This window comes from Ochotona curzoniae, unplaced genomic scaffold, assembly GCF_017591425.1.
Source record: "Ochotona curzoniae isolate NIBS_2020 unplaced genomic scaffold, NIBS_Ocur_1.0 contig_3622, whole genome shotgun sequence".
NCBI lineage: Eukaryota > Metazoa > Chordata > Mammalia > Lagomorpha > Ochotonidae > Ochotona > Ochotona curzoniae.
The window spans coordinates 20,469,939-20,539,293 of record NW_024465926.1 but is presented as its reverse complement, the minus strand read 5'-3'; the positions used below and the strand labels follow the sequence as shown (position 1 = coordinate 20,539,293).

Here is a 69,355-nt window from a genome sequence, read left to right as displayed (position 1 = left end):
TGTCTTTCCTCCTTTCTGTATATCTGACTTTACAGTAAAAAAAAACAAGTAAATCTTTAAAAAAATGTTTAAAAATTAAAAAAAAAATTTTCATCTTATTTGAAAGTCGGACAGAGAGAGAGACAGAGACAGAGAAAGAAAATCTTTCATCTGTTGGTTCACTGTCCAAATGCCCAGACCAGCAGGGCTGGACCAGGCTGAAGCTGCGAACTCAGAACTCAATCCAGTTTCCCATGTAGGTGGCAGGAACCCAGGTAGCTGATTCATCCCCCGCTGCCTTCCTCGGTCTCCATTAGCAGGGAGCTGGAAGCAGAATGCAAACAGGCACTCAGCTATGGGATGAGGTGGTTTTCCTGCAAGTACCAAACACTGCAGGTTTTCTCCCTGGGAAAGCCAGCTCCTCTCTGAGGCTGCCCCCTATTTCCTCAATGTCCCCTGGCCCCGGGTTCGCACCTCTAAACAGCTGTGCAATCTGCAGCAGTGCTCAGCACAAGCTGCCCTGGCGCTGGTGGTCCCTGTGCGGGCTAAGCCCCTCCCATGGGCAGGTGTGATCACGCAGCACCTTTCTCTACAGCAGCTCCTGCTTGTCTTCCCCACAGGAGCAAACTGGGTAAAAGCTGCCACCTGTGACACCAGCATCCCATATAAGCACCGGTTCATGTACTGGCTGTTCCACTTCCCATCCACCTCCCTGTTTGTGGCCTGGGAAAACAATCGAGGACGGCCTGAGGCTTTGGGACCCTGCACCTGCATGGGAGACTAGGAAGAAGCTCCTGGCTCCTGGCTTCAGAATGGCTCAGCTCACGCTGTTGCAGCCATCTGGGGAGTGAAGTGGTAGATGGAAGATCTTTCTCTCTGTCTCTCCTTCTTTCTGTAAATCTGTCTTTCCAATAGAAATAAATACATCTTGGGGAAAAAAAATAAACACCTCTAAAGCAGCTATTGAAGAGCAGTACAACAATAGTGGGAGAGGCACGCACCCACACGAGCACCTTTGAAGGCTTTCTCCTCAAGAACAAGCAGAAAATGGAAAGAAAACAGAAACGGAAATTGCTTTCTCAACATGTGACCTATCATTGGTCGGGGCCACTGTGGATGTTCCCAACAGTATACCGTCTGCTACAGTGGCGTGAGTATGTACCTGAGGCAACACTGGCTGGCTCAGGGCAACTCCCAGCTGCAAGCCAGAACAGGTTTTGCAGTTCCCATTCCACAGAAACAGAAACAGGGGCCCTGTATGTGGAAGAATCTAAGATGATTGCTCCAGGGTTTGAACTGGTGATCGTGAAGCTCTGCTTCTTGGAACCATGACTTAACTGAGACAAGTGTGGATGCCTGACTGCGTTGTCCCTCCATTGCCTCCTCCCCGCCCCCCAGCAAGGCTCTTGTGTGCAATGTCCTCACTCCCCCATCTTCCCAGGTGTATCCTTGGGAAAACAGTCGGCCGGATAGGATTAGACCCAGAGGAGACGGAACTTGGAGCCCTGGGAGTCCCTGCCCTGCCCCGCCTCTCCGAGCAGGCTCTTTTTGATGTTGGCGAAAGGCTGCCAGGAGCGCAGGGGCTTGGGTCGTCCTATCTCCCTCTCCCAGCTTGACAGTGACACAAACCAGCCTTCTTGGGAACCTTGACATCAAAGGCCACTGATTGGGAGCGGAGTGGAGAGGAAGGAGATGGGGCCCCTTGCTCCTTCTGCTTCCTCCCACAGAGGCTGGCCGAGGATTGGTTTCCTACCAACTGGCAGCCAGTATCAGGAAGGAGGCTGAGGAGGATGTTCCAGCCCCACCCCCCAGCTCCGGACACTTCTCCTTGAGCCGCCTTCCTGAGCGCATGTGTGCTATGCCCATAGCTGGTTGACCAGCTGTCCCATGGACAGTTAAGGTAGAGTGCTGGGGCCAGCCCATCCTTCCCTGTGAATTTATTGAGTAATCAACAAACATCTAAGTGCTACTCTGTGCCAATGCAATGGTGCATGCCCTTGAGGCATCTCCTGCAAGTGACATGTGTTGACCCAAGCACTCCACAGTTGCAGGTACACCTGCAGGCGGGACAGAGTCAAAGGGAAAGGGGCTCCATGGTATTAGAAGGGTTCTGGGGAGGTCAGATGTGTCTGGGTTGAGGGCACTGGCATGTGCAAAGGCACAGTGGCAGAAGACAGCCCAGCCTGTGTACACGCATGGGAGTAGCTCATATAGCTGAGCCCTGGTTGGGGGGGAGGGAAGAAGGCTACATGGTGCCATCAAGACTGGCCATGCAGGGTCTTGAAAGTCAGTTCAAGGGTTCGGTCTCACGCTTAATGGTAACAAGGAGCTCATCAAAGGCTTCCCATGGAGAAGGGAACTGGATCCAATTTGGCTGCCCTTGTAGAACAGATGGCAGCTCCTGGCGGAAGTGGGCGGAATGCAATGGCAGCAAGGGCAAAGCCTGCGGCAGGCACTGGTAGGGTGGGCAGTAACCGTGGACAGCTCCACGAGACCCTCAAGGGTCACACGTCCTCAGCTTGGTGGCAATCGGCCATCAGCACCCATGAACATTGAGAGTAAGAGGGGAAAAAAGTAATGACCCTGAGACAGACATGGAGCCCTCACCATGTGCCGACAAACAGGGTCCTGCTTGCACACTCAGCAAAGCTGACTTCTCACGAACGCTCCCTTCTTTCACAAGCTGGACGGGTACTGCATATCGGGCATGCCCTGGGGAGACGCACCATCCCTCCCGGAACCAGCCCTCCTGATGGCCACTCAGCTGTCTCTACTTAAGCTTTCATAAACACCACCACAAGGAGCACTTGTGTGGTTAAATATTTGCACCCACACAAATAGATTACCTGTGCCTCCAGACTTCCTCGGGATAGATTTCTCTAAGTGAGAAGCCTCAGTGTGTGCCAGGTTGCTGTGCCGCCCTCTGAAGACAAGCGGTGATGGAAGCCAATGCCTGCAAGGTCAAAGCCCTTGCCCATCAGGCTCCAGTCCCTGGGACCCGGTGTTTTGCCATAGCAAGTTAAGCCACTTCTTATGGCCACTGTCATCCCATATCAGAATCCCAGCTGCTCTGCTACTGCTCCAGTTCCCTGCCAATGCAGCTGGGGAAGGCAGCAGGGATGACCCAAGTACTGCAGCCCCTGGTATGTGCATCAGAACTGGAGTTTCTGGCTCCTGGCTTCAGTCTAGCCCAACCTTGGCTGCTGTAGACACTTGGGGAGTGAACTGACCCAGGCTGTCATGGATGCCACAGGTGATTGCAGTTACTTTGTATTTGCCCTGCAGTTGTAGACTGGAAGCTTCCACTTGGCAAGAGCGCTGATAAGGCTTGAGTGAGACACTGGTACTGTGTACAGAAGAGGATTGGAGGTCATGAACTGGTGACCCCCTTGTGCACCTGTAAGCCTCCTCCCCAGGGTATGAGACTTAAGGAGAAGTCATTGTCCCCTTCTTGTTCTTCCTCTTTAGACTGAGGACATGGGAGTCAGAGGACGTGGGAAGGGGAGGGGTAGGTGCAAGAAGGCTGCGAGCTCTCTGCAGGGGCGGAAGACAGCCTAAAGATGGAAGCACTGCCCTGGGGTACCCACCTGTGGCTATTTCCTGGGGCAGCTCTGTCAGGTTCTGATGCAAAATGAAAATGTGGATCACCAGACTTTGCAAATTCTTAATCAGTTTAAAGTGAGAACAAGCCTATCTGCAGGCCTGCGGGGATCATGCCCTTCTCTATGCGTCTCTCCCTTCCAGGCAGGAGGTATGATGGGATAGAGCAGCCAAGAGGAAGGAGGAAAACAGGGTGCAACTGAGGGATGGGGTGGTGAAGGGTGTTGTGGGCGTTTACCCAGTCCAGCCTTAGCCCCCTGGCTTGGGGGACCCTCAGGAGCCTCCTAGAGCTGCCTGTCTGATGGGAGCATATAGGAGAGAGAGCCGGTAGACAGGTGCCCGCATCAAATCCACAAGAGCCTACTGAGGGAAGGGGCATGCCCTTGATTTGCCATCTCCCCCAAAAACCAGGGTGGTGGGTCTGAGCTGAGCATCACCAGCAACTCTTCCTGTACACTTCTGGCTTTCTCAACCCCGCTCTGAGCTTGTCCTTCAGGGTCTTCCCCTCTGGATAGATGGGAAAACGGAGGTCCAAGAAGGGGAGGTGGCAGAGCACTGGAGCACACTGCTCAACTTCTCTTCCTCAACCTCTCGCCCTCCCCTGCAAGGGGCTCATGCAAGTTGGGGTTTGGGAGAAAGGTGGCAAGTGGCTGCCGTCAGTGGCAAAGGGGGTACCTGGAGTCCTAACTCCCTGACACCCCACTCCAGGAGCCCTTATCTTTATTCTCCTCTTCTCTTCAGTGAAGCCTGGGCTGGGGGCAGGTGTGTGTGTGTGTCCTGGACCCGCAAGGGGTCCCTGCCTTGTCCAAGGGGGTCAGCCCTGGCCTGCCAGGCCTCATAGCCAAGGCCAGCTCCTCACGCACAGGCTAGGCACTGAGAAGCGGGGGCCAAGGTGCACTACTCGCGGCAACCATGAGTGCAGCAGCCCTCCCACTGTCTCTGGATTTGATTGTCCATAAAACACTTAATGGCCCCTGCAAAGAAAGAAGCAAAACAGCGGAGGAAGGCTTTTAGACAATCAATTAAAAGCCTAGGAGAGGGATTATCTCATTGAAATATCAATTTTTAATTATGCTGCATCTCTGAGTTTCCTCTCAAAAAACTTTTTGCCCATTTGCCTGCCCTGGTTTCCAACTCTGTTATCTTGCTGTCATTGACTGACCTGTGCTTTTGGACCTGACCTTTACGTGCCTGAGGCAGGGGCCTGAAAAGGTGCGTGAAAGGTCATTTATTTGTTCACTCATTCAGTGCTCAGTGGCTTCTGCAGGCTGGCAGGTGTAGGTGCATATTGGAGGGGTTGGGGGCGGGATACTGATGCGAGCACAGCAGAGGAACTCCAGGCTGAGCAGGAAGTTGGTGTGGTCCAGAGGAATAAACAGACCTAGGCTGAAGCCATCTGGAAAAACACACATCAAGGGGCAGGAATGGAGGTTTATGGGGGCATCTGTATGGCTCAAGTCATCAGCGAAGCTCCGGCCACTTCCTGCCCCCTTTGTAAGGAGACTATGCGGAAGTGAAGGAGGAAGAAGGGAGAAGAAACAGCGTGTCCTGAGCCCCTGAGGCAGGAAGGGGTTTGGGGTATTGGGGGAGCATGAAAGAGGCTGGTGGCTGGGGAACAGTGAGTGAGGGGGTGATGAGGGAGGAAGTGACCCCTTCAGCCTCCATCAGGTCTTAGAGGCCACTACAGGAGGTGGGGACCTCACCAGCACCCACCCAAAGAGTGGCTGTCATTCAGGTCCTGTTTTTTGTTTGCCCAGAGCTGCTGGGGTCTCAGCCTCCATTTTCTCACCTGTCAGCTGAGACACCAGGTGGAATCTGCCCACTGGACCATCATAGGCAGCCAAAGAACCAACAGAGGCAGCCCGTCTGGCCAGGCACTTCTTCCTAGGGACTTGGCGATTTCCTCAGTATCCCCTGTGGCACACGAGGAATCCCAGACACTGGAATGGATGGAAGAATCTCACCAGCCACATTCCCAGTCTGTTCCTCTCCTGAGTCCAAGTTACCACCTGGGAGAGAGAGGCTGAAGGGTCAGACAGGGCCTCCAAATGCTGCCTTTCCCAACCCTGTGCCAGTGTGGAGTGGAGATTCCCAGGCACCTGGGTGAGAGATGGGGCGGAGGCCTCCGAGACTGGATTGAGGGTAGGGCCAGCAGAGTGTGGCGGGGCAGATCCAGACCCCTGTGCAGCCTCACAGCACCATGCCTTCACCCATGTGCTTCCAGATGCCCACAGCACAGCCCTGGCAAACTATGGCTCAAAGAACAACGTAGGTGGACCTTCATGTGTTTGCTGAAACCCCTCCCCCCCTTTCTCACAGTGGAGGAGCCAAAGGGGCCAAGGATCGGGTTGGACTGTAAGGACTTGAGGATTTGCGGGTCCAGCTGCTTGGGGTCCTGGATGGGCTGCTTGGCTCTAGGTACCTGTTTGTTCATCTGTGCTGAGCTTCTCACGCTCCATCTGGGAGGCCAGGGGCGGGGGCCTGGCTCTATGGAACATCTCGGATCTCAGGCCTCCCTCCTGCCTGCACACCAGGTCTACCACCCGCTCCAGACTAGTCCCAGAATGAGGCTGAGAACCAGAGCTGAAAACTGACATAGCCTGGCTATGGCAGCCACCAGGGCTCCAATCCTGGGTCCTTTCCTTTCTTGGGCTTCAGTTCTTCCTCTTGTCACTGGCCACCTCCAGCACTGTTGTGAAGGTCAAAGACAAGTGCACAGCAGGAGAGCAGCCTGGGTCCTCATCAACAACCTCCAGGCTTCCCAGGGGAGACTCAGGCTCCTGTGGAGGGAGGTGGGGGTGGGGAGGGCAGGAGGGGAGGAGTCTCTGTCCTCTAAGCTCCAGGTGCAGCTCTGGGAAGGCAAGACAGTCCCCAGTTCCCCAGACACTTGACTCCCAGTGCTCAGGAGACAGGGCAGGTACAGAGATGAAACTGGGAAAGCTGAGGGTGGGGGTAGGGTGAGGGAACAGAGGGGCCACAGCCAGCCTGTTTGGCCTTGAGCCCAGAGCAACAAGGAGCGGACAGGGCTGGGGGCTGTGCGGGATGTGCAGGGGGAGCTACTTGGCTGGGAGCCAGGATGTGTCTCTGATGCAGGGGAAGCCTGGAAAATGGGAGAAGCCAAGGCGACTTGGCGTTTCCACCTTTTCAGAGAGGCACCTGTGTGTACTGCAGAGGCAGCTGGAGCAGGACAGCAAGGTGGGGACACAGGCCCTGTTCCACGAGGAGGCACCTGTCCGCCTGGGGCCTGGGAGGCAGCTGGCACCTTACAACCCTACAATTAGTGCCTATAGGAGGCAGAGGAACCGGGCGGAACTGGTGGAGAGGAGGGCAGGCTGTGAGCTGCAGCTGCTTCCCGGGTGCTGCCTCTGCCAACCCCCCTAACCCCCCACCCCGCCCCCAAGCTCTCTTCGGTTGGGAGGGTGGAGGGGTTTGGGAAATGCAGAACAGTAGGGAGAGCGAGGGAGACAGTAGTACTAGTGAAGTCACAGGGGCTGCAGACTTAGACAACCCCTTTGTTCCTGTTTCTTTACATATATATATATATATATATAAGGAAAGCCCAGAGAGACAGGAGCTCAAGGGAAGATACACAGCAGGTTTCTTCTGGAGGGTTGGAGTGGGGAGGACTCCTTCCTGGGCATGGATTTCTGAGGAAGGGTTGGGGGCAGGGGCTGTCTGCTGGTGTGGCTGGGCATAACAACCTTGGCTGGGTGCTCATACTGCAGGGGGGAGGGGCTGGGTGGAGTGGTGGCTGGCCCAGCCGGTTCTCCAGCCTGTCTGGGCACTCCAGGCCCTGGGCTGTTGTAGCTGGCAGGCCCAGGCTGACTTCTCCCTGCCGTGGGCAAGACCTGCTGGCCAGCAGAAAGTTCTTTCAGGAGCTGTTCTAGCCACCTGTGCAGTGCAGCAGGGGCTAGTGTGCTGGCTACCTCGTACTACCATTCCACCCATCCACCTGCCATGCCAGCCAGCCTTCCTGCCATCCACTTGTCTGTTTCTCTCTGCTTTTTCTTTCCCTGCCAACATGTAGATGCCCACAGTCCAGGGCACAGTGATGTTTGCACCAAGGATTCCCCGCTCTCCAGAATGACAGACAAGTGATTGACTCCAACACTCTCAGAATGCACCTGGCAGGCTGAGCTTTGAGGGGCTGGAGGGGCATGGATGGAAGGGCAACTCTGGGGCTGGAGTTGGGGTTAGTGGGGCTTTGCCTGCCTGGAGTTGAGGGATGCAGGGGGTAGGGCAGGGGACGGGAAGGGGTAGAGTTGAAGTTGCAGAGGTTGGGGACCTTATGGGGTCTGGCCATGAAGGTCACAATCAGGAGAGCAGGCTGTGGCCTCAGACCACTTGACTGGGGATCCTAGACCCAAAATTAATCAGCTGTGTGGCCTTGGAAAAGTTACTTGCTTTCTCTCTGAGCCCCTGCAGGCTCAGCACCAAATGGGGTGAGGAGGTGGCAGCCACCTCATAGGACGAGACGACTCATGTGACGGGCATCACTGATCTTAGCAGGAAGGCTTGTAGTAATCAAACCTGTAGGGATTGTGAGTGACAGGTGTACTTGGCCTTGAACTTTATCTCCCACCGACTTGGGCTCAGCACCTCCCCTCCTAGTCCCTAGAGTTTCATTACCTGTTCTGAGAGAAACTGGACAAGACTAGAGGGACAAAATAACCTCCAGGGGTTGGGGAAGCAAAGCTGCAGGGAGTGGGGGGCCTGTGTCCCATGGTGGGAGTTGCCACCTCCCAGTATAATGCCTGTGGCTGAACCCAGTGTGATCTTGGCTGCTGACTTCTCAAGAAAGGGAACTCACATTTCGTGGGGAAAGCTCACCATGACTAACATCAGCAATGCATCACAGATCCTTTAGGAAACACACAACGGACCACAGTTAATGCTTCTGCTGGCAGGTGCTACTGGCAGCTACGGTGAATGGCTGGAGGTGATAGGGGAGTCCGGAAGGGCTGGGAGCAGCACTCCAGGCCTGGGGTGTCAGGAAGCTCTGTGTGGGTGGCAGGCAGACCCCGCCCTCACGGACCTCCTTAGGCGCTCCCCACCCGCAGACAGAGTGCTATCTTGCTGGAGGTGCCAGGGAGTCTGGGGCAGTCCAGCTGCCGGACAGGGTCTGCTCAGCATCTGGGAATGGCAGGGCCTGGCTCCCAGCTTCCCGGGGTTAAAGGGTAGCATGCTCCGCCTTTTCTGGGACTGACTTCCTATCTGGGAGACTAAATGCAAGGAGCCCTGGCAGGAATGCCTTTTTTCCCCCCTGCTGACTGGCGCTAGTCTCCGGGAAAGGGAGTGTTCTCACTGAGGTCCCCCTCCCTTGCAGGCTAGGAGGAGGCCTGGCACATCCTTACCACCGCCCCTTTCATCTACTCCTAGTGGCATCCCATTAGTGAAGCCTGGCCACTGTGAAAATTCTCCATGCTTGTATGTTCTGGCTCTCAGCGGGCCTCAGGTGTCCCTGGGCCCTGCCACATTCTGAAAGTCCTTGGCTGCAGCTCCCAATGCCTTGCGGGGAGCCCCTGCATCCATCTGTGGGATTGGGTACCTCCTGGGGGGCTGGCTGAAGCCCCAGCCCCTCCTCAGGGCAGCCCTCCTCACCCTCTGAAGGTGATACCTATTCCGTACCACCCTGCTCCTATAGGGAGCACACCTGGGTGCTGGGAATGCACCCACAACACCTCCTGAGCAGGGCAGGCGCCCTGAAGGATGCCTTCCATAAAAAAGCTCTAGGGTGCATGTAACTGTTTGCATCTGATTTAACCACAACCACTGGGCTGTGGAAGGCCTGGATGCTCAGCATCGAAAAGATCATCTATAACCCCAGAGATGATGCAGGGCTAGGGGTCAGTGAGCGGACATTAAAGGCTTAGGAATTAGCTGTGTCCACACTTGCCCCAGGAAAACACCCATCCATCCATCACCTGAGCCTTCATCCCTTCTTCTCAGCTGGCAAATTCCTTCTATGCAAGGCACACCTTCAGGTATGTTAGCAATAGACACGGAGCCCTGGATGAACATATTTCATTTTCTTGACAGCTCAAGGAGATGGTTTGATGAAACAATGGTGAAATGGATGACCAGAGAGGTCAAGTAACTCATTGAGGGTGCCCAGCCAGGGAGTGGCAAAGAGAACCTGGCAGGTGCTGGGAAGTCTCCTCTTCCCCTGATTAGATCTCTTTCCTCATTCTGCAACCCCACGGTCATCCCTTCAGTCTCACACTCATTCATTCATTAAGTTTTTTCATAATCCCAACTCCTGTCTGGTTCAGGGCCCAGTGCAAGTCGACGCCACTCTCCTTCCCTCCAACCTCCTTTCCATATCTGCAATTTTGGGGACTCTGGCCTAAGAACTTGGAATTGAATTTATTACAAAAGACGGTAGCATGAACAGCTTCTAGCTTCCAAGGCCTAAAGTGGCCGCCTGGGTCGGGACCAAAACAGCCCTCCTTCAACATGGCCCACCCCTGCATGGGGGCCTGAGTGGGCACGGGCAGAGTACTGTACATGGCACACAGGTCAAAACCAGGGTGGCAGTGGGTGGGGTCAGCTGCCGCCAGCTGCAGGGGTGGAGAGCAGGGGTGGGTTCTGGCCCAGCACCTGCAGCTCTGTTAGTCTGAGTGGTTGGTGAGCCAGGGCCGTTGGGGGCCTGCAGTTTGGGACCAGTCCTGCTCTAGGCCACCTGGATTTGCAGGTCCTCATCCTCATCTAGGTCGCTGGCTCCATCTCCGGCCTCCTCCGTGCCAAAGCGAGCCCCACGGATCTTCCCAAAGAGGGGTGCCGTCTGCTGCTGCCTGCGGAGCCTGTGGGAGCGGCAGAGAGCGTGGGTCAGGGCAGGACTGCCATCCCGCAGTGTACACAGGGTTGCCTTCCCATGTGCTGTGGGCTGCCCAGTGCCCACAGGCTTCTTTGTGTCCCCTCATCACACAAGATGCTCATGTGCTAGGACAGGGGTGCATTTATTCCCCCTATAATCTACACACAAGGGAACTGAGGCCCCAGCAACTTGCTGCAAGCCACAAAGATGCCACAGAGTGAAGCAGCTCGGAAGCAGCTGGGGGTTGAGGGAGGTGAAGGGGCTGCCTCTAAGCCACATGCAGGGACTTGGCCCCAAACCTCGTCGGGGGAGCAGATGTAGGGGGTAGCAGGTGGTCTGAGTACCCTCCATTCTGTGACTCAGGAAGAAGAGGCTTGGTCCTGACTCTCCCCTGTGCAACCACTTCTGAAGCTGCAATCTAGAGTCTAGGATTTGCAAACTCTGAGTATGAGAGGAGCTGATGGCTGCAGCGCCCTGTCTCCTCCCCGGCCTTGGCCCACAAGGTGGCCAGTGGTGGTGGGTTACTGGAAGGCATGCATTATTAACACGGTGGGGAGGATCGGGGCAAAGCTTCTATCACTGCTCTGTGATTCAGTGAGCTGTCCCCAGAACACCCCAGCATCAACAGCTGCAAGAGAAATGAGGCAGTGGGCCTGGGGGGCTCTGCCCTCCCTGAGCCCTGGTCTGGTTATGCATCTGGGAGATCTGATGGTTCCTGTTTTCCCCTCTGCAGACCCGACATCTCTCCCAGGTTCTAATCCCTAGCTGAACTCCTGCCTTAGGAGCGGCAGCTGATGACTGCTCAGCCCTCCTGAAGCCTATATCAGCTCAATAGCCTGCAGGTAACAACTGAGGTCATTCCCATTTTAGAGACAGGGGAACCGGGACAGAGGGGTTAGGCCATTGTTTCAAGTCCACAGGATCACTAAGACCAGAGCCAGGAGGTGGCTATAGAGTCGAACTCCCCACGTCCATAGACGAGGAGGCAGGGGTGTGCTCGGCTGACAGCTGCAGGGAGAGGCTGGGCCTCAGGGGGCTGGGACAGGGAGGGAGGCAGAGGAGGAAAGGCATTCTCCTGGAATCTCTAGGTTCTCCATAACTATGAGTTATGCTGCGCTGAGGGAGCCAGCCCGATCAGCTGTCCTCCAACCCTTTGGGCCCCTGCTGTCCCGGGTTTGGGTAGCCCTATGACCTCAGGACTGCCTCCTCTTCTCCTCAGTGATTCCCAGACCCACTGTCCTGGCCCTCGACCCTCGGGCCTGCCTTCCTTGGTCACCAACTGCTACTGGACAAGACATTCCAGGTTCCCTCCACCCCCAGCTGACTTCCTGCACTGCCACTCCGCCATTTCCTGATCCCACCCCTTCCTGCCTTCGGAGCAGACCCTAGCCCCAGGTGCCCGGATCCCTTCTAGTTTATTTACCCTGTGACCTAGCAGGGGCTCCAACCCAGGCTGGAGGTCTTCCCGAGCGGAAGTTTCTGTGCCTGCTGTTGGCTCCCAGCCACCCATCTCTTCCCTTGAAGCCCTGGGCCTGGGCTCACCTGGACTGCAGGTGTTCCAGCTGCACTTGCAGATTCTCGCTCTGCTCTGTCTGCTCATCCAGCGACCGTTGCAGCTTCCGTGCCTGGTTGTGGGCCTCATCCAACTGGCAGGAGTGGGTGGGTGGGGGCAGGGTCAAGAGCAGCAGGGTCACGTTAGTCTGAGGCACCAGGGGACCTCCCATTCTCTCTGAGAACCTGCTCCTCAGACAGTGCTTGCTCCCAGGACCTAGGCCTCAGGCCCACCACCCATTCCTCTCCAGCTCTGCTATCCCTTCTCCCACCCATCATTAACCCATCCTCCAATGCCCTAAACCACAGATCCAGCCACCTGCCCACCAAACCCCTTCCCCATCCATTTGTGCACCTGCCAGTTACCACTATGTCCACCTGTGTCTTTCGGCTTTTCCAGGCACACCTGTTGGGCCAGGCATCCTTTTTCTCTTTCATCCAGCTAGCTTTGAGTCTGTCTGTCTGCCATCTACCCATCCAGCCAGCCATGTAAGTATTCACCCACCCCATTGTCTATCCATCTTCCCTCCTCATCTTATCCCTGTCCTCTCAGCCAGAATCCTCTGTCCTTCCATTCACCCATCTGCATATCCAGCCATCTCATCTACCAGCTGGTCCGTCCATCTTCCCATTCCCCTACCTACACCGATCCTGCTACCCAGGATCGCCCACCTACCCAGGTAGGCACTTCCTGAAGGTCAAGCTCCCACCAGGTCCTGGAGAGCCAGAATGGAGAAACCCAGGGGGACCCCACAGCCCCTGCTCCCCCCAGGCCGTACCTCATCCTCCGCCTGGGCCAGCTCCTTCTTGAGCTCCTCCACCCGCAGCCGCAGCTTCTTCACCTCGGCCTCGTGCTGCTCCACACGCCGGTTGGCATGCGCCAACTCAGCCACCTTCTCCTGCAGCTGCTTCTTCAGTTTGCCGTGCACGTGCTTGAGGTCAGCCAACTCCTGCAGGAGGTGGCCCAGGTGGGCAGGAGGCTCAGGGTCACACACAGCACTGGGGCAGGAAGCCCTAGCGGGCTGGCGTCTCTTCTTCCCACCCTCTCCCTGCACAGGGTTTGGCTGAGTTCCTAAGGTCTAGAGGGGCATGCAACGAGAAAGGAGGCTGCCCAGGGGGAAGGAATGCCCCCTGGCTAGGCCATGGGGATGGCCAGCAGGCTGCTGGAGCTGAGTCAGGACTTGTATGGGTCTGGAGACATTTAGAGCCCTGGGTCTGGGGATGAGTTAAGCTGGGCAGTGAGTGCTGGAGGAAAAGCATTCAGGCTGGCTGGAAAGAGAATGAGCAGCCAGCAGAGAAGATGCCTATGGGGTATGTGTGTCTTTGGACCTCAGTTTTCCCATCTGTGAAATCGGCAGTAGCATGGCCTCAATGTCTCTTGATTCCAGCTTCTTTGGTTCCCCTCCACTAGCCTCAGCCTGTTCTGGGTGTCTGGAATCTTGCTTTCCCCGGGGGGAGGGGATAGCAGCAGTTCCCCCAACCCAATAGCCCGCCTTCTGGTCTTCCTTCCCACAGCAGCTGGTGAGCCTGGCCATGCTACCTGCTCATACTCATGCTCCTGGCTCTGACCTCAGCCACCCCGGCCCCCTCGTTCACTCACCTCCAGTTGCACTGGATGCCTTGTTTCTCCAGAGCTTCCCACAATGCTGACCACAGGACACTTGCTCATCACACTAAGCCTCAGTCCTTTCCATCCCCTCTCCCACATCTGCTCATCCCTAGCCAATGTTAGGTTCTCCTGGAGACCTCAGCTCAAATGGGAAGTCTGCCCAAAACTCTGGGTTTCGGCCAGGTCCCCTGGTATCCCCTGTGCCTGCCGCAAGTGTGGAGCTGTGACTGGCAGGGCCCCATTGAGGAAAGGAGCCAGATCAAGAGCCCCTGGGCATCAGCTCTACACAGGTATTGTGGGGGAGGCAATCTGTTAACTGCTCTTTCTCCAGCGCCTACAGCAGGGTTGGGCACACAGTAGGTGCTCAATAAATGCAGCTGCTGTAGTTACCACCTGTGTTAGCACACAATGGGTGCACAATGAATGCAGCTCCCAGGCTGGGCACATGGCAGGTACTCTGGGAGAACTCCCACTGCCCCTAGTGCCTCCACCTGCTGCCCCACCTTGTTCTTTTCGAAGAGCGCAGCCTGGCTGGCCCGCAGGTCACAGTCCAGTGCACTGGCTGTCTGTCGCCGCCGCCTTGCCAATGCCTCCTCCAGGTCCCCGACCTGGGCCCGCAGCTTCTTGTTCTCCCGCTCGAGGCCCAGCCGGTCAGTCTCCAGCCTCTCCCTGCGGCCCCACTCAGCTGCGTTCTCTGCCTGCAGCCTCTCCATCTGCAACAGGGCAGCAGGGCAGGGTGTAGGGAGGGCTCCTGGGAGGGCCCAGAGCTAGATGCCCCCAAGCCACGGCCACTGCCGTTGCCTGGAGCTATTTCTAGCTCCCGGAAGCAGGTCCAGCTGCGCAGCTATAATTACCCTGGGCTCAGTTCGAGTGTGCAGGATATGAGGGCACTTAGGTCTAGCCCCTGGACAAGGGCATCCGTGGGGTGTGGCCAGTCCTCTCAGAGTCCAGCCTGTGGTCCAGCTGTTGAGGGGGGGAGCGGGACAAGCAGCCTGGAGACCCCTTCCGTCCCTATGGGTCTCCCCTGCACCTCACCTCACCCCGCAACTCTGCCATCTTCCTGTCCATGTTCGACCGCGCTCCCAGCTCGTCCTCCAGGTCTTCGGACATGCGGCCCAGTTCATCTTGGTGAGTTTCCTTCAGGATGTTGAGCTGCAACGTGCCCCCCAACCCAGTTACAAGGCAGCCACTGGGTGTACTGGAAGCAACCCTGGGGGTAGTGCCCAGATGGGTAGCAGGGACAGACCTGAGTACCTGCTACCCACAACAGAGCACAGAAAGGGCTATAAAACAGCTTGATTTCACTCTTCCCCGGTGCACCAACTAAAGCCTCCTGGATAGTCCCAGCCAGGTGTGTCAAGAGGAAGCTCAGCCCCCACTCAAGGGGTCCCAATCATATCCCTGTCTGCTCCTCCCCTGCTCCCCCAGCTCACTCTGCTCCAGCCACAGGAGACTCCTTAAAAAATGATTCATTTTATTTATCTTCCACTTTATTTGAAAGCAGAAAAGCAGAGAGGGATATATCTTATATTCACTGGTTCACTCCCCAATGCTCATTACAGCCAGAGGGAAGCCAAGGCAGGTCTCCCACTTGGCTGGCACAGATCTAAGTACTGCAGCCAACACCTGCTACCTCCTGGGTGCACATCAGCAGGCAGCTGGATCAAAAGTGGAGCAGCCAGGGGTTGAACTGGTGCTCAAAGGGGATGCTGGTGCCACAGCTCCGGCCCTGCCTGGGGTGCCTGTGGAAGACTGACTCACTGCTGGGTGGGAGCAGAAGCCAGCAGACCAGTGCAGCGGGCAGAGCCACGACTGGGTCTTTGGCACATCATGGCAAGCAAGAGGAGTCACACCCAGAAGATTCATTTCCTGCTGGTCTGCCCAGGGGTGTATTGGCCCCTTTTCATCATGTCCACCCTTGACAAGGGACAAAAAGGAGAAAAAAATATGTTCTAGTTTCTTATCCCCAATGATGGGCAACCTGGAAGTGGAGAGGGGTCTGGGAATCTGCATTTTCAGAGATTTTGACTCTGGGATAGGAGCTATCTCTGTTTTCTTCCTACACAGTCTTTGGGTTTTGAGGTCTGGAAACTCAGCAGCATCCAGCCAGGTTTTCCCGGGGTGGCTGTGCCCCCTGGTGGCCACAAGGTGTTGGCATGGGTATCAGATTCTTAAAGAGGTGGAACATAAGCTCTATGAGTGCTGCCAGGCTTCAGTGACATCTAGCATCCTTGAGGCACCCAGCATACATGGCATCCGGACCCTCCCTTTCACTCTAACCTATGAGGCACTCTCGCAGCCACTCTGTAGCCACATGGGCTGCACTCATTTCCCACATCTGGTTGCTTGCTCCTGCCTCAGGACCCTCATGCAGGCTGTGCTTCCGGCCAGGAACACTGAGCCCCATATCTCCTCCCAGGAGACCTCCCAACCCCTTCAATCCTGTCCCAGTGTTGCCATCCCAGAGTCTCTCTCTGACCCATCACCCTGTGGTTTTTGGCTCAGGAACTGACGTTGCCCCAGTAACTGCTGGCATCCCCACCTGCCAGGCCAAGGTGAATCCCTGAAGGCAGGACACTGCCTGCCCCAGCACAAAGAACAACTGTGGAATGAACAGAGGAATCTCATTGTCTCTCTCTTCTGCTCTGAAATCCAAGCACTGATACTGCCACCTCCGGGAAGCCCCCAGAGTCATCACCAGGACTCACCTGCTTGAGCATCTCCTGCTTGGTCTTGCTCAGCTCTTCGTACTTGATCTTCCACTGGCTGAGCTCCCCCTCCAGCTTTTCGATGTTCCTGCTCAGGGCCAGTTTATCCCTGGGGAAGGGACAAGGAGGCACAGACATGGGGTGAGCCCTCACAAAGGGTGGCCCTGCTGTGACCTGTGCACACCATGCACAGTCCTTGTCTGTACCCAGATGCTGGCTGTCCCATGGTGGCAAGCCCTTCCTTTCTGTATTTCTCCTGGAGCCTCACCCAAGGCACACTCGAGAACAGGTGCAGTGTGGGGAGGCAACTGGGTCTCCAGGGCACTGGCTGCTCTCCCTCTCAGCCCCGAGCATAAGTACCAGAGACCAGTGCATTCATGTCTGCTCATGCAGCTGTGGCTCCTGTACTGTGCACACACAAGACTACAATTAAGGAAATCGCAGGACCCAGCCAGGGGCCCTCAGAGCCAGTGGCCCCTTCTTGCCATCCTAACTGTGTGGGGAGGATGTGTACTCTGCCTTGAACAGAAACGAGGCACCGCAGATAATCACCTTGGTGTGTGGCCCCAGCAGCTGTCCCTCTGCCTTGCTATATTGGTCTTACCCCAACAGGAGACCCTCCAGGGTGGCAGGGTCACTCTCTAGGAGGCATGCTGGAAGCCAAGGGGGCATTCCTGGCGCTCACAATGACCAAGATTCTTTCAGTGTTGGGCCAGGAAGTATCCTGTATATCCAGAAGAAACATCTCCCAGGATGCTGCTGTAGGCCCAAAGGATCTGGGCTGAGCCCGTCAGGTAAGCTTCATGCTCAGAGTCCTTGCAGTACACAGGCTGCAGGTATGGAGCCTGTCTAGATTGTCAGCAAGAGTGGGCCCCCCCATCCTGAGAGGAAACCTCATCAGCACAGCCACAGCACCTGTGGATTCACGCCATCAACCCTGCACACTCATATCCTGGGAGGGGACTTAACTTGGAGCATGTGCCATGGACGTGTCTGCCCTTCAGATGACCACCATGGCCACTCCATGTAAAGACACCAGCTTCCGACCACTCAGTTATTCTCCTCCAGGAGCCAAGCTCACAGCTTCCATGTCCCCATACACACCTCTTCCATCCACCACTCTCATTTCTAATATTCAGGTATGCCTCAGTTGCTTCCCACTTGCTTCTGTGGCTTGAGGTGCTGCCCATCCTCAGCTCTGGAGGGCACAAGGCCACAATCAAGGGCAGGCAAGGCTGCGACTTGAGCAGGGTATTGGTGCCATGCACTCTGCCAGTTGCGGTTGGTTTGCAAGCATCTTGGCTGCTGCTGGCAGAGGCACCACAAAGGTGTTGTGCTGGCTTGTTTTTCAAAGCATTTGTAAGTCAGCTATACGTAGTAGGCTTCTAATATCTAGCCAATAAAACTACCGATTACTCATTATTAACAGGTTTTCTAAATGACCTTTGCCCAAGGTTACTGCTGACCTGCAGGCGCCATGTCCAGTGCTGGAACTGCTTGTAAAGCAGCTTAGCTCAGGTAAAGTTTATCTCGGTACCCTCCCGTATACTGGCTGCCACCCTATCCCCTTACTTCAAACAGACCCTGAACTTGGCTGGCTCCCTGGCTCTGCCCTCCCATTACCCTGGCCCCTGCTCACTGAACACGCTGACACTTCCTCCTCCATCCCACACCTGTCTCATGAACTTTGCTAGTCAATAGATGTTCCCTTTGTGCCATCAACTGCAGCATTTGTCAAACTGAAGCCCCAGCAGTCACTTCCTGCCGACCTTCCCCTGTCTCTGCTTTTTCCTTTGTGCTTGGCCCAGAGCATGTGCTCCATATGGATGGTTTACAGGGACAAATACAAACTGGTGTGTGGGCCCTGGGTCCTTCTGTCCCAGAGTCCCATGGCTCTGAGCTTCCTGCTCTGGGACACTGATTTCCATCCTGTCATCAGGGGACTCCTCCTCTCCATCCCTACCCCCACTCCCACCCCCAGCCTCGGCCCATCCCCCAGGACTCACTCACGCTCCTTGAGCAGCACTTTCTGGGACTCATCGAGCCTCAGCCTGAGGGCGGTCAGCTTGGAGGCCTCCTCCTCGGTGCTGACTGTGTCCTCCCAGGGCAGCCGGCTGCGCTCCTGGCGGCTGGAGTTGCTCCGGGTGCCCCCAGTGTTCACGCTGCGGGCTTCCCAGCAGCCCTCGGGCTCCTCCGCCCTGCTCTTCAGCAGGCTCTCCATCAGCTCCAGCTCCTACAGGGACCATGGTGCAGGTTGCACTGGAGGGTGCTGAGCCCTCAAATGGCTGACCCTCCCCCATAGCCTCCAGTGCATGCTAGGCCACCAAGACCAAGTCACTAGAGGCCTCAGAGTCCTCTTTGGCTGCCCGCTCTCCACCTCTGAAGACAGAGGGAACTGCCCTTCCCTACTCCCCACCCCCTTCAACCTCCTGGCAGTGCACAGAGCCAGCCACCCTAGAGGGGTCTCAGGCAAGGCGGTGAGCTAGCTGGCACTGGAGGTATGCAAGTATCAGTGGGAATGAATATTGAAGCTGGGAGTCCTTTAGGAACCCAGAACAAGATTCTAACAGAAGGAACCGCAGCTCCAAGATCCTGTTTGCCAGCACAGACACTAAGGCAGTGTGTAGGGAGGGCAGGCACAGCCCAGTGCCCTGCCCCTGCCTTTCTAGCCTGTCTGTGTGCAGCTTCAGGTCCTGTGTCTCTGGTCGCACATCCATGAGGGCCACGGCTCCAGCTGCAGCCTGGCTTTTCCCACAGCCTTCCTGGATGAGTCTGGGCCAGCCCCGTTCTGTGGGACCCTCAGTGTCCCTCTCTAGACTGCGACATCATCCCCACGGGCTCCCTGAGGAGGAAGACTGTACTCCCATGTTGCAGACTGACTGGGGAGAGGCACCTGGGACACCTGCTACCTGCTGCAGAGGGAGGGCGGGCAGTCATGTAGGTCACTGAGCATGGAGTGCTGGGCACGCCAGGGCTCCCGTGGTAGTCCCCAGGCTGTGATGACCGTGATGGGAACCATGTCACCAGGGTTCAACACCACGAGCAGTAAACGCCACCCCCACACAGGGAGGCAGCAGGCCTGGGCAGAGAAGGGAGAGGGCCAGCTAAGAATCTTTCAGAGGAGCTGGCCTGTCTAGGGATATAACAGGGAGCTGAGTCCAGACAGTGTCCACCTGCTAGGAGGGGGTAGGCTGCAGGGAATGGCTTGCTGGCAGGGGAGACGTTGTCCCTCTATATAGCCACTAACACCCATCACTGACTTCAAGCCTGGAGCCAAGCTGCTTGGGCTCAGCCCCCAGCCACTTCTTCCCAGCTGGGTGCTGGTACCTGGTGGAGGATGGGCCCTGTGCTAAAGTCACTCCCCAGGCCCCCTTGGTCTCTGGCTTTTTGCACAAGACAGTTTTATTCCAAACACGTTCTGGTACTTTCCACAGTGTGTTCTTACTCATCCTCTCAAATCAGCTTAAACTGACCACTCCCAGAAAAGCTGCCATGAAAGCCTCTTCCTAAACGCTGGGTTGAGGATCTCCTCTAGGACCTTAGGGGACCCTACCCATGACTGCTCCTTCTTGATTCTGCCAACTTCTTAGACCAGAAATTGCAGGGACTTGGGTTGGTCTGCCCTTGGGCCTCCGGGAGAGGGAGGGTGGGAGGAGACAGAGCTCCACCAGACACTTCTCTGGAGCCAGGTCATTCCAATCTCCTTTCCCAGCCCTGCAGCCCCGCCCCCTTGCAGACTGTCCTGCGCACCTGGCTGCTGGCCACGGAAGGTCTCTCGCACCCGACATCGCGCACCGGCTCTTGTTCCGGCTCTGGCTCATCCCCGCGCGTCTTGTCGCCTCCCCTGCCGCCACGCAGACGGGCCAGCTCGCGGCCGCGCGCCTCGCACTCGCCCTGCGCCTCGTGGCGCTCGCGCCGCGCGCCCGCCAGCTCCTTAGTGAGCGCGTCGAGGCGCTGACGCAGCTGGCGCACCTCCTCTCGCGCGCGATTGCGCTCGGCGCGCACCTTGCTCCACTTCTCGCGCCAGTTGGCCGTGCAGTCCGACCACCAGCGCATGGTCTTCTCCATCTGCGCCGCTCGAGCCCGCGCCTCCTCCAGCTCCCGCAGCCGCAGCTCTTCGCGGCTCTCCCAGTCGCCATCGGCCAGCAGTGTGCTCGGCGGCGGCAGGGCCAGTGCGGGCGGTGGGCCTGGTGAGGGCGTGCCACTGGACGGCGTGGGAGGCAACGAGTCCGCAGGCCCCATGCGTTCCGGCGACGGGCTGCCCAGGATGGTCAGGAGGCTGCCCTTGGACAGCTGCGGGGACTCAGCCAGCCGGGGGCTTGGCCCATGGCTCATTGCGGTGGGGAGGGCCCTGGGCTCCAACGCGTGGCCCGGGCTCAGGGTTGGCGTAGGGGACACGTGTCATATGCGACAGCACTACGCATGATGGCCTCAGCCACCCACTGCTGTCCAGGCCTCGGGGTGGAGGGCACTTCTTTGGACCTACGGGAGAACACAACCACTGTGAGGCCATGATCAACGACACACTGTCCCGCAGACCAGCAGGCTAAGTGCCAGGCGGAGGTGCAGTCGGTGAGATTCCAGCGTGCAGCTGAACAGCCTGTAACAGCTTCCTTAGGAGCCTCCAGACCCCTTTACTGTCATCCCTTTAGCGTGCAGCAAGGGCCGTGGTTAGGAAACCATGATGTACTGTCCTTGACACCTAGCGTTCCCTGTTGGTGTTTGCCTGCTCTTAAAACTCATGTACGTGAACACCTCCACACCTCTTCCTAGCAGCTGTTCAAGATGCCCATCGGCCAACACGTCATTGTGGCCAGACCACTTATCCAGGTCCACTTCCCTGTTCACATCTCAGGCTGCAGGCAGGGGCTGGGCCCTGGCCACTGATCCTGTGCCGCCACCCAGGAGGACAATGACAGCTGTGGAGGGCCAGCCCTGGGGCACACACCTGGCCGGGTCCTGGGTGAGTTCATCCTTCTGTGTCCTTAGACTTGAGGTGAGGGGAGTCATGGTGAACATGGTAGTATGTGTGACCCCCAACTCCAAACACCAATCTGGGGATTTGCTGAATGCACCCAAGCACCTGTGAGGGGCACTGGAGTTAAATCACCTCCCAGATGCAGGTGTGTGGGCATGGTGGATGTCCCCATCCCCTTCTCACGCCCCAGGGGACACACATCTGTCCCATTCTGTTCTCTCACCTGTCTCTATGCACAGCATTTCCCCTGCCATTCCTCTGTTAAATACAGGACAAATGACCCTCTGCCTGTCCCCTGCCCTCTCTCCCTTCAAATCATCATGCAATCCCTTCCCCATTCTGCTGAGCCTGGGGCCACAGATCTTCACATCTGCCTAAGGCTGGCACTTGTTTGCTTGCTGGTTTTCTCTCTTTTTTTCAAAATTTGAGAGGCCCAATGAGCTAGAGACATCATTTTCACCCACTGTTTCAGTCCCAGGATGCCCAGGCCCAAACCAGGAGCTGGAACTCTATCTGGGTCTCCCCCAAGGTGGCAGAGACCCAAGCACTTGGGCCATCATCTGCTGTCTTTCCGGGCACATAAGCAGGGAGCTGGACTGGGAGGGGAGCAGCTGGACCTCTGTATGGGAGGCTGAGATTGCAAGAGTTTAGCCCACTGCACCATAACAATGGACCTGCCTTTTCTGAAGACCAGCATACTGCAGATGGCTACCTGGCAACCCTTGCGTGCCCTCCTTACCCCTACCTAGCTCCAGCTCTGCCCAGCCCCTGCCAGCAGATGCTCTGACGTCCTAAGTATCAGTGCAAAGGGAAGCTGGCATGTTCTATGTCCCTTTGGCTACGCCAAGGTGCAGCAATGTGCTTACCAGGGGCCTTGCCCTGGGGCAGAGGCATCCGCCCATCACCTCCCTTCCTCCCTTCAACACCAGCTAGATGGGTCCACACCTGCCGTCTCCACTGTGCCCGCTTCTCGACCTGCTGCCAGGCCACCTGGGCCAGACCGGCTTCTGGCCTTGCTGTGCCAATGTGCCCTCCCTGGCCCTGGACACTCTTTTACTGCTTGTCACGTCCCCTCTGGTTGGACTCCTGGCATGAGGGCTGCTGTCACCTGGCCACAAGCCTTTTTCCATGTTGCCCCTGGCTGGGCCATCTCTCACTCACTTTAACCTCCTTCAAATCTCTTCCCAGCAGCAGCCACAGTAAATTTATATATGTATCATAATACATACACATATTTACAGGTTTATTTTGAAAGTCAAAGTTAGAGGGAGAGAGCATACCTCCATTTACTGGCTCACTCCCCAGATGGCTGCAATGATCAGGGTTGGACCAGGCCAATGTCAGCAGCCAGGAGCTTCATCTGGGTCTCCTGCATGGGCAGCAGGACAAAGTCTCAGGCCATCTTCTATTGCTTTTCCCAGCCCTTGGCAGAGCTGGACTGGAAGTAGAGCATCTGAAATGCAATTGGCACCCTAAGGGATACTGGCATTGCAGATGGTGGCTTTATATCCACTGTACCATAGCACTGGTCGCCAGAGTAAAGTTTCCAACATACAAACCTGCCTGTGCCAGTGGTCATGTCCTTTGTCACTCCTCATAGCTGGGACTCCCAACTACAGACCCCACTGCATGCTGCCCATCCACATGGCCCTTCTCACCTGGCTCACGTACCTTAGCCTCTCCCATGCAGACACAGCAGGGATTCTGCTCTCTGTAGAGGGCAACCCTGGCTTCCTGCATGCTCACTGGCCCATGCCTTCAGCTGCCCAGTCATATACAGCAGTGCCCCGCCACTTCCCTGAGTGGTGCCAGGCTCAATCCGGGACTTCCAGCCTTCTGCTTTGCAGCCCCATGGTAGCCTTCTAACCCACCTGCTGTGTCTGCTGTCTTCACCAGATGCTTGCTTTAAGTCCAGCTCTGTCACCAGCTTCTTCCTGGGCCTCAATGCCCCGCCCCCCAGCCTGTGCAAGCGAGGCAGAGCAAGGGAGACCAGCACTGCCAAATCAGGGGCATCCTCTGAGGCACTGCATGTTTGCTGTTTGCTGCGCTGCCCTATCCTCTCCACACACGAGCAGCAAGCATGCAGCTGCAAGCTGCCTTCTAAACAGTCCATGTTGGCAATAGCTGAATACTCCGGGATGTCGCCTTAGCAGGCACAGCTCCCTCACACACATTAGCCCCTGTACGGGCAGGGTGGCACGCCCAGGCACGGCCCCACAGCCCTAGGCCCCGGGGCATCCCTGGCAGGACAGGGCAGTTGGGCTGTGCCTGTCCGGCCTCCTCGGCCCTGAGCTGTGTGTGCACACAGGTATGTGTGCACACGAACACACTGTCCACGCACACATAGACACACAGGCTCCAAGACCACAGAGACGCCCACCTGAAGGCACGCATAGGCCAGAGCAAGGACAAAGACTCATGGTCCTGTCTGCCAGAGGCCATTCCTTGTGCACATATGCACACACAAACACTCACTCATCCTCTCCCCAGCTCCACATGGAGAAGCTCTTGGAAAAGAAAAACAATGTGAAGGCCTGTGGGGGGGGGGGGCGGGGGGGGAGAGGGAGGAGAGCAGGGGAGGGGAAGGAGAAGGCAGGAAACAAAGTACAGTCCAGCAGGGGGAGGGGGCCTGGCCCTGCCTGCTGGCCCCCTTCCTGTAGGGGCCTCTTTGGAGGCAGAGAGGGGCCGCTGCCACATCTTGTGCCTCTGGGAGCTGCCAGGCCTGGCACAGGGCTTGGACGGGAAGGAACTGCCAGCTTCTTCCATGAATCTGAGCCTGGTGTGCAAGGACAGGGTGGGCACCACCCAAGGCCCTAATGGCTTCCAGACACCCACGCCATGGTCAGGGTGGGGGCTGTGCCGTGGGTCCTAGGTGCCCTTTCCAGCTGCCCTGCTGGGTGCCCTGCCTGGCGACTGGGAATGAAGTGGTAGGGGAAATTCAGAGGGTGCAGGGGAGCTCTGGGACTGAGTGCAGGTCAGAGTGCCCTGGGGGAGGATGTGTGCCCGTCTAGGTGGAGGGCTTCTGTTTTTCTGGAGAAACCTAGCCCCTAGCACACCAGGTGCCAGTGCACCCCTGAGCACCCAAGGGAAGCCAGACCCCGTCTGGTGACAGCACCCTGCACCCCCACCTAGTTCCACAGCATACCCTAGGAAGCCTTTCCCATGCATGCTCCCTGCCTGCCACCCCCACCCCCAGGGCCAAGTCCTGCCTTAGTACCCTGGGGTTTCCCATCAGGCTGCTGTCTAACCCCTCCCGCACCCTGGACTTTCCATCTGCTCAGAAGCTTCCACTTCCAGAAACTGCCTGGCCTTGGTCACTCCAGGGCTTTCCCCCGATCAGGGAGCCCAGAGCCCCCACGCCTTCCTACTCCACCAGACCTAGCTGCTGCCTCTCTTTTTCTCTCAGCACAAGCTCACCCCAACCCACAGAGGATTCCTGTGCCACCCCAGCTTCCCCAGACAGACCGTGCACACAGCAGTCATTTCACTGCTGGCTGGCAGGGCGGACGGCAGGAGGGTGAGCAGACAGCAGAGCAGAGTGGGCTCCACACTGCAGCCAATCAGCCTAGCTCCCTGCTAGTTTCAGGACAGAAGCGACTCTCTCACCCAAGACTATACAGCATTAGCAGTCCCACCCACTCAAAGTGATCGTAGCTTCCTGGGGCCTGTCTAGAACATCTCTTTCTCCTTCTGCCATCTGCAAACTCCTACACATCCTTTAAAACCCATGTCTAGTGTCTCCTCTCCTCCCCTGAGACTCCTGTCATTTCTGGGTATGCAGTGTGTTTCCAAAGCACAGGGCACATCCCTGCTTTCCTCAGCAGCCTCACTGTGAAGTTCAACAACACATGCAGGTCTGGTCGGCTGTCCACATGAGGCCCAGCATACAGCCGGCATTGCCTAAGTGCTTGCTGGACTGATGGAGGCAATGTGGGCAGATCGTAGGCGTCTCCTCATGACCAGCGGCTGTCTGGAAGGATTAGGCCATTCTAAGGATTGGGAACTGGTTTTCCGCCAGGCTTGGAGACAGGCAAATGCTTGAGTCTGCCTGTGGTCAAGATTGGAGTCACCTGACGGCCACTCAAAGTTCTGGCCTCTTGCCTGAGGATCCCGGGGCACCCCCAGAGTGACCACCTGCATTTTGTCCTTAGTATGTTTAGATGGATCTCTGACTATGCAGTGAGCAATGCTAAGGCCTGGATGGGGGCCAACAGTGGAGACAGGGAGGAAAAGGGGGTCCCCCAAGCTCCCCCAGTTCAGAGCCACCCCAGGACTTCCTAGAAGCCATCAGGTGAGACTCTGGAAGGCGCACATGGCCACAGGCCTGGCTGTGGCCAGGAGCAGGGCCCAGCAGGAAACCGCAGAGGCCAGCCTGATTGGATAAGTGCAGGGCCCAAGACTGGTCAGCCGCAGGCTATGGGCACCTGTCCCTTGGACCTGCGACCTGATCTCCTGCTGCTGGACCTCTGGCGGAGGCCCCCAGAGGGAGGGAGGCTGTCTCCCCAGTACCCTCATCTCAGAGGGAGGAACTCTACCACCACCCTGAATCTGAATCGCTGATAACTGAAATGTCTTTCTCTACAGACCAGCCATCACCCCACAAAGGACCAGACGGTCACAAAGCTGGGGCAGGGTGCTGCATGCACGCCCCCCCTCCTGGGTCACAACCTCCAACAGGGTGGTCCTCAGGCCTCAGGCCAAGTGGACAAGTGGACAAGTGGACAAGTAGAGCTGGGAAGGGGATAGGGGGTGGGGAGCAAGCAGGGATGGAGGTGGAGAGTGGGCGGGTGCAGCCCCAGACCTCAGCAACCCTTTGAAGTGCACAACCTGATACCTCACTCATTTCGTGAGCCCTGCAAGTCCCTGGGCTCTCTGGGCCTCGGTTTCCCTGCCTACTGAATGGGCTCAAAGCATTGATTCCTGGAAGTTCTATCCAACAGAGACGCAGACCTTGGCCAACGCAAACCAATTCTCTCTGGGAAAGTGGAGGAGGGATGGGGACTGCCATCCCATTTAAGGTAGAGAAACTGAAGCACCGACAGGGAGGAGAAATGGGGGCGTTTGCAGATGAGACACTCAACCGCGCCCTGACGACGAGGGGGCAACGGGGACTCCCTCCTCTTGGCGCAGAGCGGCCCTTCTACCTTGTCCCCAACCGTTCCAGAAAGTACTTTCTGCTTTCCGCCATCCTCAGTCACTTTGGCCCTCAACTCGGTACCCCTCCGTACTCAAGCTGCTTCGGTCCTGGGGGATGGGGTGCGCCCCCGTTTCCCCTAGCGGCTGGCTAAGGGGGGGCTCCGTCCTGCGCAGAGAGGTCCCGCCCATCTCCTTCTTGTGCGGCCTCCATTGGCAGTCGCCACATGTCTGGGATGGCGCCGTGCTCTGATTGGCCAGGTGCACCGTCCATCCCGCACTCGCCATGGTGACCACGTAGGGTCCCCCGGGAGAGTTCCAAATTCCGCCCCCGCCCGCCCGCCCGTCGCCCCCTCCCGCCCGCCCGTCGCCCCCTCCCGCCGGCGGCCGGCTGCATTCCGAGGGGCGGCCCCCTCCCCCCCGACGGGGTCCTTCCTCACCCGAGGCCCGGGCACCGCTACCAAGAGATGCGAGGGTCAGGCGAGAGGGCTAGAAAGTTCTGCTGGAAGTTTGGGGGTTTGCTGCGGGCGCCCCGGGGGGACTCCCCTCTCCACACCCCAGACTTAATCCTTCCCCTCCCGCGGAGGGTGCGCGGGCCCCGCAGCGACCTCCCGAGGCGCCGGGGACTCTGCGGACCCCCGCCCCCGCTCACCTCGAGCCGGGAAGCGGCGTCCTCCGGACGTGCGAGCCGCCGGCCTGGGCGGAGTGGGCTCGGGGCTGGCCGCGGCGACGGCGCCCGCCGAGTCTCCTCCTCCCTCCCGGGGGGAGGGGACGGCGGGGAGACGGCGGGGCGGGTGCGGCGGGGCCCGTGGGGACCCCAGCCCGCCGAGCGGCCGCACTGGGAGGCCAGCAGCCCAGCCGGGGGGCGAGGGGCGCGCGGGCCCCTCCGAGAGCGGACCAGACTGGGACGGAGGCCTCACCCCCGCGTCGGGGCCAGGGTGTGTGTGTTGTGGGGGGAGAATGGAGGGCCGGCGCAGGGCGGAGGTGGGGGCTCGGCTTTCCCCGTCTCAGGTTTCCCGGAGCTCCAGCCTTGGTCTTAGCAGGCCCCGGGCTCCACGGGAGCGCGCGTCCCTGTGGCTCCATGGGCGTGGTGACCTCGCCCGGCCTCAGTTTCCCTTTTGGCGGAGCAGTAGCGTTGACCATGCAGCTCGTGGTGGGACACCTGGTCAGGCCGCCACAATCTCTTCACCATGTGTGGTGAGGCCAGCCGGGTGCTATCTGTCCCGCTGTTTTGAGGTTTCCTCTATTTTAGGGGTATGGTGGCCGCAGGCATGGAGGGCAGGAGTGCGTCAGATCGGCTGTTCACCACATCCTGTACCTTGGAAGGTTGTCTGAGGTGAATCTATTTTTTAAAAGACATCTTTGCCCCCCCCCAAGAAGAGGCCCCCGGTATTCACAGATGTATTGGGGGAACAGTCAGTTGGCTTGGAATTTTACCTAGAAAAAGAAACATTACAAAAGTGTTAGTTTTATTTTAGGTTAACAATAGGTGGTTTTGGGTTTTTGTTTTAAGATTTTTATTTGCAAGTCAGTTACGGGGTGGGGGGCAGGGACAGTCATAGAGAACTCTGTCCATTGGTTCACTCCCCAGATGGCTACAATGGCCCGGACTGCAATGAAGCCTGGAGTTTCATCCAGGTCTCCCGTGTGGGTTCAGGGGCTTAAGCACTGGGGCCGTCTTTCGCTGCTGTCCAGGCGTATTAGCAGGGAGCTGGATTGGAAGTGGAACAGCTGGGACTCAACCAGCTCCCACATAAGTTGTCAACTTAATGGGCTGCCTTGAACCCCAATCCCTAACCATGATTTTATTTGCACACACGTTGGTGGGGCTGTACATGGAGAATTTTTTTTTCTCCATGACAAAGGCCAGTAGATAATTCTTTCCTTTTGAATTCATTTTCCTGCAGCAAGAGCTGGGGCTTTGCAAAAAGCATTTGGGGACTTCACACCCCATGGATCCCTGTGTGCTTAGATGGGTCATGATTCTCTCTGGAAGTTCTTGGTCACTTTCCTTCCTGATGCTCTCTCCTGGCCAGCTGTTGTGTGATTCCTCTGCCATTCCATTTCCGTGAACTTTGTGAGACAGCATGTTTTCTGCAAGACGTTTGGCTGTTCAGTTCCTTCGCCTTGTATCTTCTGTGCATGGTCCCTCCCTCACCTGACCCCCCCATCCCCCAGACAGCAGTGGTGCCTGGCTAGAGGCTTGCCTGGAAATGTCACTGTGGCTGGCCTCAGCTTCCTGTATGTGCTGTTGGGACTTACGAGATTCAACCCCTCTGTGCTCGAAGGACAGGGACGTGGAGCATTCTAGAACTGGGAAAATGAAGGCTTGGAGAGGCCCTTGGCTTATACATGGCCAGCCAGCTAGGGACGGTCTGGTGCTAAGGGCCCAAGCTCTGCCATATTTTTGGAGTTGGGAGGAAGGGCCGAAGGTGCTGAAGGTGGCAGAGGGTATGTTGACAGGCAGTCCTCTATGCTGGCTGCAGTGCTGTCCCAACTGGTCCTCTCTGCTGAGACCTGAAGAGGCTGGGATTACTCTCCCCAGGGCGCCCCTTGCAGGAGGTGGCTAGAGGCCACCCACTGAGTATGGGAGCTGTGCTGAATGCTAGGGTAGGCTGGGCAGGGCACTAGAATGCAGATTCCTGCCCCTAAGAGCTGGGTGCTTCCTGGTGAGGAAAACGAAGGCCAGAGGTCAGGTGCTTCCTCCAGGTCTTACAGAGGATCCTGAGCCCAGAAATGACTCTATGTTCTACCTGTGTCACCTCTGTTCCTAAAATGACACCTCCAGGGTCTGGTGCAATGCTCCAGTGGCTGAATCCTTGTCTTACATGAATGGGTATCCCATATAGGCGTCAGTTCGTGTCCCAGCTGCTGCACTTCCCATCCAGCTCCTTGCTTGTGGCCTGGGAAAGCAGTCGAGGATGGCCCAAAACCTTGGGACCCTGCACCTGCATGGTGACCAGGAAGAAGTTCCTGGCTCCTGACTTTGGATGGTTCAGCTCTAGCCATTACAGCTATTTGGGAAGTGAGTCAGTAGATGGAAGACCTTTCTCACTGTCTCTCTTCCTTTCTGTAAAAATCTGCTTTTCCAATAAAAAATAAGTAAGTCTTAAAAAAAGAAAAAAGGCACCTTCAGGCCCCACATGATGTCAGTCCAACCTCCACTGACCCTCCAGGCTTGTTCCCCTGAACCCAGCACAGCAGGGTTACATTCAGTCTGCTTCAGTGTTTCCCACATCAGCAAGTTCTATCTCCCTAATTGTCACCCTTTGCCACTGTCACTGTGCAGCATTTATGTCCTTATTTTAAGATTTTTATTATGTGTGTGTATGTATGTGTAAGACACACAGAAAGAGAGCGAGAGAGACCAAGAAAGAGACAGAGCTCTCTTTGACTGGTCTACTCTCTTCGACTGACCAGGGTTGGAAAAGAGCTGGGAATTCCATCCACGTCTCCTGTGGGGGTGGCAGGAACCTAATGACTTGAGCTGTTGCGTGCTATGTCTTAAGTCTCCACTGGTGGGAAGCTGGAGTCAGGAGCTAGGACTGTGACCCAAACCTGGGCACTCCACTAAGGGAGACGCTTGTGTGAAATGCCTACACCATGTGCCCTTATTAGTGTTTTTCTTCCTTTTTATCTATTTTTTTCTTTCTTTTTAAAAATCATTTTTTAAAAAGATTTATTTATTTATTACAAAGTCAGATATACAGAGAGGAGGAGAGACAGAGAGGAAGATCTTCCGTCCGATGATTCACTCCCCAAGTGAGCGCAACGGCCGATGCTATGCCTATCTGAAGCCAGGATCCAGGAACTTCTTCTGGGTATCCCACATGGGTGCAGGGTCCCAAGGCCTTGGGCCGTCCTCGACTGCTTTCCCAGGCCACAAGCAGGAACTGGACAGGAAGTAGAGCCGCTGGGATTAGAACCGGCGCCCATATGGGATCCCGGTGCATTCAAGGTGAGGACTTAAGCCGCTAGGCCACGCCGCCGGGCTCCCTTTTTAAAAATCATTAATTTTTTTTTTTTTTTTTTAAGTTAAGGGCCCAATTCAGTGGCTAAATCCCTGCAGCAGAGGATTAGCCAGTTGAGCCATTGTGCTGGCACCTAGTGTTTTTCTTGAAATCACTTTACCTCTTAAGTCATAAGGATTCTGTAAGGGGGTTCCTATCAGTAGGATAAATAAGACTTCTGCACAAGTTGCCAAAAATAGAAGAAAGTCTCTGAAACAAATAGCGTGTCAACAAAACTTTATTAAAAATCTAGCCAGAAACTCTGTTTAAGAGACATGGTTTGTGTACTTGAGTTTGTAGCAGCATTAGTCACAATATTTTGAAGGTAAAAGTGGTCCAGGTGTCCATCAGGAAACAAGTGAGTAAAAAAAAATTATCTGTAGTCAACATGGTGGCTCAACAAACTAACCCTTCACCCTGTAGCGCTGACATCTCATATGAGCACTGGTTTGCATCCTGGCTGTTTCACTTCCAACCCAGCTCTCCGTTATGGCCTAGAATGGTAGTAGAGGATGGCCCAAAGCATGGGAGACCCAGAAGAGGCTTCCAGCTCAGCTCTGGCTGTTGCAACCATTTGGGGAGTGAACTATTGGTTGGAAATCTCTCCCCTTCTCTCTCTCTGTAAAATGTGCCTTTCGGGAAAAAATAAATCTTTTAAAAGATGATTACTGTATTACAGATGTTTAAGCATACACACACACACACATTCAGGTGTGTAGACATGCCCAGAGGACTACTGTTCAGCCTTTTAATGGAATATACAGGGTGAACCTGGAGGACATGATGGTAAGTGAACTAAGTCAGTCTCAAAAGGGCCAGCATTGTGTGCTTTCCTTTACGGGAAGTACCTAGCAGGCACGTTCGTAGAGACTGGAAGTGGGGTGGTGGTTGCCAGGGTGAGGAGAGGGAAGAGTGGACTTTTTGTTTTGAATGGGCTGGAGTTTCAGTTTGAGAAAAGGACAGTGCTGCGGAACTGGGTGGTAGTGATGGTTGCCTCAGAATGTTCTGGGAAAGGGGATGGTGGGAGTGGGCAGGAAGCACAGGAGCCTGCCGAGAGGGTTCTGGCCTCCGGCTGCAGGGCTACCTGGGTCCCTGCATGTACCACCAGCAGAGATCGAGCTGGGAGGGAGGAGTGGGCTTGGAAAGCTTATCCCCAACAGCATGGCAGTAGCAGCTGCAAAGACTGAGCCTCTGGAGGCTATAGGGAACCACTGCTGGCTTGGGAGTAGGAGTGAAGCTCAGCTGTGAGCCCCAACATCTGGAGCTCAGGCTAATCGCTTAATGAGACTGCTGGAGAGCCATGCTTGGAGACAGAGGACCCTGGAGGACAGCCACTAGGCACCCAACAATGCAAGAAAGGAGGCAGCTGGGTGACCTCAGGACAGGAGTGCCTCTAGATGAGTCTGGGTTATGGTCAAGAAAACCCAAATGAAAAGAAGGGTGGGGCCATGTATGTGGCCAGGTGGGAGTCAAGATACAGGTGAATGAAGGCCTTGGGAGAGCTCACAGGTGCTGCTGCTCCCCCACCTCTTCCCCAGAGGCCACCTTAACTGTGGGCGGTGCTGGGACCAGTGCTCCAAGAACCCAAGGAGAGGGAAGCCCATGCCAGGGCTAGGCCTGCTTCTCCCTTAGACTGCACCTCCATCTCACCCTAGGCTATGTGGATGGCGTTGTAGAAAGAGGGTCCATCTCCCCTTTCCAACATGAACAAAGAGCACCTCCCCTCCTCAGGGGTTCTGCCACCTTTTGGCTGGCGTAGGGTGGCCATTTCCAGGCCCCTGACGTGAGGAGAAGCTGGCCAGCTGGGAAGCCACCTGTGCTGACCGTGCTCTCAGACCTCTACGCCTCAGGACTGTGCCTCTGTGATCTTGCCTTGCTGAAACCCTTGACAACGTGCCGCTGCCATTATCTACATCTTGTTGAGACCCAGAGCATCTTCACTTGCCCAGAGTCACCCCACCAGTAAATGGGGACTTGGTACTTGGACCTGAGCAGTGTGACCTAGCAATAGCCTGAGGTCCTTGCCATTATCACTGCCATCATCACACCATTCTGTCTTGCCTACTGATGGGGAAACAGACCCAGGGAGGCAACATCTTTTGCCCTATGACACAGAGCTGAGGTGGGTCTTTTTTTAATTTTATTTTATTATTGATGATGTTTGTATGGTTGATCGGGTGGGAAGGGTTGAGGATCAGGGCATAGTGGGTGAGACCCTTGTTTACACATTTTCTTCCCATATATGAGGAAGAGGGGGATACAAGGGGATAAACCATGCCCAAGTTCCCAACCTCCACGTTACCCTGGGGGTTGAGGAACTGCCAACAGATGTCATCCCAAGTTCTCCATTGTGGAGCATTTTCTAAAGGTTCTGTTCATGTGTTTTTGATAAATCTGAGATGCTACTGATATTGCTGCTCCACAAACGAGAAAATCTTTCCAAGGTCAATTGGCTGTCATAGTCCATCTCTGAGCCTCCATTGGCCCAGAAATTTGCTGTCAAGTTTCACTGGAGAGGTTGATCAATTTATTTTGCCCTCAGTCCTCAGCAATCCAATGGGTGCTGCAGCCCAGCCTAGCCCTCCCACCACACACTTGGCCCTCATGTACCACAGAGATAGCTGCAGACCAGTCAGAGCGAAACCCGATAACTCCCACTGCACTGGCCCCCCCTGCTCTGGTTCCTGTGCCTGCCAACATGTGCAATGAACTAGTACAGTCTGCCTCACATTCCATTCAGATCTTGTATACTCATCATTGGACATTGAAGTCTAACTCAGCCCAACCAACTCCACCTTCCAGCACACATTCATGCCAGTGGATGATGATGCCTATCTCACCACTGCCTATCTCACCGGGCCTGCCGCCCCCTCCCCAGTCCTGGTTCTCATGCTCACCAGTGGGAGTTGCAGCCCTTTAGAGAGGAGCCCACACCCTCCACACTGGACCCACTACTCCCTGCCTTAGATCTTGCACTCACTAGGTGGTTCTGCAGTCCAGCTTGACAGGGCTTGCCCCTAGTCCCGGCACTTGCCAGCTGCTGCTGCGGCAAAGCCCAACCTGCTTACCCTTATTCTGGTTCATGCCTGTACAAGTGGAGACAGTCAGCTACCCCAGCTTGTCTCTCCCCTAACCTTGTTCACATGTAGGTCAAAGGATGTTGTAACCCTGCAAAGCATGGTCTGCTCCCAGTTCCAGCTCTCACGCTCACCAGCATGAGTGGTAGCCCAGTACTGGAGTCCTCACTACTTCCCTACCAGGCTCAGCTCTCTCTTCCCCTGGTCTTGTGTGTGCTGGTGGATGGTGCTGCCAAGTCTGGTGTGGCCCATGTCAACTTGACATTTGCCAGCGAGTGCTGTTGACGTGGGTCTTGAATCTTACTGGAGTGGCATTGTCTTAGAGGTGCAGCTGCCCCAGGAAGTTCAGCAAGCCCTGTAGAGGAGGGTGAGATGAAAAGGGGAACGAATGGTGTAACCAGCAGTTCAGAGGAAACCAAGAGGCAGCTGTAGGCCAAAGAAGTGAAGTGAGAGTGTGGTTTGGGGGCTTGGGACAGCGGGCGGGCTGTCGTGGGATGAACCCAGAGGCTGCCTGCAGCCTGGACCTCTTGACTTCCTCCTCCTGCTGGGGCAGAAACAGTACGCAGCAGCTGAGACAGCAGCACGGAGGCAGGTACATCTCCCAGGTCAGCTCCATGCTCACTCTGTTTTCCCCACAGGTTTCTGGCGGTGGGGGTGAGGGTGGGATTGGGCACCCAGATGGATGTAGGCCTGGTGAGCTGCAGGCCGGGACTCCCCCTCATTCCATTTCTGGATGGCAACTGCAACCTTGAGGGAATGTAGCCATCCATGTTTCTGGAAGCAGAGGCAACTAAATGGAGAAGGGTGATGTGTGGCCTTGGCTAAGCCCTTGGACCTCAATTTTTCCATATTTATTCTTTTAAAATATGTATTTATTTTCTTTCATTTTTTTTGAAAGGCAAAAAGAGAGAGAGATCTTCCACCTGCTGATTCACTCCCAAATATCTGTAATAGCCATGACTGGGTCAGGCTGAATCTAGGTGCCTTGGACTTTATTCAGGTCTCTCGTGTTGGGAGCAGGGACACAAGGACTTGGGCCAGGCTCCCAGGACATGCATTAGCAGGGAGCTGGGCTGAGAGTAGTGTGGTTGGGACTGGCATTGAGCATTCTCACATGGGGTATGGGATGTGGGTGCTAGAGCAGTGGCTGTACATGCTATACCATAGTGCCCCTACATTTTGTTTTAATGAGGTTCTTCCACTAACGTGCTGTTGGATGACAGGTGTGAGGGACTATGGAGTGCTTGGTGGGGCTTTGGACAGAAGCTGTGCTCTGTGAATGGAGCAGGTACAGTTTCCTTTGACGCGACCTGGGTGGGAGCCAGGGGACAGTGTTTCAGGGACATGGCTTTGCTGTTGGCATGGTCACAGACTCTATTGGGCTTTGGCATAGTCTCTCCTGTGCAATGGGGAAAAGAATAGCATCTCTCACTCTTTCTTCAGGCTGGGGCATGCTAGAGATGGGGCCCCAGATGTAGTTGGCATGGGCAGCTGTTTGGAGGAAGTGGGTAGGGCTCTGTGCAGGAGCAAGGCTGGCTCAGCAGGCCCTGTGATGCAAGGGAGAAGGTGGGCTTCTCCACGAGGAAGGGGGGAAGACAATAAGCCAAAGCAGACATTTCCTTGGCCAGGGGCTTTGGTCACAGCCTTGGACTTGGGGTAGGGCTTGCTGGCCAGGAGTGTGGTATGTGGAAATATAGAAGTGGTGTTTCAATTAAAAACAAACCAACTGACCCCAGGGTACAGCTGTCAGGTTCCTTGCCCAATGTCACAGGTACCCACTACTAAAGCTCGTTATCAAAATCACATCTTCACAAGATTCTGTCTGGGCCTCCACATGTTTCCTCATCTTTCTGATTTGTGTAAGTAGCAGCCTGGTTAGTCAACAGTTTTTGTGAAGTTACAGTATGGTAGGAAGAGTGGGAGAGAGCCCTGCACTTGGAGATGGGAGCTTTGGGTTCTCCTCCCAGCCTGGCCACTGACCTGGGTGATCTCCAGCTTCCCCACAGCCACTGGCTCCACCTTGGAAGTCTGGGCAGAGATTTCTGTCCCAGGGCCCCTGAGAATGAGTCTTGGTGAGCTCGGGGTGGGGGCTGGAAGGAGGGGACAAGGTGGTTGAGAATGTGGGGGTGCTGGTGGGTACATGCAGAAGTACAGACCTTGGCTTGCTCCTGGAAAGCAGTGGGAGCCCACAGCTTCTCTCTGGGGTGCTGGACCTTGATTTCTCCACTTGTGTGCAGGGATGTGGTGGTGTGGGGAAGGAGGAGTGGGGGAGTCAGCCTCCTTTACATCTGATGCTTATCCCAGAGCTGTGTGGCTCAGGGTCTGGGAACTTGGCGTTAGGGTCCTGGAGACTGAATACACCTGCTTGCCTGGGCCTCCTTTTCCATCCATAAGTCCAGGGAATGTAGAGAAGTTACCCTGAGATCATTTCTGTGCTAGAAAGCCCTCCACTGTCAAGGCCTTCATTTTCTTAGTATTTAAAGTTGTTCGGTTCCATGGATTCTCTGTGCTCTTCTACTGCCTGGCCTCTTAAATTCTGAGAAAAGAAAGTATAGAAAGGCAGTGTAAGCAAGTCAGTAACCTCCCAGCCCAACAGCTAACCCAGCACTCCCTAACCTCAGTGTCGTTAGCATGAAAAATAATTGTAAGGAACATGGGTGACCACTGAGGACAAACAAAAACAAAATCCAGTGCTGTACTTTACGCCAAAATCCATGCCAGTGGCCTTGGCATTTCAGTATGACAGACAAAACTACAAAAGTCCTAGGGAAAATGTAGAATTCCTTTCTGACATTGGAATGGGGAAGGCTTTTCTAGTTAGCAGTCAAAGTCCAGAAGCTAAAAATGAACAAAACATCTTTTAAGAAGATACTTCTTCTTTTAAAAAAATGATTTATTTTGATTGGTAAGTCAGATATACAAAGAGGAGAAGATACAGAGAGAAAGATCTTCTGTCTGCTGGTTCCCTCCCAAGTGGCCACCAACAGCTGAAGCTGAGCTGATGCCAGGAGCCAGGAGCTCATTCCAGGTCTCCCACGCTGGTGCAGAGTCCCAAGGCTTTGGGCCGTCCTTCACTGCCTTCCCAGGTCACAAGCAGGGAGCTGGACGGGAAGTGGGGCCACCGGGATTAGAACCAGTGCCCATATGGGATTCCTGTGCATGCAAGGCGAGAACTTTAGCCAGTAGGCTGCAGCACTAAGAGCAGCACTACCTTAAAAAAAATTTGTTTATTTTGATTTACAGAAAGGAGAGACAGAGGAGAAAGATCCTCTATCTGCTGGTTTAGTCTCTTAATGGCTGCAGTGACTGGAGATGAGCTGATCTGAAGCCAGGATCCTTCTCCAGGTCTCCCACGTGGGTGCAGGAGCCCAAGGTTCCGGGCTGTCGTGTATTACTTTCCCAGGCCACAAGCAGAGAGCTGGATGAGAAGTGGAATAGCCAGGATTTGAACTGGTGGCCATATGGGATCCCAGTGCTTACAAGCTGAGGATTTAGCCTTTGAGACATTGTGCCGGGCCATTATGAAGATACTTCTACATGACCAGAAAAAAAAAATACAAAAGACTGCGGGTTATATTATAAGACAAACTATAAAAATGATATAAAATTCATGCAATAGCTGATTTTCCTAGTAATAGGACTTTGGTTTGTATAGAAGCTTCTAGAAGTTGACCAGAAATAGAATCCCTTTTGAGTATGTCTGAGTGGTGAGCTTGCTCATTTAGGAGGTGTGGCATGTTCCACTACACTGTTTGTAAGAGCAGATCAGACTCTGCAGCTGTGGCTGGTCCCAGAGGCTGCTTAAACCCATGACAACTTCTGCCTGTGCCATCTCACTGTTGAGAGAGGGTGCACCTTCGAGGTAAGGTGATGGAAGCTCTGCAAGGTACAGCGTTAAGGAAAAGCAAAGTGCAGGCTAGAACGAGGGTCCTGAAAATTATGCACAAGTGGTAAATGTTTAGCCCAGTACTAGAGGCTCTGGATATGACACAGACCTGCACCGGAGTAGGTAACCTGATGCCAGGCTGTGGCTTCCGACTATAGCTACCTGCGAATGTGGACTCTGGGGCATGGCAGCGAGGAGGCAGGTGCGCAAGTTCCTGCCACTGCGTGGGCCACTTGGCTTGAGTTCCTGGCTCCTGGCTTCAGACCCGAGAGGATGTTTCAGGGAGCGAAACAGGGGAGTGAGGCTCTGGTTCTCCTTGCCTCTCTGTCTCTTCTTCCTCTTTCTCTCTTTTTCTCTGCTTCATAAATAGATGCAGTTTTTAAAACTTCCTGCATTAGTCAGACATTTACAGACAATCCTCCCCAACCCAGCTGTTGGCCACCCCATGGATCAATTTTCTAGTTCTAGAATTTTGCCATTTAAAAGCATGTTATGTATATCCAGTTACACAATATGCACCATTTTGAGATTGGTTTGAATCTGGGTTTTGCTCTGAATATTTCAACATCCACCAAAATTGTGTGTGTGTATACACATGTATATCATTTTTTTTAATACTGCTGAGTTGTAGTTCATGGTGTGCAGTACCGAGTACATGCATTTCCCCAACACTGGAGTTGCTCCCAGTTTGGGACTTTCCCTGGCAAAGCTGCTAGGCATGCCCATAGGTTTCAGTCTGCATGCGTGTAGGTTTCAGTGGGTATGTGAGTGTTTCCTGGGGATGGAAGCTTAAGAGTGCAGGTGCTGGGTCGCAGGATGGGCACATGTTGAGTTTTAGAAGAAAGATCCAGGCCCAGCGCAATAGCCTTGTGGCTAAAGTCCTCACCTTGCATGCACAGGGATCCCACATGGGTACCGGTTTGTATCCCAGCTGCTCGACTTCTTCCAGCTCCCTGCTTGTAGCTTGGGAAGGCAGTAAAGGATGATGGCCCAAAGGCTTGGGACTCTGCACCAGTGTGGGAGACCTGGAAGGAAGCTCCTGGCTCTTGGCTCCTGGCTTTGGATTGGCTTAGTTTCGACCGTTGGTGGCCACTTGGGGAGTGAGCCAGTAGATAGAAGATCTCTCTGTCTCTCCTTTTCTCTGTAAATCTGATTTTCCAATAAAAATAAATAAATCTTAACAAAGAAGAGGAAGAAAGGTCCAAGCCATTTTCTAAGGCAGCTTTGAAACTTTGATGTATTTAAGATGTTTCTGTTGACAGCTGCCTGCCCAGTTTTTAGATTTTCTTTATTAACAATAGTGTTAGAAATATTTGTCTATGTATAGACAAGCATTCCTGGCTTGCCCTATAATTTCCGTGGGATCAGTTAATAAAAATAAAGTTTCCTGGGCCAAGGGACATTCAGAATGTAAAGTTCATGGATGTTGCTGGATTGTTGGATGGTCCCCATGCAGATAGAACTCTTGCTTGTGAGATGGGAGCCTGTGCCAGCCACCTTAGCCTGACCCTGGGGCTGTGGGATCCAGGGTTTGTGCAAACCCAGTGTGGGCAAAGAGAGAGGTCATACTCCTCGCCACTTCCCTGCTCTCGCCATCCAGCAGGTCTCTTGAGTGCTGTGGTTCTCCCTCATCGCGTTCTCTGTTGACTTTTTTCATCACCAGAGGGGGAAGTTGCCTCTCCTCCTCTTTCTGGTTCCTCTTTGCCATCCTCCCAACGTGTTTTTGCTTTCATTTAGAAAGTCTGGAATACAGACACAAAGGAAAACCTAGCCAATGAAGAGTATGTGAATGGGTTTGGCAAGTGTGTGCTATCATGTGTTAACGTACGCCAGATCTACACACATATCATCACAGTCCACATGCATGTATATCACAACCTATACACATGTGCATCACAACCGATACAGATGTGGCCATAGTCTATATACATATAACTACAGCCTTCTCATATATGTAATTATGGTCTGCACCTGTGTGCATCAAATCTACACACATATACACCATGGTCTATACACACATACATCACCATAGAAACATGTATACCATAGTCTATATACATGTAATCACATTCCACACATATGTGTGTTGCCGTAAGTGATATACATTTAATCACAGTCTACACAGAGTCTCTGCTGCTCTGAAGAGCTGCCTGGTATTCTGTCATCGTCACGATCTTCACCCTGTCCCCAGCCACACAGATCCGTTCTGTGTTTCTAGAGTCTTTATTTTATGGACAGTCAGAAGAGCTGAAGCAGGAAGCACAGGGTCCATTGTGTCTGGCCCCAGTGCTCTTAGCCACACCCACTGACATGGCCCAGCTGACAGTTCATTCCTTCTTATTGCTCACTGCTGTTCTGTGACATGGATATGTCTACATTTCATTCACTGCCCAACAGGTGCCTGCAAATGTTCCCAGTATTTGGCTATTGTGAATGAAGTTGCCTTGGATTTTACAGATGATGCCTTTTGTGTGGATAGATTAACTTTTTCAGAAAAATCTCTATAAGTTGGGGGGTGAGTGTTTGGCGCTCAGGTTGAGATGCCCCTCACAAGTTTGAGTCCCAACCCTGCTGTAGGAGGACCTTCAAGAGACAGTGGGGGCCCCAGAGTGGTAGCCTAGTGGCTAAAGTCCTCACCTTGCATGCGCTGGGATCCATTATGGGTGCTGGTTTATATCCCAGCTGCTCCACTTCCCTTCCAGCTCCCTGCATGTGGCCAAAGCCTTGGGACCTGACCTGTGTGGGAGACCTAGAAGATGCTCCTGACTCCTGAGTTTGGATTGAGCAGCTCTGGCTGTTACGGCCACTTGGAGACTGAACCAGCGGACGGAAAATCTTTCTGTGTCTCTCCTTCTTTCTGCAAATCTGATCTGTCTTCCTAAGAAATGCATCTTTAAAAAAGATGTTTGAAAGAATTAACCTGGAAATTGTCTGGGCTTTGTGTTCTTTGTGAGGGGAGAATTCCCCCTTCCCCCAGAGAATTTTGGTTGCTTCTTATTTTAAAAATTTATTTGAAAAACAGAGAGATACATACAGACAGAGGAGATCTTCAATCTGCTGGCTCACTCTCCAGGTGCTTGCGAATCTGGGACTGGGCCCAGTTGAAGCCAGAAGCTGGGTACTCAAGACTATCTCCCCGGAGCAGGGTCATCCCCTGCCGTCTCCCATGGTGCCCATCAGCAGGGAGCTGGAATATGGAAGCAGAGCTGGGACTTGAACCCAAGGACTCTGATATGGAATGCCAGTGTCCCAAGCGCTATTGTAAATAGGCTGCCAATGCCTAACCCATTCTCTATGTTTAAGTGGAAGAGCATTTGTTCATTTGGAACCTGAACAGGAGGGGTAGGGAATCAAAGGAACGCAGGTGCCTGAGTGCAGACACCAAGAAGCCAGGGGCCATTTTTGTATTGCTATGGTGATGGTGACAACTTCCCAGGGCAGGCACCAAATCCTGGAGGAAACGTGGTCTCGGGGCATGGATTGCTGCAGGGTGCTGGTCCTCGGCCTATGTTTTCTGACTTTTCAGGGCAGGACAGCAGGTAAGGCAGGGGGAATGGTGGTGGCATCCTCACCCAGGCCCAGAGCTGTGACGGGACAGCTGGGAGTCAGGGCTGCTTGGGTTCCCTGGAGGGCAGTGGTATGGGTGAGCTGGAAACCTTGGGCTAGTGCTAGAGGGCTGAGGCCCTGAGAGCCCAGGGTCGGGGACAGCCAGGGCCCGGTCTCACTCTCGTGCCAACCAGGGACATCACCAGAAGAAATTCAGAACCAGATGCTCAGGATGGAGAAGATGAAGCTGGCTAGGAGGCAGAACTTGGCTCGTGCTGTGTGAGTTGGGGTTCTCCTCCCTGGCCTCTAGGCCTACACCCTGAATTGAGAGGCCAGGGCTGGGACTTTGCACTCAAAGGCCCTGGATCCCAAGAGGCAGGGCCAAGCGTGTCACTGCCTGGCAGCGTCTGTTGTCTACACTGGGGACTCTGTGTTGTTCTGGGGGTAGATTTGAAGATTCTGGGTGAGAGGCTCATGTTTGTGACTTGCCGGGATGAGGAACTGCAGTTGGGAAGCATGGGAATGTGTCCTTTAGTGGGCGCCAGAGGGCAGTCAGGGAAGGCTTCCTGGAAGAGAGGACAGCACAGTAGGATCTGATCAGAAGTTAAACAGGAGGTGATGCATAGGGCATGGAGGAAACAGCCTTCCAGGGACACGGAGTGTGCAGCGGCTTGGGGGTGGCCAGGGCTGGGGGTGGGGGCCAACCCTCAACCTGGGTTTGCTCCTCTGGCCACCTGTCTGGACCTCAGGCAGGTGCAAGATCTGGAGCAGATGCTGCTGAATGCCAGCTTTCTGGGCCACAACCTGACCCTGCAGACCACCACCATCCAGTCCCTGGTCTTCAAGCTCAACTGTGACTTTGCTGGCCTCTCATTGAGCAGCGCCACTTCAGGGCAGGTCCACCAGGTCAGTCAGAGGGGGATCAGAGGAGCCGGTGACCAGGGTTGGGGGGATACCAGATGTGGGGGGCCGAGGTGTTGGGAGTGAGGCTGTCACTGCTCCCCTAGGCTCTGCTCACCTTCTTCCCCACCCAGGCTGCTGCTCCTGCCCCTGGCATCAGCCCTACCCAGCTATAAGCTACTTGAGAGAGGGACTGGCCAGGGCAGTACACGGATGTTGTGGTCAGCAGGAGTCAGCGAGGGCATTCAGGTCAGTTCCGCCGGCCTTGGATGCCGAGTTCAGCCTGTCTGCGGCCCTGCACAGGTGCGGCAGGAGCACACCATGCAGTTCCCTGCTGAGCTGACCACGGAGGCCTGCAAGAGACGCCCCACGGAGCTACGGCTCATCTGTGTCTACTTCCTCACGCCCTACTTCTTCCAGGTCAGTGGGGACAGGTAAGCAGGCAGGCCATGGCAACAGGGTGCTGGCACCTTCCCGAGGGCGCCACTGACATCGTTGCCACTGCCTGCTTCTGGGCAGGAACTGGTACCCACCCAGTAAGACTGGGTCCCTGTACCAGCCAAGCCCTTTGTCTCTCCCTGGACTCAGTTTCCCCATAAGCTTTGGCAGAATGGTAGGAGAGCTCAGTGGTGATTTGCAAAGGAGACCTAAGAAAGCCACAGTGTGTCTAGGTGAGGTCCTTGTCCGCAGAGAGCTTGCTCTGTCTCTGGCTCCAGTTTCATGTAGATGCGGACTTCACAGATGAGTTCAAGGTCAGTTACAGCCACAATGATGCAGCTGACTCATGAGTCAGGATGCAGCTAGGGCTCGTGTCACAGGGCAGTCAGGAGGGCTTCTGAAGGGGCTATCTTTCCATGTTGGCTTTAAAAGCAAATTGAGCTGGAAGTAAGCTGGAGGCTCTGAGACCACAATGCATCCAACAGATGAGAGCTGGAACTGGGGTGGGGACAGCACAGCCTTCTAGGTGGCAGGGATGGCATGTGCCAAGGCCAGGGGCAGCCCATGCTAGATACCACGCCTAGGTCAAAAGCAGAGGAGGGGCTAGGACAGGGGCCCAGACCTCACCTGTCCCCCACCCCACACACATAGCGCATTCCCTCCACCAGCCCTTCTGTTGCCCACCCAGGACAATGCCAGCTCTGCCCTGCTCAACGGCTACGTCCTGGGGGCCCAGCTGGACAACACGTCTGTGAAAAACCTTCGGGAGCCTGTCAACATCAGCTTCTGGCACAACAACAGTCTGGTACTGTGAGGGCGGCCCACCTCTGTCCCCTCCCGCCCCTCTGCAGCTGGCCTGTTGGACATGAATTTGACTCAGCTGCAATCGGTGGGACCATTTTGGAAAGAGACTTAATTCCATCATACCCGATGCCAAGAAAATGAGAGAGAGAGAGAGAGGCCTTCAGTTCCAGTGTCTATTTACATTGTTTCTGTTGCAACGAAGAGGAAACCAATTCAAGCCAGCTCAGGCACAAAAGGGAATTCGCTGGTTCATGTGGATGAAATGTCAGAATTTCCATCTGGCTTCAGGTGTGGCTTGATCCAGGCAGCACAACAATGCCATCATGATTCAGTCCCTCTGTCTTTCAGCAGCAAGCTCTGGCTTGGCTCTCTAGCCTCACTGAGGCCCAAGTGCCAGAATCCTGTTCCCTCCCCCCAGTGGGCTCTTCCCCACCCAGGCAACTCCAAGCCTGTGGCTGGGTCGTGTGTCCACTCCTGAGTTAGTCGCTGTGCCCAGCCTGACAGGAGAGGCCACATTGCCTGTCTGCAGTGTCCTTGTGACTTAGCTAGCAGGGACCTCCTTTGGCTGAGGCTTGGGAGAACCGGGCAAGTTGCCCAGGTCCCTCTCAGAGTCTGTGTTGGGGTTGGGGTTAGGACCTGGACTGTCTGATGCAAAGCATAAAGCCAGAGCCTACTGAGGGCTGACAGGTGCACGGCGGAACCTCCCTTGGCCCAGCATGCCCCACCCCAGCCTGTACAAGGTCCCTCCCCTGCACCCGGTGACTGACCTCGGCATGTCCCTTCAGGAAGGCCACACAGTGACCTGTGTCTTCTGGAAGGAGGGAGCCAGCCAGCAGCCCTGGGGGGCCTGGAGTGCAGACGGCTGCCGCACAGAGCAACCCTCTCCTTCTCGGGTGCTGTGCCGGTGCCACCACCTCACCTACTTCGCGGTCCTCATGGTGCGTTCCTGGGGCACAGCTAGTCTTGGGACAGGGGGCCTGTGCCTCTGGTAGAGGAGCGAGGGCCGGAAAATCTGACTCCAAGTGGCTTAAGCAACACCCCCAGAATAGAAAGAAAAGAAACTTCTGGGCTCATGTGTCTGAAAAAAGATTGCATTAGACTTGGGCATGGTTGGATCCAGGGACTCCATGCCACTAAGAGGAGGCTGTTTTGGTCCCTCTGCTTTGCTTGTCATTTGCTTGTCTGAATGGCTGAGCCTTCAGACAGGACCTGCCGTGTGGGACAGTCACGTAGCTTCTTGCAGCTCCAGGCTTGTGCCTGCCTCACTGGTCAGGCCAGCTGAAATCTTGAGATTGAGTTCAGAGCCACCCATGGGTGGGAGTGGGTGCACCTGTCTGCACACAGTGGAGGTGGGGCCATCCCTGTCCGTGGAAGTGAGGGAGGGGACATTCTCATCAAGCCAGAGGATTTGCTGGGGGCAAGGGTTGCCACTTGTGCCTGGGGCCTGGCCCCTGTCAAGGCAGGCCCATGGCTGGGTATGTGGGGAGGGGTATCTGGGGATGGGCTCGGAGGGCCCCCCAAGCCTGGGCAGCTGTCTGTGTGTTCCCCTCCCGCAGCAGCTCTCCCAAGCCCCAGTCCCCGTGGAGCTGCTGGCGCCTCTCACCTCCATCTCTGTCGTGGGCTGCAGTGTCTCCATGGTGGCGTCGCTGCTCACACTCCTGCTGCACCTGCACTCCAGGTGCCTTCCCCTCCCCCTCCCCCTAGCCTTTCCTCCGTCCCCTCTCCCTGTGGCAGCTGTCACCCCAGATCCAGCCACCATGAGTCCTAGGCATCCCCCTCCTCCCACAGGAAGCCAAGAGACTCCACGACACGCATCCACATGAACCTGCACACCGCCGTGCTGCTCCTCAACGTGGCCTTCCTGCTGAGCCCTGTGCTGGCTGCCGGGCCCAGAGCCGTGTGCACAGCGCTGGCTGCTGGCCTCCACTATGCCCTGCTCAGCTGCCTCACCTGGGTGGCCATCGAAGGCTTCAACCTCTGCCTGCTGCTCGGGCGTGTGTACAACGTCTACGTCCACAGATACGTGCTCAAGCTGTGTGCACTGGGCTGGGGTGAGCGTGGGCCCCAGCAGGTGGGCCCATGGTCTTTCCGCTAGTCTTCCTACCATGCCCCATGGGACCTCCAGCCATCACTCTTGTGGTCTCTGTGTGACCTCTCAGCTCCTCCATCTCTGCCATCATCTTCATCACCACTTTCACTCCATCCCACGCCACTTTCCCTCTTCTCCCAGCCCCACTCCGGTCAGCACTGCCCTGTCACCACTGTCACTGTTGTCACCCCAGCCAGACCCCTGGCACCCCCTGCATTCCATCCCCAGCTTGGAGAAGTGCCCCCTCTGAGAGTGCCAGGCCACTGGCCATGGGGTGAGACTACCCCCTCAGCAGCTCCCTCTGTCCTCTGCCCAGGGAGGCTCTCTCCCGGTAGTCTGGCTCCTCCAGTGTCTCCTGAGCCTGTATTCCCCCTCCCCATCAGGGGTCCCGGCCCTGCTGGTGCTGCTGCTCCTGGCTGTGGATAGCTCTGTGTACGGACCCCGGAGGATCCCTGTCTCTGACAGCCGCCTGAATGACACAGACTCCCAGAACACGACCCTGTGAGTGTGCTTGGGCCATGGGTATGGGAGGAGTCCAGGGACCCAGCCACTTCCCTTACTGGCTCCGGAGGGCCCCTACAGGGACAATCCCAAGTGTCTCCAGTTGGCGGCGCTGCAGTAGCAGGAATCCTGGTTGGGACCGGAGTAGATATGGTACAGGCCTGGGCACCAGCCTGGGGCTTCAGGTCCTGTCCTTGTCTGTTCTGGTACTCAAGCCATGGTTTCCTTCTCTGCTTCTGTGAGATACTGATGACTGTGGACATGCCTTGTGGGGTCACCGTGAGGACTGCCTGCGGGACACTCCGTTTGGCACATGACACAGGGACACGGGGTGACATCTGACCTGGAGGCATCCCACAGAGACAAAGCCCCAAAGGCCACAGAGAGAGCCTAACACCAGGGCAAGTTGTCATGTTCCTACTGCCCGTCAGCCCCTGATTGCCGGTGGAGAGTACCTGAACACCCAGCCACGGGGTGGCAGCTCTTCCCCTGCTTGGTTTGAGAGCATGCCAAGCCATGCCAGGACAAGGTTTCTTGCCCAAAGATGGTGGGCCTGGGAAGGCGAGCTTCTAGAAAGCCCAAGTCCCAGTCAATGATCTAATCAATATCATACCAGTTAGCATAGGGTAGCCATGGGTGGGGAGAGGAGTACAAGTTTAGTGAGGAGGGGCCTCAGTAAGCCAACGCATGTGGGCAGCTGTGGAACCAGGTGGCAGGGACGTAGGCATGGTAGGTGGGTAGTACTCATGGACCCTGTGCCTTGTCCCCAACAGGTGCTGGGTGCGGAACCCGACGGTCCACAGTGTCCTGGTCATGGGCTATGGTGGCCTCACGTCCTTGTTTAATCTGGGGGTGCTGGCCTGGGCCCTGTGGACTGTGCGCAGGCTGCGGGCACGGGAGAAGGCACCAGGCTCCCAGGCCTGCCGCAACACTACCCTGGTGCTGGGCCTCACGGCGCTGCTGGGTACCACCTGGGCCCTGGCCTTCTTTTCCTTCGGTGTTTTCCTTGTGCCACAGCTCTTCCTCTTCACCATCTTCAACTCGCTCTATGGTAGGGCCTGGGGCTGCCTGCAGGAAGCCCTCGGGGATTGCCACAGGTAGAGGGGCGAGGGTGGGACTAAAAGGCAGTTGCTGCCCCTGCTCCTCTGACTAAGCTGCTATGAGACCACTTCTGCCCAGAGAAGGGGCGCAGCCACCCAACTCCCACACACAAAGGTCCCCTTGGGGGGTGGAGATGGGGTGTGCTTCGAGGTCCTGTCCCTTCTGGCCTCCAGGAACAGGGAATTCTGGGAGTTCCTCGTGGGCCCCGGGGAAACCTCACTCCTCCCAGGGTTTGGGGGACCTGGCGCCGGCGAGGTGCTCACCGACTGACCTTTTGCTTGCAGGTTTTTTTCTTTTCGTCTGGTTCTGCTCTCAGAGATGTCGTTCCGAGGCAGCAGCCAAGGCGGACATGGAGGCCCCCAGCTCCTCCCATATGGTGCAGTAACCTGGCCTCCCTGGCTCCCAGCAGAAGGAGGCAAGGGCTGCCACTGGACACCAAAGTCACTGTGCCTCCAGGGCCGCCTCTGCTTCCCCCGGTGCCTTAAGTGCAGAGGTTCTTCCTCCCCCAATAGTTGGCTCTGGGATTGGGCAGCCCAGATGTTGGCAGTGGACCCCCAGCTGACCTCACCCAATCATCTGCATCTGCCGGGGGAGGGGTTGCCACTAACCTGCCCTGGCACTCCTTGTCTGGCCCTGCCTACCCTTCTTGTAGGGGTCGTCAATGTCACCCTGGGCCCAGGGCCCTTGCCCAGCACTGAAACCCACCTGGTGTCAGCGCTGCCCTTGACCTCACACAGCCTGCCAGTGCTTTCACAGGATGGACACCAGGGGGCGCAGTGTCCCGTGCCCAGAAACCATGGGTGCTACTGCAGGGCAAGGGGCTGCTTCCTGTTTGTGGAGATGGCATCCCACAATGCCATGAAGACTGGGACTGCTGGGAACCCAGCAGGAAGGAAGGCTGGCCCTGGTGACTCCACTGTTGCAGCTGCTCCTGAGGGCTGTGCCGTGGGGCAGCGTCTTAAGGCCCGAGGCAGGAGAATCTGTCCTGCTCTGCATTTCTGTAGGTGTTGAATGGTGTAGACGCAGAGCTGCACTGTCTGGGCCCAGCTGTCAGCTCTCTGCTTGACTAGCTGTGTGACAGTGACCGAGCTGCTCAGTCTGTCTGTCTTGTGTTCCACATCTGCGCCATGGGTCACTGGTAATGCTGACTCTTAAGATCTGGTAGAGATGTGCCCGTGGTGGCTCCACAGGCTAACACTTTGCCTGCAGTGATGGGATCCCATATGGGTGCTGGTTTGTGTTCCCGCTCCTCTACTTCCCATCCAGCCCCCTGCTTATGGCCTGGGAAAGCAGTTGAGGATGGCTCAAAGCCTTGGGACCCTGTGCCCACGTGGGAGACCTGGAAGAAGCTCCTGACTCCTGGCTCCTGGCTCAGCTCTGGCTGTTGTGGCCACTTGGGGAGTGCACCAGTGGGCGGAAGATCTTCCTCTCTGTGTCTTCTTGCTGTGAAGAACCTACGTGTTTTCTGCTTCTGTGATTTCTGCCTTGCTCGCTTGCCTGGGGACTGTGAACTCCAGGCCTGACAGTCTGCTTGACACCCGACAGGACACCTGGCAGGTCACAAACTGCTCAGGAAGGAGGCCCCTGGTGTTTGATAAGACCCACTGCCCTATAGCCCATCAGTTTGTACTTTTTGAAAGTTGCTTGCTTGAAGCCCACCAATAGAAGCCTACCAACTTGCTCTTTTTAAAAGTTAACAAATAAACTAACCAATCATGACTGTATAATTATGTGGAATTGGCCTGAAATGTATAAAAACCCTGTGCTGTTGAGCTTCAGCGCTTTTTTTTTTTCTTCTGGACCTTCTTCACTTTTTGTTACTGATGCTGATTAGGCTGTTACTGCTCCCCCATCCTGCTGGGTGGGGGTGGTGACTGGGAGCTAGGTTAGCCTGAATGAAACCCCGTTATGCGTTTGCATTGACTTTCAGACTCCTGATGATTTTCTGGAGATTATAAAATCTGGGCACAAGAGCTGTATATCTGCCTTTCCAATAAAAATAAATAAATCTTAAAAAAAAAAAAAAACCGCTGGCAAGCAGTTGGGGTTGTCTCCAGCTCTGTCAGGGGAGTCTCCGAGGCCACCCAGGCCTGCTCACCCTTGCAGGCCTGCCCCCCACCACTGCTTCCCACTGGGCCTCAGGCCCTGCGCTTTGAAGAGCCCCAAGCACTTCTCGGATCTGTGGAAGTCCTAGAAGTCACTGATCAGATCTTCCCTGAAAAAGCCTCCTCCTGCTGTCATGCAGTGCAGTCAGTGACAGCCAGCACCCATTGACAGTGGGCAAATGGAATATGACTGTGCCCCCCACCTTCTGTCCTGAAGATGGGGCCTAATAGCAGTGGAATGTTAATTCCATCCTTATGAAACCCTCAGCCACTTCCCCCATCACCTAGCTGTCCACCCATGACTCTCACCTATCATCTGAGAGGGGACGGCATTGCATTGAAGCCCCGCACAAGCCCCTTTAAAGGCTCATGAAGCAGGGGCTTCTTTCTGGTCAGGTGCTTCCGTTGCTCTGACACCTTGACTGTTGGCTGACCCAGGACAGGTAATTCCCTGAGCATGGTCCCTGTATACTGCTTAGATGGGACAATGGATATAGCAATGTTATTTCTGGTTTGTGTACTCTCAGGAGTTCCAGGAGGGGTGAGGCCTAGCAGTGATGGAATGTGGGCAGAGAAGCCAGGGAAAGGTGAATGTCTGCAAGTTTATAAATGTGTCCAGGTTATTCATTGAATGTCTCTTAGGGTAACTTACATTACTGGGGAAGCTGGGACATAGGTCTTCAGCTTAATGGATGGACTTCAGGGTAATGACCATTTGTTCCTCTTGGGGTTATGTTTGGTTGAATTATGATTGATTGGATTGCCATATGGACTTGTAATTTGCCACTGTGCTCTATTATCACCAAGCTTGGTTAATAAAAACTCCTTAATAAACCTTAGACATGTCTGGTGTGTTCTCGCTCGCACCCCGTAACAGTGCTGACCACAGGCCGAGCCTGGCACCGCCTGCATGCAGTTGCTGCTCTGCTCCTGTGGTTTGGGGTCCAGCTCTGTGTTGCAGCAGCTCCCAGACCTTGGGGCCTTCTGTACCAACAAGAGCACTGAGCGACCATGGGAAGTTGGGCAGCATCCCACTACGGTACCAAAGGCGGATGTGGCCGCTGTGGCACGGGATGTGTCTGCTGGTTCCAGGAAGTGGCCCCAAGCTGGTGATCCCAACTCCTGCCCAAGACTCTGGGCAGGAGCCACTTCCTGGAAATATCTCACCCCAGGGTGGGGGCAGGGATTCTCATAACCAAGGTGGGGCCTGGTCTGGCCCAATCAAGGTGTGGGGCCAACACCTGGGGGCTTCTGGGCCAGAGGGGAATATGGTGCCCCAGCAATGGGGGCCAGGTTGGATAAGAGTCGCCAAACCCAAACAGAGGATGCCCTGACTTGGGAAGACTTGGAATTGAAAACATAGTTGCTGGGTGAAATTCAGGCTTAGCTTGGTCTTTGTCTGCTCCATCTAGTTAATGTTTGCCAACTGTGCAGAAGAGCTTCAGCTGGGGATGGGGCCTGGGCTCATACCCTTTAACTCCAACCACCTGCGCAACGAGCCCCGTGCAGTTAGGGGCTTCTGTTGCTGTCTAGGCTGCTGCCAGATTCCCATGGTGTCTCCCTTGGGTGCCCCGGCCCTGCCGCCAGCCCTGTCTCCGTCCTGGCTGCCTCCCAGCACTTTCAAACGTGAGTAGCTTTCCGAGTCGCGAACAGCCCCATGGCGTTAGCCGGGATGAAAAGACATGTCTTACGTGTTCCTTGCGATCTCAGTGGGGTTGTCTGGGAAGGCAGAGAGTAGAGATGAAATGCCAGCCCCAGTCCATTGTGCGATGGTCACACTGATCATGGGATCCTTTTCTACTGATGTGGGCATGGCCACCTGGCAGAAGGGAGTCTGCCAAGCTCTGGGAGGAAGAGCGGTGTGCTTTTTTGGTCTTGAGAGAGTGAAATGCCTCTTGTTTGTATCTGGATATGCTGTCCACTGCTTGTCTAAGTCACTGAGGAGACCCAGCTCTGACACATTCCATGTTAGACCATGAAACCTGCACTTTCCTCCGTGGTTGGGTTTCTGAGTCCAGAGGTTCAGTTGCAGGGATTCCCAAAGAAGCTTCATGTGAGGTGATCCCAGACCTGATTCTTGTGTTTGCTTGACAATACAGGGTCCGGCACAGTCCGTCACCCAAATCAGCTTATGCTCATACTGTTAATTGCAATTGCTGGGTGAGTTGTCTCCAGCCCTGTCTTCTACGCAAACAAATAGGTGTTGCAGTCCAGCTCGATCCTGCTCTCCGCACGCTTGGCCCCCGTGCAAACCAGTGGGAGTTTTAGCCTAGTCAGAGTGACCCGCATTAACCCCCACCAGGCCCCCTTCGTGCCCTGGTTCCCATGCTTGCCGGTCCCACATCCCATTCTGCTCTCATACATGTCCATGGGCATTGAAGCCAACCCAACTAGCCCCACTAGGCCACAAGCCTGCCTTAAGGAAGCTTTTAAACAACTTCAACCACTTTGTTTATTTATTTTTATTTTCTTTGGGAAGGTGATAGGGAGTGAGACGTACTCCCTAAATACCTATAGCAGCCAGGGCTGGGCCCAGCTGAAGTCAAGTGCTCCTAACTCCACCCAGGTCTCCCACACAGGTGGCAGAGATCTACGCCTTTGAGCCATCACCTGCTACCTCCTAGCATGTGCATAGCAGGAAGCTGGATGGAGAATGGAGTAGCTGGGCTTGGGACCAAGATGGCTGTTTGATACTGGATGTAGGAAACAAGCTGTTAACCTCAAGACACTTTAGGGCAAGGGAGGAGATGAGCCAGATGTGGGAGGAGGTGTGCACAGGTGCGCTGTTTGGCTTGCCTTTCGGGATAAGTTTTTTCTTGAAGATGTATTTATTTGTATTAGAAATCCAGGTATACAGGGAAGAGGAAGGACAGAGGGAAAGATCTTCTGTCTGCCAAATAACTCCCCCAAGTGGCCACAATGGCTGGAGCTGAGCTAATCCAAAGCCAGGAGCCAGGAGCTTCTTCTGGGTCTCCAATGTGGGTGCAAGATTCTAAGGTTTTGGGCCATCCTCCACTGCTTTCCCAGGCACATTAGCAGGGAGCTGGATGGGAAATGGAGTAGTATGCCAGCACCACAGGTAGAGGCTTAGCCTACTATGCCACTGTAACGGCCTCCCAAAGGAGGCTTTCAAAGAACAAAGGTGACATGGGTTATACAAAAAACATGGAGGAAAGTGTGGGTTCAGGGCACTCAGAACCACCAGACTCTTCCCTCCCTAAACCCCACTTGTCTGTAGCGATAACAAGAAGAAACCAGTGAGCCCTGTGTGGATTGGCTTACTGAATTTTCCTGATAGCCCCATGAGCCAAGTTAGCACCATATTGGCCAAACTCGTGTGTTCATCCCTTCATCTCGTGAGAAAGGTGCAGCTCAGGAAGTGAAAGTGGCTTTTCCAAGGTCACACATCTGCCAGTGCTGGAGCGCAGACACAACACAAACTTGCAGACACAAACCTCGCTGTACTTCCTTCAGAACCACCAGGCAGCTGCCACCCTATCAGGCTCTGGGTGTCATTCCCTCAGTGGCCACTAGGGGTCAGGGTTGGCCACTTACGCTCCATCTATTATTGTCTGTCCTTGCCTGTCAAACTGTGCAGTATTTTATCTCCCATCTGGCCACTGACCCACTCTGCCATCCCTGTATCCAGCCACTCATTGATTATGCCCCTGTGCATTGACTCCCCTCCCCCTCCCCCATCCTTCCTTCAACTGCCTGGTGATAGATCCATCCAAGCATCTGCATACCCTTTGTCTACTCCAAGTGCGCTGACATGTTTTTTGGGCTCTCCCAGCCTCAGGGTACCCTGGCAAGTGAGGGAATCCAGGCCCAGTTCCTGCTCTTGCCCTCCCCTCTCATCCCCCTCCCTGCTGTGCTCACCAAGTTGGTGGAAGGGGAGGAAGCAGAGGTGTATCTGACAGGGCTAACAGAATCAACTGCGTATGGACAGGCCTGAGGGTACACCATGTCACGCTCCACTGTTTGACACACTAGACTGCAACACCCCCGGGCATTAGATCTGTCCTGTGGGAGGAAGGGCCGTGGGGGTAAACAAGGGGCAGCATCGGAGCTCTGGAAGGGAAATGGGAAATGGGACAGGGACTGAGGGGGGCTCTAGCACTTGGATGCCACGGCCGGAACTTGGAGCTGAGGCCAGGCGGGTCAGGTGTGGGCTCGTCTCCCTCCCTGTCCCTCCACAGGCCTCCTGGCCCAGGCTTTGATGGGCACTTTGCAGCAGCAGGCGGTCCAAGCTGCGGTTTCACTAGTGGCCCAGCCTGCTCCCTATCCTGTGTTCATCTCTTCATCTCCAACAGAGCTGGGAGGCTGACTGTTGGGGTCACCCTGAGCGAGGCCACTGTGAGTGCAGTGATATCCGCTGGGCAGCATCTTGCAGGACAGAGTTGCCCACGGATGCATGTGGCACTTGTCTTCAGTCTATCTGACTCCAGCCACTGTGGGGAGGGCAGCCGGCCCACTATCGGGATACTTACCTTCCCCCTTCTAAGCCAGGGCCTTCTCTGAAGGCCGTGGGCAGCTTGTAAGAGGCACTGATGGCCACAGGTACCTCTCCCCCATGTCTGCTGCTCCCCTGGGGACCCACTCCCCACCCTGACCATGCCCACTTTGCCTTGGCTGCCAGCTGACCTTCCCCTCTCCTGCTCTCACCGTCAGCTGCCACAGATCTACTGCCCACACTCATGTCCTTATCCGAGCCTCCCTTCTCTTTCTGCCTGCACATTCTTGAGGCTGCTGCTGGTCAGTTGCACGACACCACGTGACTTTTCTGAGCTTCACATCAGCCACGTCTCTGTGGTTGCTGCCGTCTTGGGCGAATAGCAGTTCGTGACCTTGCAGTCTCGTAGTCTCTTTGACTTTGCCGTTTCGTTGCATGTGTGGGTTTGAGCCGCTCTTCCTGACTGCACAGTGATTGCTGTGGTTTGGGAGCCGGGGAACAGGCTAGCCTGAAGTGATGGGTTGATGTCAATGACTGATGGATCGTTCTCCCAGACTGCCACCATTCCTGGAGGAGTCTACACTTCCCTCTGCGCTCAGAAACACTGCTGTGTGCTGTGTCTCTGGCTGTGCCCATGTGGACGTGGACTGCACCTTCTAGTTTATTGTCTCTGTCTTGTACACGCCAGCTCTTGGCTACATTTTAGCATCACACCTGCGATTTTCCTCCCTGGCACTCATGGATGAGTGTGTTGGCTGTTTTGTGTGGTGCTACAAATTGTCTGTAGGCATTTGTGATATTCTTGTGTCTGGGTCTCTGAGGAGGTTCTGGGTAAAAGTGAGGGCTGGGACTGCGGTCTCCTCTGGGAGCTTGCCTTGAACAGGTGATCCCAGGGACTGGCACAGGATGTGGCCGCTGCCTCCCCCAGAGCCAGGGCTCGGGAAAACACAGCACGAGCACCAAGCACTGAGCAGGAAACTGCAAGGCCTTTGATAAACCAGACTGTGGCTAGTCCCAGCCAGTGCAGGTTCACACAGAGGAGTGGATGCTGGGAAGCCAGGAGCTCTGTGGACCACCCTAGAGGCTGCTGTCATGGTGATTTCAAAACAATTATTTTGGGGCTGGTGCTGTGGAGTAGTCAGTTAAGTCTCTGTCTGCAACACTGACATCCCATGTGGATACCAGTTCATGTCCTAGCTGTTCTACTTCCCATCCAGTTCTCTGCTTGTGGCCTGGGAAAGCAGTTGAGGACAGCCCAAAGCCTTGGGATCATGCACCTGCGAGGGAGACCCAGAAGAAGCTCTTCTCTGTATCTCTCTTTCTCTGTGTGGTTCTGCCTTTCAAATAAGAAAAATTTTTTAAAAAATGTATTTATTTTTATTGGAAAGTGAGTTATACAGAGAAGAGGAGAGACAGAGAGGAAGATCTTCCGCCCAAGTGACTGCAATGGCTGGTACTGTGCCAATCCAAATCTAGGAGTCAGGAACTTCCTCCAGGTCTCCCACATGGGTGCAGGGTCCCAAGGCATTGGGCCGTCCTCAACTGCTTTCCCAGGCCACAAGCAGGGAGTTAAATGGGAAGTGGAGCTGCTGGGATTAGAACCAGCACCCACATGGGATCCCTGCACGTCAAGGCAAGTATTTTAGCTGCTAGGCTACCACACCAGGCCCTCAAATAAAATTTTTAAAAATAAACTTGTAACACAAGCAAACAAACCAAAGAAAATTCTTGTTCTGATTATTGTGGCTTTCAAATGATGATATTTGAAACTTGATTTTAAAAATCCAGTAATTTTAATAGTCTCCTATTTCTAATATTTTATACGTACATTTTTGGATTTTTAAAATGTACTCATCATGTCATCTGTTGATGACAGTGTTTGCTTTTTTTTTTTTAGGGTTTGTTTATTTATTTGTTTGAAAGGCTGAGTGATGGGAGGTGAGGTGGGCACTGGGGAGACAGAGAGAAAAAGAGTTTCCATTAGCTGGTTGGATTCCCAAATGGCTGCAGAAGCCAGGGCTGAGTCAGGCCGAAGCCAGGAACCTGGGAACTGCATCTGGAGTCTCCCATGGGGGTGCAGGGACCCAAGCACTTGAGCCATTTGCTGCTGTTGTCCCAGGCGCATTAGCAGGAAGCTGGGTGAGAAACCGAGCAGCCAGAACTCCAAGCAGCACTCCGGTGTGAGATGCCTTTGTCATGAATGGCATTTCAACCTGCTTACATCACAAGGCCAACCCCTGAAGTTGGCTTAGCTTCCCCATCCGGTAGGCTCTATTTCTTTCCCTTAACATACTTGCTGTATCTTAAACACAATATTATCTTAGAGCTGTGGTTGATAGCGAGCTCCCTTATCTTGCTGCCCATCACAAAGGGAAAGTTTTTGACAGTTTTACCTGTCGGGTTTCTACTTTTGTAGTCAGATTTAGGAAGTTTCCTTCCACTTTGAGTTCACCAAAGATTTTTATCTTCTTTTAAAATCATGAATGAGTGCTATGTTCCACCAAACGTCTCTTTTGCGTATGTTGTAATGATTGCTAGTTTTTCCTACTCCAATCTATTGAGGTCATGAATTACATGTTAAATCCACCTTAGATCGGTTAGAATAACTTGATGATAATATTGTCTTTCTCTGTGTTTCTGGACTTTGCTAGTATTTTGTTTAGAGTTTTTTATGTTTTTGAGAGACAATAACTTTGATACTTCTCACATTGCTCTGGAGGTTCTCATGTCAAGATTATTCTCAACCAAGCAATAATGAACTTCAGCTTTCTTCATAAGAGGTTGGGTCAACTTGAACTTATTTCTTCTTAGGATGTTTGAAGCTACCTAGTATTTGGTTTCCATTGTGGCAAGATTTTTTGTTGTTGTTTTTAAGGATTTATTTCTGTATTTGAAAGTATGAAAGAGAGAGAGAGATATGGGGTGGGGGAGGGAGATAGAATCTTCCATCCAGTGGTTTACTCTCCAAGTGACTGCTACAGCTAGAGCCGAGCCAATCTGAAGACAGGAGCTTTCTCTTGGTCTTCCATGTGGGTGCAGGGTCCCAAGGCTTTAAGTCATGCTCTACAGCTTTCCCAGGCCACAAACAGGATTTGGATGGGAAACGGAGTAGCCAGGAAACAAACTGGCACCCAATGCTTGCAAGGCAAGGATTTAGCCATTGGGCTATCACACTGGGCCCCGAGATCTTTGTTAGCAATGACTGGAGTCAACAAGCAGTTGAATAAAATCTAGGAGGAACTGAGAAACAAAACTGCCAACCTCGAATCTGTGGCCAGCTAAATGATCTCTCAATTACGACCTCCAAGGAGGAGGGCAAAATAGACCCTGGTCTGCTGTCACGGCCATTTAGGGAGTGAACTAGCAGGTGGAAGATCTCTCTGTCTCTCCCTCTCTCTTTATTGTTCTGTTTTTCCAATAAATAAATCTTTTTTTTTTTAACTGACTCTTTAAAAAGATGAACAAAACTCACAATTTTCTGGAGAACTGATAAATAGAAAAGAAAAAGAGCAAATACCTATACCAGTAGGAGCAAGGGAATGCTATTTTGCTGTAATAGTAATACTTAAAAAAAACTATCATGGCCCAGCCCTGTGGCATAGTGAGCTAAACCTCTTCTTTGTGGTGCTAGCATCCCATATGGGTACCAAATGTCCCAGATGCTGGGTAGGGAGCTGGATAGATGGTCTCTAGGGAGCCCAGGCACCCTTCCCCACTTCCTTCTCCTGGGTGACCTCTACTTTATCCACCTGTACCTCAAAAGCCACCCTGAAGCCCTCCTGCCTCCCCCACAAGTTATAAGCTGGATGGTAAATGGCATAGCAGGGACTCAAACATGCATCCATGTGACATGCTGGTACTGCAGGTGGAAAATGCTAAGGCACTGTGCCGGCTCCATCCTGTGGCCTTTGCCTTTCTGTGAAACATCAGTTTGTTGTTGTTATTGTTGTTCTGCTTGGGATTTCCTGGTGCATTTGAGTAGGTAGATCCTGTATAGGAGTTCTGGAAAATACTCAAAGCATCCCAAGGACTCATCTCTTCTGTTATTTCTTGTGACCCAATCATCCTCCTCTCTGTGAGTTTCATTGAACTTTAGTTAACATGGGCCTGTCACCCAGGGGTTAAGATGCCTGCATCCAGGGCCCAGCATGATTTCCTTGTGGCTAAAGTCCTTGCCTTGCATGTGCCAGGATCCCATATGGGCATCTGTTTGTGTCCTAGCAGCCCCACTTCCCATCCAACTCCCTGCTTGAGGTCTGGGAAAGCAGTCGAGGACGGCCCAAGGCCTTGGGACCTTGCATCCATGTGGGAGACCTGAAATACGCTCTGGGCTCCTGGCTTCAGGTTGGCTCAACTCTGGCTTTTGGAGCCACTTGGGGAGTGAATCATCAGACGGAAGATCTTCCTCTCTGTCTCTCCTCCTCTCTGTATAACTCACTTTCCAATAAAAATAAATAAATCTTTAAAAACAGTATATATATATACATGCATCCCACATCCCAGTGCCTAGGTCTAAATCTGGGCTCTGCTCCTGAGTCCACCCTCCTGCTTAATGTGCACCCTGGGAGGCAGTGGGTGACAGCTTGAGCAGTTGTGCTTCTGCCACCCACGGTGGGGACCTGGATTGAGTTCCTGGTTCCCAGCTTTGCTTTGGGCAAGTCCAGCTGTGTATGCATCAGAGAAGGGAACTGGCACATGGGAGTTTTCTTTGTCCAACTATCATACAGGTAAAAACGAACAAATGTTAGACATTTTCTCATTGTGTCTTCCATGTGTACAGTTTTAAAATAATTTTATAATACTTTTTATTGTTTCCTCTCCGTGGAGTGCCTTCCAGATAGAACTTTCTGATCTACCAGTTGAGTATGTTTTGTGGCTTGGGAAAGCAATTGGAGGGCCTCCCCTAGAGCCAGGAGTAGCTGCAGCCCCTTGCTAGCCTCGCATTGGCCTCTGCCAGGCACCTGGGATGTTGAGAGAAGGAAGCAGCTTGGCGAGCTTCTCAGCCTGAGGTTCCCCATGGACCACAGGGCAGGCTGGGGCTCCCTGGGTAGCAGTGTGTCTGTCAGGGCTGTGGCTGCCACATCTCTGAATGAGCTTCTTCCCTTCTCTCGGTTTCTGCTTTTTTTTGACGCCCAGCAGCTTACTGGGGCTGGGTGGAAGGGATGTGGTTTACTTGGGGTTTACCCCTTCCCCTAGCAGATCCAAAGTGTCATGATGAGCGTCTGTTCTGAGCCTTCTCCCCAATCCTGGTCTGTTTGCCCCTGGCCTTAACTTATGAAATCCCTCAAAGTCAAGGCCTGGTGTGTGTGTTAGGGTGGAGAGGGAGGAGGGTGTCATATACACAGCCCTGATATAAAAGGCACCAGCAGTTCCCCAGCCGAGTCACCTTGGGGACTCTTGTCTTCATGTCGTCTGACTCTGGAATCGTCACCTGTTCTCTTCCCAGTGCAAGAGGGGAGGCTTGAGATAAGATGTGTCTTCCCACAGCTTTGAGTGTCACGTTCATTAGGGGTGTGTTGGGTGGCAGTATATCCAGGACAAACGTGGCACCGACCACTGCCCATGTCCAGCCTGGGACTTGGAACCGTTCCATGTTCCACTGTGGACCCTGTCCTTGGAAGTGGCATGAGCCGTAGTAGATCAGACCCCATAAGTGAGGACCCAGCAAGATCTGATGCCTCTCCCTCCTGAAAATCAGGAAGGGGAGCCCAAATACCATTCACCCTTCTGGGTGACCTCTACTGCATCCACCTGTACCCCAAGAGCTTCCCTGAGGCTCTCCTGCCTCCCACTCAATGCCAGCTTCCTGAATGAGGGCTGTGTATAGACTGGAAAGGGCTTGCTCCTGTCAGCCAGGCAGGCCAGGTAGAAGTTACAAGGACCCAAGGTGGCTGTACAGTCTCCCTGCCCACGCCTTTGTCACCAGATCTGTGTGTGAAGGGAATCAGAACAGATGAACTTACAGAGGTCATGTCTGGGGCTGGCCACAGCTGATTAAGTTGCCTTCTAAGATGCTGGCATCGTCTATGAGCACCAGTTAGAGTCCTGCTGCTCCACTTCCCATCCAGCTTCCTGCTAATGCACCTGGCAAGGCAGCAAAAGACAACCTGAGTATTTGAGCATCTGTCACTTATGTGGGAGACACGGATGAATTCTCGGCTCTTGGCTTCAGCCTGACCAGGCCCTAGAAGCTGCAGCTGTTTAGGGAGTGAACCAGAAGCTAGGAGAACCCTCTCTTTCTCCCTCCACACCCCCTGTAACTCTTTCAAATAATCAAATAAATAAATAAATATTAACAAATGGTTGTGGTAATGACCAGGGATTGGGCATTTAGCCTAGTGGTTAAGATACCTACCTGCCACATCATTGTACCTGGGTGTGCTCCTGGCCCAGGCTCCTGACTCAAGCTTCTAGCCAGTGCAGACCCTGGGAGGCAGTAGTGGTGATGGTTCAAGTAATCCATCCCTGCCATCTGAATGGGAAACCTGGATTGGCTTCCTGGCTCCTGACTTGAGCCTGGTCCGGCCTCAGATGTGGGCATCTGGCGGTGAGAAGCAGTTCATCAGAGATTGCTTGCTTTCTCTCTCTGCCTTGCAAATGAATTTGTAAATTCCTCTGATGCCGGTACAGAGTAAACACCGTAAAATGTGTCTTTGGGTGCAGGTGTTGTGGTGCAGTACGGTAAGCCACCACATTCCATATTGGAGCACTGGTTCAAGTCCTGGTTACTTGGTTTCCAATCTAACTCCTCATCAATGTGCCAGGAAAGGCAGCAGGTACCAGCCAGGTGCTAAGAGTGTCATACAGACCTCCCAGCTCTGCCGGAATCATATGTGCAGTGTTAACTGTGGCACCCATGATCTTAACCAGGTATGAGAGTTTCATTTCACATACAAGAAGCTAAGAACCCAAGAGGGCGTGGGTGCAGCTGAGGCCACCCAGCAGGCCACTGGCTCTGAGAGCAGGTGGCAATGTCTCATTGCAGCATAGTCACCCCAATTGTTGGGGCTGCGGCCCAGTCTCTTCTTTGAGCCTCGCTCCCTCATTGGCAAACAGAGGACAGGTCAGCACCCCTCTGCCTGCCTCCATCTCTGCTTGACCCTCCATGTGGGGCAATGGCATGACCAAGTTCAAGTCCATACTGGAGAAGGGGTTGAGGGTCATGGTCACCCAAGTGACTTGAAAGGCTGGGGGGTGTGCAGTGACAGGAAGCTGCAGCTCAGCCCACCCAATTCAGCACATCCTACCACTAAAGCAACCACATCTGTCGCACTTACATAGGTGTTACCCAGTGTCACACTGAGTTAAATGCTTCTCACGGCAGTGAGAGGTGGCTGATGATACGGGTGGGGACGTGCTATTCCTAGGCCAGACAGCCTCGCATGGGCCAGCCGCCCTGCATTGAGGCAAGATTCCTGCATGGCACAAGCCGTGCCTGGGTCACAGGGAGACAGTATGAGGAGTGGCAGAGTGAAGCCCCAAGTGCGACATCTGCCCTGGCCAGCAGGCTGGGATGTGCAGTCCCTTTGCTCACCTGACTCTGGGCTCCACCTGGCCCGGCCCCAGGGAACATGGCACACTGAGTGCAAGCACAACGACAAGAGCCCTAACTGCCCTGCTAGTTGCCTCCGAAGGGGCAGGGGGTGCTCAGTACCCCTCACCTGTGCTGAAGGAAGCCATGGTGCCCACCTGGCAGAGCTGGAGGAGGAATACATGATCTGCCCAGGCAAGTGCTCAATTAGGCCTAAAAAGGCTTTTGCCTTCCACTAAGTGCCCCCTTCTACCTTGGCCAGGCCTTAGGGCTGGTATCCACTCTGAATCCCCTACAGGACCTGCACCTTTATCCCCAGAACTCAGAACTGGATGCACCCGTACTGAAACAGGGTCTGGAGCAGGTGCTGCAGGAGCCCTCTGTGACTGGAGCTTGCCCACCCCCAGGTCCTGTGCTACCCCCTGCCAGGCAGCCCTTGATTAGTTATCTCATGGGGGCTCCCATCCTGCAGGCAGTTAGCTGCTCCTAGTGCAAAGTAAGGCCTTGTTGACCAAGTCACAAGCCCCAGGACTGCCAGAGCTGCTTCTTCGGGCAGGGTCTGGTTTTATTAGCCACTTGGGTGTTTAGGTGTTGGCCATTATCCATGGGCTTGTATTATCTAGGATGCTGGGGGGAAATGAAAGGCAGCTAGTTTTCTTGTATTTTTTAAAAACTTTATTTTTGATAATGTCTAGATAGTTATCATGGTGGGAAGGAATGAAGATCAGGGGAAAGTGGGCAAGACCATAGTTTACACATTTTCTTTTTCCTGTATCTGGGAGAGGGGGGTTATATAAGGGAAAACTACACCCAGCCTCCCAGCCGCCTCAGTACCTGGGGATAGGGAACAGCCACCCGATGTCATCCCAGGGTTCCCGTTGTGGAGCATTTTCTGAGGGTTCTGGTCATGTGGTTTCAATAGTTCTGAGACGCTGTTGATATCACCGCTCCAAGGATGAAGAAATCCTTCCAAGGTTAATTGGCTGATACAGTCCACCTCTGAGTATCCATTAGACAGAAATTGGCTGTCAAGCTTTGCTGGGGTAGTTGATCAATTTGTTCTGTCCTCCTTCTTCCGCAAACCAATGGGTGTTGCGGCCCAGCTTAGCCCTGCCCACCACACTCAGCCCTCACATACACCAGGGGGAGCTGCAGACCAGTCAGAGTGACCCCCAGTAACCCACTTGACCAGCCCCTCCCCCGCTCTGGTTCCCGTGCCTGCCCCCTTGTGCAGTGGACTGGTCCAGTCTGGTCCACATCCCATTCAGATCTCATATATATATATATCTCACTGGGCATTGAAGCCTGAATCAACCTAACCAACTCCACCCTCCAGCCCACACTCATGCCAGTGCGTACCACTGCCTGTCCAACCAAGCCCACCCCCAGTCCTGGTTCTCATGCTCACCAGTGGGAATTGCAGCCCATCAGAGAGGAGCCCACAGCCTCCACAATGGACCCACTCCCTGCCTCAGATCTTGCATTCTCCAGGTGGTTCTGCAGTCCAGCTCTACAGGACTTGCCCCTAAGTCCCAGCACTTGCCAGTTGCTGTGGCAAAGCCCAACCTGCCTGCTCTTATTCTGGCTCATGCATGCACCAGTGAATACGATTGGTTAGCCCAGCCTGGCTCTCCCCCTAACCTAGTTCATTTGTAGGCCAAAGGGTGTTGTAACCCTGCACAGCCTGGTCTGCCCCTAGTCCCAGCTTTCATGCTCACCAGCAGTGGCAGTGGCCCAGCAGGAGAGTGCCACCATTCTTCTACCGGTTCGCATACACCACCCCTCTCCCACCTGGTTCTTGCACGTGCTGGTGGTGGATGCTGCAGACCAGTCTGACATGGCCCATCTCACCTCAGCATTTGCTGGCAGGTGCTACAGCCTGGCCTGGCTGGGTCTGCCCCTGTTCCAGTTTGTGCTGGTGGGGGAACAAGACAGGTAGTTTTCATTTCTTGGGAACAGACTCTGGGCTGGCTAGTATGCTTTACAAAGCCTGCTTCCCTCAGCTCTTACAAAGAGGAGCTATCATTTGGTCCATTTTACAGCTGACTGAGGCTCCAGAGGGGAGTCTGCTCTTTCCCCAAGTTATGTAACTAAATGGAAATGGATCCCAAGCTGTCCCTCTCCTTGAGTGGCACCTCAAAACCCTTTCTTATTAAATCCCCCCTTTTTGCTGGCAGGAGGGGCTATGGAAGGTTCCAGAACCTTTGGGCTAAGGGGTTTGTTGACTCTGCCATGATCCGGCAGGGAGGGATTATGTGGCCCTAAGTTAGTTCCTACAGCAATTGCACTGCCTCTGTGAAAAGGAGACCTTCAGTTCTGCAGGCACACTGAGGCCCAGCTGCTCATTCTGAAATAAATACAGAGCACCCAATTAATTTAGAAAGAATTGTTGAGTATTTGGGAAGTTTCGTTTCAAGACTTGGGAAAAAACAAAACAAAACAAAAAAGGACAGGGACTTGCTTGCCTAAAGTTGTAGAGATCTGGTCTGGGTTGGCCATCTCTTATTAATCAAACAGGCCCAGGGAGACGTTCAGTCAGCCCCAAAGGAGAAGTTACTTTCTGGGAGGAAGTTGGCTTTCCTCCTTGCCAACGGGCACAGGCTACAGCAGGCTTATTTATTTCTCCCAGAAACGTTATCAGCGCAGTGCATGCACAGGGCTTGTGTGATCAGTTCCCAGCGGTGGAGGTGCAGACGGGGGGCCGCCACTCACACAGGTGCAGATCTGCAGCATCTCAGTGGGGAGTTGGTTATGCATGTATACTAGTTTGCCAAGTCATTAACCTGTTCACTTAACATGTGGAATTTTTGTTTCTAAGAAAGTCGAGTCAATTTGGTAATGACACAACCACAGAGACACAGTTGACGCTGGCAGCCACTCACATTTGCTCTGGTTCTGAATTCTGAGCCTTGTGCTGGGCTGCTAGCTCACATGCGTCGACATTTCAGTTGCTCCCAAAGCCAAAAGGACAGTATTCTGCCATGTGCTGGTCAGTATAAGAATGTCAAAAAGGGCAGAGAGATATCTTTGTGTTCCAGTCAGCCAAGGCAGATGGGTAGACTGATCAACCATTGCTGATGGCAGAATGGGGTCTCCTTTATTTATTTGGTTATTTATTTTTATTTGGAAAAGCAGATTTACAAAGAGAAGGAGAGACAGAGAGAAAGATCTTTCATCCCCAAGTGGCTGTAATGGCCAGAGTCGAGCCGATCCAAAGCCAGGAGCTGATGCTCATGTGGAATCCTGGCACTTGCGAGGTGAGGATTAGCTAATTGAGCCATTGCACCAGGCCCAAAAGAAAGATTTCTAACTCAAAAAATTTAATAAGCACAAAAAAACAACAAAAAACCCAATTTAAATGGATAAATGAAATGAATTATTTCACAGAAGAAATAAAATGGATAATGGTTTTATGACATGACTTTTATTCTCTCAATAATTAGAGATAGAGCCATAGAAAAGATGCGATGCTCTCTATTTAGATTGGGGACAGTTTTTGGAAAGCCCGACATGGTAGCCTAGTGGCTAAAGTCCTCGCCTTGCATGCACCGGGATCCCATAGGGGCACCTGTTTGTGTCCCAGCAGCCTCACTTCCCATCCAACTCCCTGCTTGTGGCCTGGGAAAGCAGTTGAGGATGACCCAAAACCTTGGGACCCTTCACTCACGTGGGAGACCTGGAAGAAACTCTGGGCTCCTGGCTTTGGATTGGCACAGCTCTGGCTGTTGCAGCCACTTGGAGAGTGAAACATCGGACGAAAGATCTTCCTGCCTCTCCTCTCTATATATCTGACTTTCCAATAAAAATAAATAAATCTTTTTTAAAAACGTGGGAAATGAGAACTCATGCTGTCAGTTTTGGCGAGATGCTAAATTGGAACTGGTTTTTTAAGGAGTGCATTTAGTGTTATCTAGGAAATGTGGACGAGCATAAATTCTATGGCCTAGAATTGCTCTTATAGGAATTAATCTAGTCTTCAGGAATAGCCATTAGTGTGCCCCAAAATAGATGTTAATTACTTTGAAGCTTGTTTTGCTGAATATGGGAATAGCCTAAAGTTTCTAATTAGTTTTGCATTCTGGGCAATGGACCTTTTGCAGCAGTGCACAAAATGAGCTAGAACCAGAGAAAGCAAAGCAAGTTGCAAAAGCTACATATATATATATATCAGAAGGCTTCTATTTCTGCAAGACAGTCACACACAGGAGTTACAGGGATATATAGTAATACTGTCCCCCAGGATTTGGGCAGTTACTGGACTCCCCAGGAGCCTGTGGTTGTCATTATTCCTATTGTGCGGGGGATAGGGGGAGGGCCCAGAGAAGTGAAGTCACTTGCTCAGAATGGCACAGCTGGCAAGGTAAGGAGAGAGGATTTGAACTCCTACAAGTCTGACCCCAAATCCGAGCCCTGAGCCTTAGGTGCGGCCCTGATTGCCCCATAGTACTTCATGGAGAAGCCAACATTAGCAGACATTAAAAAGCACAGTAGCCAGGTGGCTAAAGTTTTCGCCTCGCATGTACCAGGATCCCAAATGGACACCAGTTCGGATCCCAGCTGCTCCACTTCCCATCTAGCTATCTGCTTGTGGCATGGGAAAGCACCCAACGATGGCCCAAAGCCTTAGGACCTTGCACCCATGTGGCAGACCCAGAAGCTCCTGGCTCGGATCAGCTCAGCTCTGGCTGTTGTATTTACTTGGGAAGTGAACTGGTGGATAGAAGATCTTTTTCTCTGTCTCTCCTTCTCTCTCAAAATCTGCCTTTCAAAATAAATAATAAAATAAATAAATATTTTAAAAATACAGCCTTAAAAAAAAAAAAAGCACAATTGATAGGACTTACAGCAAAAATCCACTATTTCCCGCAAGTGCCTTCCTTCCCTGGCAGCCACACTAACAGCCCTGGTGGCTAAGGTGGTCACAGCCAGGGCCATAAATAACACGCCAAGCCTGCCGTTCCTTGTTTTTTGACTCAGGACCTTATCTGTTGACTTCAGTGAGTACTCTACAAAGAAGAAAAGCCGGCTTATCTTGGCTCTCTTCTCTTCCTGTTAGGGTGCTTAACAGCAGCAGGAGTGGTGTGCGCTGGCCCTGGGTTGGTTCTGGGCTGTTGCCAAGACTCAGCCCATTGAGGCTATGCTCAATCAACGACCAGTCCAAGGTCCCTCACTGCTCCTCGGTGATGGAGGGGGACGGGAGTCGGCCTACCTTGGGTGTGAGTGTGTATACCTGTGACCCACAAGGGCCTCTCTCACCCTGCTGGAGACTTGGCAGTGCTGGGGCGGGTGGCCCTGGCTGAGTGCCCACTGGAGCCTGGCTGAGGTCTCCTGCTGCTCTGAGGCGGGTGTGTTTGCAGAGCAACCGGTGCAGCCTTCAGTCCTAGCTTTTTATTCTCTGCCACCAAGGGGTCTAGACTTTGACCCTCATGAGTCTCTGCCCACTTGGGCTTGCAAACCACCTTCCCCTAAGCCCTTCATCTCCCGAAGAAAGACTGCGTTGGTGGTTGAGGGCACTGCAGGCTGGTACCTGATACCCAGTGTCTTGGGGGAAAAGGCATTATCCTGCCATTCTGTGACCTGTGAGTCGCCTGAGAGGGCTTAACTAGAACACTAACCCAGGGTTCTGTCCCAGGTCAACTAAGTCAGGAACCGGTGGGTGACCTTGGAGTTGGTTGGAGAGGAACTCAGAGACAGCCACGAGATGCCAGAGGTCACACAGCAGCTCTGAAAGGAGGATGTGAGCATGACCTTGAGACCTCAGAGGACACAAGAGCCAGGGATGTGAAAGGGACCACACAAGAGACCCAGAGCTGGGGCTCAAACCTGGGGCTCCATCCTACAATGGCCTTGAGACAGTGAGTGAGGTGCTGTCTGCAGCCCTGTAGCCCTTTTGCCCCAGCTGGCTTTTTCAGCATAGAGACAGGGTCTCCTTTCTGTTGCACGTACATTTGAGTTGTGTACTTACCAAATTACAGAGGATTCCTTTCTGCACCTCAGTCTCCTTACCTGTAAAATGGGCACATAGATGGGGCTTGAGGATGACATGGAGGGTGATGATAGCCTTCTGGCTTAACAGTTATGAACCAGGAGAAAGACTCTTTAAACAGCTTGCTCCTAGGGTCCAGTGCAGTAGCCTAGTGGCTAAAGTCATCACCTTGCATGTGCCTGGATCCCATATGGGTGCCAGTTTGTGTCCTGGCTGCCTCAGTTCCCATCCAGCTCCCTGCTTGTGGTCTGGGAAAAGCAGTATAGGATATCCCAAAGCCTTGGAATCCTGCTCCTGGCTCCTGACTTCCAATCAGCTCAGCTCCGGCCATTGCAGCCACGTAGAGAGTGAATCAGCTGATGGAAGATCTTTCTTTGTGTCTCCTTCTCTCTGTAAGTCTGTTTTTCCAATAAAAATAAATACATTTTTTAAAAAAATTACAAAGTGCTTGCCCTAGGTGGGCTGCAATAGATACAGAATAACAACAGTACACTTGGCAATAAAGATGTTAACTTCCCGCTGAGTGATGGCCAATGCTGTCCAGGCTGGACACGGCAGCTCCAGGGTATCAGGCATGCAGGTCTTTTTCCTTGCTTATTCCTCCATTCCAGGATATGATTTCATTTCAGCCCATGGCCACCACCACTGCTGTGTCCTTGTCCCAACCAGTGGACCAGGCATCAGGTGGGGTACGAAGGGGAGAAGGTGCCTCTTTTTGTGACAGTGTGATCCAAATGCTGTGGAGTTTTAAATCTTACCATTTATTCACTTATTTATTAAAGAGAGAGAGAGAGATCTTCCCTCTGTTGACTCACTCCCCAAATGCCTCCAATGGTCAGGGCTGGGCCAGGTTGAAGTCAGGAGCTCAATCCGGGTCTCCCTCTCGGGTAGCTGGCACCCATGTGCTTGCCTTGTCATGCTGCCTCCCTGAGTGCCTGCCAATAGGAAGCTGCAGCAGAGTTGGAGCTTCAAGCCTGGTGCTTCAATGTGAACTGCTGGCAGCCCAAGCAGTACCTTAACCACTACTGGCCAAGTGCAGCCCCCTAAAGCTGTAGCCTGTTGCCCCAGATCCCGGTCATGTGGCCACGCTTGGCCCGTGATGCCTCTCTTCTGGAAGCCTGTGAGATAAACGTTTGAGCTTCTGTTCCTATAGAGGGAGCAGGTGAGTGATAGACACTGCCAGTGCCTGGCACAGCCCAGGGGGTGCCAGCAGCCAGCCTCCTGCAGGCTGGCCGGTCCTAGAGATGCTGATGTTGATGGCCATTAATCCCAACCTTCATCAAGATTTTCACAGGAAAATCATATTTCTGGCTTCTGGAAAACTGAAGGATCAGGCTTGTCGTCCGTCTGGTGACAATGCACTGGAGCTGGGAAGCACCCTCCAGCCTGGCCTGGGCCCTACAGGTGATCCCAAGCCTCCACTCCCTAGGACACTCACCTTCCTCACTGGTTGGGCTGCCTGTTCCTTGTGGACACAGTGGTTGGCACCTCCTGCTTCAGGACAGTTGCAAGCAAGCAAGGATACTGAATCACAGAGAAAGAAAGGGGCTGGCCTGAGATCTTTCAAGGGGTATGGAAAGTGGCAGGGACCCCAGATCCAGCCTGCACTCCTGGCCTTAGTGCACTTCCTCCATACAGGTGCCTAGGTGCTCAGGAGCGGGCATGACCCAAGGGTTGAGCTGGCAGGCAGGTGCTGCAGCCAGTCCAGCCTCCAGTTTGTCTTCCGCCTCTCTTTGGGCAAGAGCTGGGTTTTCTTGTTCAGATTTATTTTTGGCCCCAGGATGGGGTAATAGCAGAGTCATAGGATGGAAGCAAGGTGCAAGGGCTAGTGGCACCTGCCAGGAAGTGCCACCTCCTGGGCCTCACCCTGCCCCAGACACACTAATTATCAGAACTCCCCTGGGACTGGGAGAGGCTGTGGCTGCCCCTTCTGAATCATGGGCACGGTTTCTGCCCTCTGGGGTCCACAGCAGTGGCAGCTGAGGTTGCTGTGCAGGGCCAACAGGACCTGTGCCAGGCTGCGTAGGTACTGGGCTGCCCCAGACACACAAACAGGTCTTAGAACAACAGAATGTGCCCATCCACCTCCCAACTCCTCTACAACCAGGGCTGCCTGCTCAGGCTGTAGAGGTGGGATATGCTGATGTAAATTCAGGGGGACCCTGCCACTACTGCTGCCAGCTGCTGGGACTACAGCTCCAGGCATGGCATGTGTGGGGTTAGCAGTGTAGCTTCAACAGCCCTACTGCATCTCGGTGCTTGGTCTCAGGTTCTGTTGACCTACATCTGTGTGCCTGGAGACCTGATGGTTTGTTTGATTTTGGTGGCATAAACAGCATCAGAACAGCTGTGCTGAGGGGTGGCATATGGCTCTGTAGAGGTGACTTCATTTGCCATCTCATCCCAGAACACTCGGGTTTAAGTCCTTGCTCTGCTTCTGCACCTGACTTCTGCTATTGTGCACCCCGGGAGGCAGCTGCAAGGACTTCAGTATCTGGACTCCTGCCACCCACAGAGGAGACCCGGATGGAGCTCCTGGCTCCCAGCCTGGGC

The 69,355-nt window shown here is 54.1% G+C and overlaps 2 protein-coding genes across 2 annotated transcripts; one reads left to right on the top strand and one right to left on the bottom strand.

Annotated features, from left to right (window-relative positions):
* Positions 1 to 9,723: 9,723 nt before the first annotated feature.
* On the bottom strand, positions 9,724 to 27,089 carry CCDC102A (coiled-coil domain containing 102A). The gene is made up of 9 exons (XM_040982642.1): positions 27,028 to 27,089; positions 20,015 to 20,746; positions 18,271 to 18,497; positions 16,265 to 16,373; positions 14,592 to 14,708; positions 14,060 to 14,269; positions 12,727 to 12,897; positions 11,939 to 12,042; positions 9,724 to 10,382 (listed from the first exon to the last, which is right to left on the bottom strand). Exons 2-9 carry the CDS (start codon positions 20,597 to 20,599, stop codon positions 10,253 to 10,255), a joined length of 1,653 nt encoding a protein of 550 aa, XP_040838576.1. The 5' UTR covers positions 20,600 to 20,746; positions 27,028 to 27,089; the 3' UTR covers positions 9,724 to 10,252.
* Positions 27,090 to 40,596: 13,507 nt separating this feature from the next.
* Positions 40,597 to 47,187, top strand: ADGRG5 (adhesion G protein-coupled receptor G5). Its single transcript, XM_040982111.1, has 11 exons — positions 40,597 to 40,887; positions 41,089 to 41,173; positions 41,644 to 41,824; positions 42,107 to 42,214; positions 42,921 to 43,037; positions 43,822 to 43,974; positions 44,593 to 44,714; positions 44,825 to 45,087; positions 45,509 to 45,626; positions 46,400 to 46,677; positions 47,012 to 47,187. Exons 1-11 carry the CDS (start codon positions 40,761 to 40,763, stop codon positions 47,110 to 47,112), a joined length of 1,653 nt encoding a protein of 550 aa, XP_040838045.1. The 5' UTR covers positions 40,597 to 40,760; the 3' UTR covers positions 47,113 to 47,187.
* Positions 47,188 to 69,355: the final 22,168 nt, after the last annotated feature.

Excerpts from the sequence above, each read along its gene's own strand:
- ADGRG5 (XM_040982111.1), top strand. The coding sequence starts at position 40,761 with ATGGTGATGGTGACAACTTCCCAGGGCAGGCACCAAATCCTGGAGGAA. Across the intron at positions 41,825-42,106 it reads GTCAGAGGGGGATCAGAGGA|GAGCACACCATGCAGTTCCC; the intron begins GCCGGTGACCAG and ends CAGGTGCGGCAG. Across the intron at positions 44,715-44,824 it reads CTGCTGCACCTGCACTCCAG|GAAGCCAAGAGACTCCACGA; the intron begins GTGCCTTCCCCT and ends CTCCTCCCACAG.
- CCDC102A (XM_040982642.1), bottom strand. The coding sequence starts at position 20,599 with ATGAGCCATGGGCCAAGCCCCCGGCTGGCTGAGTCCCCGCAGCTGTCC. Across the intron at positions 14,709-16,264 it reads AGCAGGAGATGCTCAAGCAG|CTCAACATCCTGAAGGAAAC; the intron begins GTGAGTCCTGGT and ends GGCACGTTGCAG. Across the intron at positions 12,898-14,059 it reads CGCTCTTCGAAAAGAACAAG|GAGTTGGCTGACCTCAAGCA; the intron begins GTGGGGCAGCAG and ends CACCTCCTGCAG.